General features: G+C 39.8%; 2 protein-coding genes across 7 annotated transcripts; both read right to left on the bottom strand.

Moving 5' to 3' along the window:
• Window positions 1-18598: 18598 nt before the first annotated feature.
• On the bottom strand, window positions 18599-55020 carry LOC131219325 (ribosome biogenesis protein WDR12 homolog). Of its 6 annotated transcripts, none has more exons than XM_058214401.1 (15): window positions 54907-55020; window positions 48645-48809; window positions 47421-47521; window positions 35898-36004; window positions 29209-29244; window positions 28211-28296; window positions 27516-27583; window positions 27288-27398; window positions 24517-24645; window positions 23669-23812; window positions 22999-23107; window positions 22767-22903; window positions 20846-20881; window positions 20669-20763; window positions 18599-18955 (listed from the first exon to the last, which is right to left on the bottom strand). In XM_058214401.1, exons 2-14 carry the CDS (start codon window positions 48805-48807, stop codon window positions 20674-20676), a joined length of 1317 nt encoding a protein of 438 aa, XP_058070384.1. In that variant the 5' UTR covers window positions 48808-48809; window positions 54907-55020; the 3' UTR covers window positions 18599-18955; window positions 20669-20673. The 6 variants fall into 6 exon arrangements, with proteins under 6 accessions (XP_058070384.1, XP_058070386.1, XP_058070385.1 ...); XM_058214403.1 differs by lacking the exon at window positions 54907-55020 and adding an exon at window positions 54032-54049; XM_058214402.1 differs by lacking the exon at window positions 54907-55020 and adding an exon at window positions 50377-50519.
• On the bottom strand, window positions 52139-54307 carry LOC131218157 (pentatricopeptide repeat-containing protein At4g39530-like). Its single transcript, XM_058212838.1, has one exon. It carries the CDS (start codon window positions 54305-54307, stop codon window positions 52139-52141), a length of 2169 nt encoding a protein of 722 aa, XP_058068821.1.
• Window positions 55021-72089: the final 17069 nt, after the last annotated feature.

Genomic DNA, 72089 nt, shown 5'->3' on the forward strand with positions numbered 1-72089 from the left:
CCAAGTATAGGGTTACTTTGGTGGGCAACCAAGGGCCCAACTACTTGCATATTGTGGCCCACAGACCCATCACAATAAGTAGAAGAGTATAGGCCCAAAGGTCAATGGGCCTATCTAGAAGGTTCTAGTCCAAAAGGTCTAAGGAACTAGCAATTAACCGCATACAATGATCCAATAAAAATCTAATTTGGGTGGGCCTCAGATGAGCACTAATTAAACCTAAAAATATTGAAGAAAAATGGCAAGATAACTGATTAAATCATCCTCAAATCTGGTGGGCCATGCTACCCCAAAACAAACATTTATGGGCAGCAACATTGGGCCCAATGCTGAATTTCCAGCCCACCCGCTTTCTGGGCTTGTTGGAATCCAGCAAATAAAAGTAATTTATAGTATATTTATTTCCTGATGACCCACACATATCACTGTGGGTCCCACCAGATGAGAGGGGGATGAACAACACATATTTCAAATGGGTCATGCCACCGGAATGTAGGCCCAGCAGCAGCCCAAGGCAGGGACGTCCCAAGGCCATGGACGGCCCAACCTCTTACACCAAGGTGGGCCCCTCACATCCCAAGTAGGCCCCACATGGGACGTCCACCTAGGGTAGACCATATACACCCACGGGCCCCACAAAATAGGAGGACGAAATGGAGGAAAAACATACATCATGGTGGGCCTAACTAAGGGCGGTCAGCCCATGGTGGGCGTCCACCAGCTGGACATCCATCATGGACAGCTGGTCCAGCCACATGGGCCCACAATCATGGCCCCCAAGGGCCTCTGAAACATCATAAGATGGGCCTCACAGACATGCACATAGGCTCTAATGGGCTGGGCCCAATAAGTTCCATAGTTGCAAAGAAGACAACAAGGTTAGAATAAAAATCTGCTACATACATGTTGCTGTCTTGATTTTGGGCCATCCAATGGAGTGAGTTTGGGGCCTTCAAAATTCCTAATATTTAGGCCTAAGGTCCCTCATCAAACCTACAACAAGGTGGAACCCAGAAAGATGGCCCACCTTTAGAGAAAGTATTTTTAAATTTTAGTTTTTATGAGACTATGCTGCTGGACTGCATAGCAGAAATTTCAAGTAGGCCACTATGTTGGCCCACCCTTTTGGATGCCCAAACAGGGTTAGTTGGGGCTGAAATTTGGTGTGATTGTAGGTGGGACATAACCATACAAGAATCATATATTAGATAGTATCAGTCTTCCCACCCAATAACCAGAAATCAGGCCCCAATGTGGCCCAAAAATCTGTCCAGTCAGTTCTGGACAGCAACAATAGATTGGAATAAAATAATTATAAACACTAATTAAAATGAGATTTAATCACAGAAAATTATGGGATGGACCACCCTAGTGGGCCCTACGAATATCCACACCATCTCACCATCCAAAATACCTTTGCATGTGCCCCAATTAGATAGATTTCGGGGCCACATGCTATAAGGTGGAATACCATGGGCATCCTCCCTTTTGGATGGCTGGATTTTTCTTGGTTCACAAGGTGGGCCACACACCATGATCAGGAGATGAAAATAAGAGAAAGGAGAGAAGGAAGGATAATTCATCCATAGGGAAAGGGCTCCACCACTATTGAGCCCTCCCAAGAACAATCCAACCACACATCATACATTGATATACATCTACAATATGAATCTCATACATGCATGGCTAAAAATTAAAATGGATGGTGGGGATACAATTCCCACCATGATCCTAAGGTCTAGATGACCTCATCATGTAATGAAATCAAAGGATCCATCATGATGGGGTCCATAGAAGAAAGCCCCATGCATGGGACATGCATGCATAAGGTGGGCCATTTGACCACACCTATGGGAATGTGTGGGATCTCCACCATTGATTGGTGGGTCCTACACTTCCCTCATGAAGAAAAGAAAGGATCTACACTATAGAAATCAGATTTACACCCTAAAGAAGCACCCACCTCTTGGATCTTCAAGCTTCTACCATCACTATGAACCTCAAGCTCTAAGGGTTATGATTCTATGGCCAAGATGGGATTGTAATGGTGAGATGGAGGGAAAATGGGGAAAAAATGAGCTAAAAAGGAGGGAAGAAGGGGCTGGACGTCCTAAGCTAGCAAGAAAGAAAGGAGAGAAAATGAAAGAGAAGGGAGAGAGAGGAGGAGTTGTAGTGGAGTCATGATGGCCTTGTAAGGTGTTGGGAAGAAAAAACATAATGAGTTTTCTTGTTTAGAGGAGGTAATGATGGATTTTTGGAAGAAATCTCATCATAAGTTGCTAGACTCTAGGTAGCCTAGTAGCTAGGTAGGGTAGCTTTATGAGAGAAAGTGACTAGAGTGGGCCCCATAGGAAAACGTGCACACCCTACAAGTAGGGTCCACAATCATAATTAAAAGCTCAAATGATGAAATGCGTACAACTTATGATCTACAAATCGGATGGACGTACAGGATGTAGCGTCGGAACCACGGCGACGATACGGACAAGATGACATAGGTCTCGGGTCGATCCGAGTCGGGTCTACGTGACCGGACTCAAGGATGGCCGCAAATACTATCCGAAGGTCGGGGGTCGCCAAAATTTGATCGGTAGGACCGCGAAACAAAGATGAATGAGATGCATACTCACACACACATGCACACATGCGAACTCGGGTCGGGTGTCATACAATCCATGGCTCATAGGGGTAGGATGTTATGTAATCCAGACCTTTGTCGTAGGAGGGTATTAGAATTGGACTCGGCTTCCGTTAGGGGAAGCTGATTGGCATTGATTGATTGTGCATAAGGCTATATTGGATGAACTAATGTGAGCGCTGGGTAGCTATACCAACATGCTCTACCTTGAAGGTGCAACCTCATATTGGAGAAAGCAGACAATGAGATCCTCGAGTCTTTTCAGGTCGAATTTCATGTAGGTCATGGAGGGGATGGTGATAGGTTGAGTGACCAAGAATATATGCGATCCGGGAGGAAATGAGGAGTAAGAAAAGTCTCCCTGAATGGACATGGTGGCTTGTGTGTAGGTTTGGATGATGTTTTGATAGGTTGGTGCAAACTTTGGGAGGCAATGGACCCGTAGACGATTTTTGGGCCCAATGGTGATAAAACGGCCTTATACTTCTTATTCCCTGATTCAGTCTTCCTCACCTTTTCTCACTTTGTTATTTTATTTTATTTTTCTCTTTTCTGAATTTTCTCTTTTAATAATTATAATAGAAAGTAAAATGTGGAATGTAAATGGCAAAAAAGTAAAGAGAGCTAGTATATGTTGGAATAATAGAATGTAAATACAGAAAAGTAAACAGACTAGTATACACTGGAATAATATAATGTGAGTGTAGGAAAGTAAATAGTACAATTATACACTCGAATGTAAGAATGTAAAGGATAGTAAATGGACCTGGTATACATTGGAATGGAAAAATATGAAGGTAGAAAAGTAAATGGACTAATATACACAATAATGACATAATGTAAATGTAGGAAAGTAAATGGACCAACATTGGACTGGAAAGGTAAGCCGAAGTTATTGAATCTACTAAAAATTAAAAAATCTTCTATTTCGATTTGGGCCTTAGCTAGTGGCTAGCAAATCTCCAGTGGAGCCACCAGTTCTGTGAACAACCCTCACTTCCTTGGCTTTCTATTTTGCTAGTGTAATTGGAGTATGGTATTGACTCATGTGAAAAATGTATTTAGTTTGAAGTCAACACTAGCCAAATGAAGCTTAAAATCTGCGGCTGGTTAGAAATAGTAGAATCGCTTAAGGATTGAGGAATAAAGAGATTTCCCAACTCAAGTGACTCTTGTGGTTAGTTTATAATCTTAAATTATGAGTGAGGGCCTCAGTGATGAAGAAAGGAGGTTTAGGCACCCTTTCCTGCCTGCATGACATGTGGTCTTTAACATATAGGATTTTACACTTTTTTGGAGGATTCGATAGAATTTTAACACTTACAAAGTGGCTTTAAGTAGTCAAATAAAATGAAAATGCAATAAATACAATGAAATGCAATATATCATTACTTTATAGAGCCAGAGGCCCCAAGTAAGAAAAAAGAAAATAAACAGCAAATATCCTTACTTTAGAGGGTTTAGGACCCCTGGTAGGTAAAAAAGAAAATAATTGGCGCCCTGTCTTGCTTCATAGGGTTTAAGACCCGGTGCATTCGAAAAAAATAAATAGATAGAAGAGAATAATCCGGAATAAAAGAAAAGAAAATGTGAGTGTGTACACTAAATGTGCTTAGAATGTGTGGAGTAGAATGCATCTTATGTAGAGATGTGTGAGGAAAAGAAGGAGACAAACACCCTTATTCAACAAAAGTGATGGTCTAATATCTCCAATCTCAACCTTACTTTGGGCTTTAGTGACTTCTTTGATGGGCCCTTTAGTTTCCTAAGTTGGACAACATGTCGATACATCGGAAATTTTCAGGGCACCCTGAATCTTTGAGCGAATCCTCCGTACGAACTCCAACTCTTCTGGTCACTCTCTAAACTCACCCTTCCCTCTTTACCTTCTCTCCCCTTTTCTCCCTTAAGTGCTTTGATTTATGTGAAAACTATTTTAATATTAAAAATACCTACAAATGTGATTGCAGGAATTTTTATATTAAAATAATATATTTATGAGGCTGTGAGACTATGACCATTTTATTATTAAAATAATATGTATACGAAGTATTTGGGTTTTAAAAGATATAAAGTAATCCTTTTATATTATAATAGTACATAAGATAACCTTATATATTAAAATAATATATAAAAATAATTTTTATATATTAGAATAATATAAAAGAAGCAATGAACATGGGGTTATGTGTCTGTTAAAATTAAATAATTTTAAATTTTCATCATTTCTATAGTTGTACACTTTTTTGTAAAATGTCTGTATCTTTCTCGTTGCTCGTCTGTTTTTGGTGGTCTTGGGCTTGTTGAAGAGAAAATTAGATAAGCTTCTAACAAGATTAGAATCACTTCAATCATATATTGGAGAGAGTTTATATTTGTATTTTTCAAACATTAGTTGTTATGCACAGACAGTCTTCGAGATTTTGGAATCCTGACATGTGATCGTGACCTAATCTCCACTGGTTTTGACATTAGCCAATCAGGTCTGGTGAGTATTTTCAAGAGGTACTATAGACCTTTTCGACCTAAGATTTTTCATATTTATTGGGTTGATTTGAAGCAATTCTATTGCGTAGATGCTTGGTCGGGGTTTTTGGAGGGTCCGATCAATTTGGTCAAGATTGGATTGGTCAGGTCCTTGATCTACTAATTTAGCCCATCAGTTGTTCTCGAAACATGCCGATGATGCTCCCTATTTAACTTATTTGGATTTTCAATGATTTATGAGTCAACAGAAGACAATTTTATGAAGCTAAGTTGAGGTTTAAAGAGTTGTTTATTCTCATTTTAGATGGGGTGTTTACGACATGTATATTAAAATTGGTATAAGTGACGCACATGTAATTTGCTTTAAAAGAGTATTTGTGAATTATATTTACATTTGATGATCTAATAAGTTAAATGGATTAATTTTCTTTTTTAAATAACCATTAATTGCTTATTCAGAATTTTTTATGTTCAATCTATCCTTATGACTTATGTTTTGGTTTTTTAGTATTGAAATGATATTTATTTATTTGAGTTTTAATTTACTATGGATGTGATACATGTGTATTTAAGCATTTCAACATATTTACGTCTTTAAATTATTCATTTTAGGGTGTTCATAAATAGATATTGCATTTATCACCCCCCAAACTCAATGAATGAGGCTTACAGAATTCCTGAGCTTCGAATTTGGTGCTGACAACCTTCGTAGTACCCCAGTTTTATCACCCAACGCCCATACGCCAAGTCCTGGAAGCGGGATCTTATAAGAAGAATGTTCAGGGTGAATTTTTATTTTTGTAAAGAGGCATTTTTTTTTACACACGCACACACACCCCCACACACTCACATCGTAGTGGGATTTCGCCACCTATGGATACTCGAACCCTTGACCAGGTGTTGTAAAGTAGCATAACTATAAGTGTACCAAAATAATAATATCATCACATGCCCACTAAATAAACTTTTGATTAAAGTGTTGGAAAAGGAAATACAAGGTATAGCAAAAACTCAAAAAATCAAGCAAACGCTTTAGCCTCAATACTACTGATACACATTACCGTGTCCTAAAACATAAATAAGCAATTATGAGCTTTTGTGCGAAGCCTAGTAGAGTGCGTGCGCAATACATATGGCATGTATACAAGTATTAGAGTAAGCAAAAATGATGGAGGGCTATACTTTTATGTACATGAATGCTATCAGCCATATCGAGGCTATACAATGCAAATTCCTATATGGCCAAGTGTCATATGAGACATGCAATGAAACATGTCAATCCTCATCTAATCCACATATCAAAATGGTTTTCGATTGGAACATCACCAGGGTCTAGTACACAAGCTTTGACCCACATCATGCAACCATGCAAGGGTAAGAGACCTCACCATCCAAATAAGTAACTAACTCACTGGGTCAACTTGGTGAGTTGTACCTCAGTGGTGAAATGAAGAGATTTGTGAAACAGTTGGGTATTTGATCTGATCATGTGAGGAGCTACTCACCTTATAAAAAATGTGGATCAAGGATTCTGATAAATCGGACTCAACAACTACTAATCAACCGAGTCGACTCGGTAAGCTAACATGCGCCAACATAGCTTACGTAAGGGATAGTCTTTTTGAACCAATGCATCCTTTCAACATCGAAGCTGAATTATATTAGTTTATACATTGTTTTGGAGTAACTGAGAAATACCTGGTATAATATTCGAATTGTCATGCGGCTACTAGCTGGTGCAATGAAAGCTCGATTTGACGAAGAAGACGAGTCTGTCTCTAATGGCAAACTTCCAACAGTTGATCTTTTTAAGGTTTTGTTTCTTTTGGTTAATGAGATTCAATGAAGGAAAACTTAGGGATGCCATGGAGCGAAGTTCTAAGGCTATTTAGCTGGTGGCTTTGGAGATCTAGAATTTTTAGCTACCCCAAAGTGATACATGGAGAGAAGACGTGTTGCAATTGGATTTCTCAGCAAAACGATACAACTTTTCATCCTACGCATTAATAGAGCCAAGTGGTCCTTTAAAATGATTTGGAGGAGAGTGGGTTTTTTGGATTTCATAGTTTCGTGTAGCGACGTGCATTACAAGTAGCTATGATGATGGGATTGGTGGAACTCACTAAAAGAATGGTTCAGATAAATGCTTCATGCTCATTTGGATGATGGTTTGGATGCCAAAGATGGGTCTAGTTTTCTCTCCCAAATGAAGAAAGGAAGGAGAAATATTAGGGAGAGGTTTCGGTTCTTTTAGTGACTTGTTGACGCATGTTATTGGACTCTCTACGTTTTTAAAACATGGTGGGCTCTACAGAGATGACATGGAAAATCCACTCCGCCCATCAACATTGTCCCACCAATTTAGGACATGGTCCCAAAAATGAGGCCAATCCAAAGCTAAGGTGGGATACACCAAATGAAACAATGGGACTTGGTTCCCACCATTGAATTATAAAAACACAGGTTGTTACATGTTATAAACACATCATCGTACCATGTATGTCCTTAATCACATAAGAATGTATAGGGTGGGATCCATGATCAATCATGGTTGGCCCTATAAGGGGCTTCAATGTGGGCCCTACAATTGTTCCAAAGGCCAAGCCAAATGCAAGGGCCTGTGTCTATACAAATTGTGGCCTAGATGTGGGCTTAAACACACTGGATCGTAATTAAACATCAAGGTGGACTATAAAAATGCATAGGGAGGAAATCGGTCACCATTGCATCCTTGGGTGTGTGTGCTACATGGAAATAGCTCCGTATTGAGCCATAAAGTGCGTGCAAGGTGGGGTTCGTGATGGGCCCTATTTCCTAACGGATTGGATGATAAATAAACATCACAGTGGGGTTAGGAAGGTTTAAATGATGGACGTCCAATCCACCCGACTTGACCCTTGGATCCGCCTCAATTTTGGACCCATGCTCCATGATGAGTTATCAAAGAAGATGGACAGCGTGGATATACAATATGTTAGCGCACTGGTTTGTGCATCTTATTTGTCAATCACATGAGTCCATGTGTCATGTAGTTGGTTGAGCACTTGGAACCTAAAGACCAAAGATACAAAAGGACGTGGAGCATCAATGAGCAAATAATGGGTATTTGAGGTGCCTTGGTGACCCTAACCTTGACCCAAAACAGCCCTTAAACCTCTAGATAATCTTAATCTTAATAGGTAAACCTTCTTGATCATTACTTAGCTTTAGAAGCTTAATTGGTACATGATAAGGCTAGAAGATGTGCGAAGCTACTATGAAATCGTATGCTCAAAACAACAATTTTTGAGTAGTCCTCGATCCCATCGACAGGTTGTCAATGTGACTTAATGGAATCGAATAACCACTTGAAAAAAAAAAGGTCTAGCAACTCAGTAGAAAAATTTCTAAATTTTCTTGATGTGATCAAAAAATTGTTCGATCCTATAAAAGGACCTTCGATCCCATCGAAGGGCCTTTCGATCGAATTGACAGAGTCATTAACTAGTCGTTTTATAGCCATTGAAAATCGGTTTCTTATAAAAGGGAATTCGGTTCTTGGGCAAAAGGATGAGTTTTTGGTGCAATAGAAGCCTACGTAATTCCATGTTCATATCCCTCATTCTAAGCCTTTAAACCAATGAGTTCCAATTCATCTTCCTTGAGATCAATACTTTAATGAGGATTCCAACCTTCACCTTGAATATAAGATTGAACTCTATCATTTTTTAGAGATTAGACCCAACCTTATTAGTATATCCCATATCTAAATTATTTAGAAGCCCCATTTACGTGAATAATATAGGATTATAATATTTCATTAGTTATAGGAGATTTCACCATTCTCCCATAGCATTACATGCAAGGTGTTTAATCTTGGAGCTGAAGCATTGGCAGGCATCGATATCAATGATCGAGGGAGCACAATGAGAGTTGATTGAATCACGGGAGAGCATCGATCAAGCAACTGAAGAAGGCGTTATAAAAGAGGTGCAATCTGTAACATCTCGAATTTTCTTGGCCCGAGTACATACTCGTGCTTGAGAATTCCGAGTGTTAATAATGTAAAAATTGGATGCCTCAAAATCGCACCTTTTTTTTTAAAAAAAAAAGATAAATCGCATCCAGTTACATTTACGAAGGTAACCATTCACGAGAATAAAATCGACTGTATTTATTATTCCATTAGAGTAAAAAGCGTACACATAATTCTTTAATGCCCTCTCAATGAGAGCTTATTACATTATCAAAGTTTGCAGCAGAAAATAAATAAAAAAATTCGTGGTGTTATTCTTCTTCTTTTCCTTTTGAAAGAATATTCCATACAATGATTATCGACCATATCATCAACCTGTAATTCACCTGCAATATCTTTATGGTTAGAGAGGGTCAATACCCTACTCATAGTGATGGTTATCTTTTAATGTTAACAATAATTCAAAAAATTCATAAGAATAATGTGAGGGCTCTGATACGTCTCGTACTCCACCACTATGAGTGGTAACAGTATGCGCAACCAATCTATATGAATGCATGCCTAGCATAGTGTGTGCGGTCCATAATACGTAGTAGTAGTCATCACAATGTGGAATATAGTTAATAGAAAACCCGGCTCGCCCCACATCCCATACTACGAAGATTCGTTGGCATGTCCAATGTTAACGTTGATTTATACAAACATCTCAAGGCGACACAACAATGCGATTGAAAGATTTACGTGACATGATGTGTTTATGGAGCGACTATTTGCGACATCCATTTCTGAGAAGTGATGTAACACGCATGGCGATTTACTTGCATCGATTGTGCACTACTCACCAAACCACAAGATTATGTGCCGACCAAGATGGCCGTTACCCGAAACATATTATGTCTATGATAATATTTATGAACCACTATATATGAGGCTTATAACACATCACTTGCATCAATAGAGAAATAAGTCGAACTATGAGGATTTTGGAATTTCAAGACATATGCCCAAGCCATAAAGGGAGGTAGCACAAGTCTGACCTAATAAATGAGAAGAATGACAATAAGCTAACTCAATAAAAGAAAAGAGTAGAAAATATGCTAACTCAACAAAATAAGGGAAGAGGGGCAAAAGGCCAACTCAATATAGAGTGGAAGCACGCGTCGCTCTCAAAATTGGCCAAGGGCAAGGCTTGTGTCCATCACCCCACATAAATTAATAAAAATTAGGCATAATTAAAATCATACCTTAATCATAATTCACAAAAGGATAAATAATTGATAACTGTAAATCAATCAATTGCATGAAAATTCATAGTAAAATGAAAGGATGCATAAACAAGATAAATCATATCAACTCAAATTAACGTAAGCTTTAAAGAAATCTCTTACCTTAGCCTTAAATTTAAATCCTAAACCTCGATGTAAAAATATTTTTACATGAATCACGATATCACTTGAGCAAGAGGGAGACACCATCCGTGTGGAGAAGGAAGAGGATGTTGGCATCTAAGCTCTCTCTGTCTCTCTCATTCTCCTTCGCCTTCTCATTTTCTTTTTCTTTCTCTCTCTTTCTCGTTCCCCCTCTCTCTCTCCTCCTTGGGCATTGGGAAATTGAGTGTTTGAGTGGAGAAGGACGCACACTCATTTTTATAAAGAGTGGGTGTGTGAGAGGAGTGTTGTTCACATCCCACTTGGATTGAGTTTCTCCAATTTGACATTTTCTGGTGATATTTCTTTAAATATAATTTGTTCATTATGTCAGGGTCATCGAATATAGGCGGGCTATATGATTTTCTTGATGATCCGAAATTTAGATTGGCCTATCTTGAAAATTCTTCTAACTGGTGCCAAAACGAACTTCATCTCAATTAATGGTCCACACTTTATGATCAGGGCCCAATTTTGGGAGAAATGTATATTCAGGATAGACAAACGGTTGGACAAAACTTGGTGGTTGATCAATGGTGGACAAAGCCAAAATCTAAAATTTCACCTTGTGTACCAAAAGGAAAGAACTGTCTTCAACATTCAACTATGTAGAATCATAGATCGAAGTCTAAATTTTGTATAATATCATAGTCATATGAGACCAAAGTGTGGTCCAAATTTGAGTTGCGATAGACAGCAAGAAGTGGTTAAATTGAAAAATCCAGATTTATAAGGAGTTGGTAAGCCTCGAAAGGATAACTTCGCGCCTAAGAAAAAGTCTACCAAAGTGGGGTCTTCATATTTCACACTTGATCCATATTATGGGCAATCCAAGTCGTTCATATGAGGGAAAATATCTTATTATGACTACCCACAAGGTTTCTTCACTCGATGAACATCAAAACCAAATGTTAAGAGGCTGATTTGTCAATTTGGTCACTTTTACAATGATCTAAGAGCTTAAATTGGACATATATGGTTAATTTATAATACATAGGCATGGTATAAAATTTCAAATCAAACGGATCGTGGGAACCATGTGATCTAGAATTCAAGAGTCTAGGTTAATGACATTTTTCATAATTATTGCTGATACAAAAGTTTTAGGAAATATAATGGTTCTACATGGTTATAGGCACGTTTCTAAGTAATTCTTACAAAAGAACTTATATCTAAATCATTGTGAATAAAGAATTATTCACTAAATTAATTAAGGTAATATACATATATCAACCAATATGATCAATGGTCTGGTGACATGTTAAAAATCGAAAAACTTGATGGTTAGTACTCTGATCATATATGTAAGTGGGCGTACTGTCAGTTTTGTAAATGTACATATATCAACCAACATAATCGATGGTCCGATGGCATGGTCCACTTTAAACTAGGCCCCATGCCCTAAAATGATCTGTCAGATGGATGGAAAGTATGGATACAAGCATACATGAAGGTGGGACCCCAAAATGGGGCCCATAATGTGGCCTTACACGCTAGATAGTGTTGTTTCCAGTAGTGTGTTCCACTTGAAATTTGGATCTACTGCATTTTTAAATGGCTCACAAAGGCCCATGGCTTGCTCCCCTGATCAAACGGATGGAGGGCTTTGGAAGACACTTCTACTGTATGGTGGGAGTCCATAGTGACCCCCCTTACCTAGATGATGTGACAAATAAAAATCCAGCGGTCTCATGAAGCATTATCGTCTATGTTGCAGTGCACTTGAACTTGGATATGCCCTGTTTTGGTAGGCCCACCAAGGCCCATGGCCATTTCCATAGCCAGCTTGGGTGGGCCACTAGGGTATAACGTGTACATCATGGTGGGACTCCATAGTGGGTCCCATAGCCCCCAAATTGGGTGACAACTGACATCACAATGGGCCCACAAAGGTTTTAACCATGGACGTTAACTCCCCACTATTTCCTGATGTGTGGTCCGTCTGAGATTTGGATCTGGTCCATCTGACGGGCTGACAAGATGGATGGATGGTTGGATGTCGTGCACACTAGTGTGGGCCCCACTGATCAATGGGCCACATTTTAAAAAAAAAAAGTTGAAAAATGAAGGGAAGCGCGGATTAAAACACATGAAACACATTGGACCCACCTGGGTCCAATAATGTTTCAATGATGAGTATTCCCCATTGTTTCCAAAGGTGCCCCCTCCCAAAATCCAAGTCATGTGTGACCTTATCAACAGTTTGTATGGAAAGTAAACACCACTGTGAGCCACCATAGTGTGTCTATGTTGTTGAAATTGTGTGGAATACGATAGTACGACTACATGCAGAAGCTTGGTGAAGCTAAGGACTGATGGCTGTATCCTAGAGAAGGGAGGGTGATTAGGATTAATTAAAAATTATGCCTTTTGAAAACACAATTGCTTACTTAAACCCATATGCAAATTAAACAAGGCAATTAAACTCTAAGGCTTCCAAGCCGATAGAGGGTCCGATCTCATAGACTACAAATGATGTGGTAATTAAGAAACTAGTCTATCAACATGATAGTGTACATGTGTGTGTGGGATGTGTTAACTGTCAACACTTAACATTTATCTAATCATGCATACATATAATTAAACATTCATCACATAAACATTATTAAACAAGTTCTTAAATAACAATCCTAAATACAAGCATGTATAGTGGTTCAATTTCCCTATTCCACTCCCGGCGGACGCACTCAACCCATGAGTGTATTAGATTTTACTATCAGAGATTTTAAATTAGGTTCACCTCTAACCTTTACAATCCTACACAAGAATCGACTCCCATAAGAGACTTTTTGTAATTTTTTATAGGCTTGGCATGAGCTCAGTCTTACACAAGAACTTACTAACGTATACTCCCTTAAAAGACTTTTGTTAGTTTTCTATAGGCTAACCAACAACCTCGGTCCTAATCCAAGGAGTCTACTCCTGCAGGAGACTCCCACGGAAACTACCACATAGGCAATCGTGTCCGATGACCTATACAAAGACTTTGATTTAGGCCCTACACAAAAGCGAATGTCCTACATAAGAACCTAGTGGAGTTTGAAAATTCAAGCTCTTACACTTAATACATGCTACACAAGAAATGAGTATATACAGACTCTTACACATGACAACTTACTTGTAGGATTGAGCCCCTTTTGTAGCACCTTCTCCGATTACTTGATCGATGTTCTCTTATGCTTCGATCAGCTCCCATTTGCTCCCCCAATCATGATGCTGATACTTTGCCAAGGATTCAGCTCTAAGATCAAACACCTTTCATGTGATGCTCCAATGCGGTGACCAAGGTAATGAGAGGTTGGGTAGAATCTTCTACAACTAATGGAAAGTTGCAATGCCTAGGGGTTTCTACTTTATGGACACTCTAGAGTTTGATAGACATTTGGGTTTGCCAAGAGAAATGCTGTCTAAATTCCTGAGAAGGCTTGAGATCATTCTTGTAGAGGAGCTTTGAATGCTCATTAGAGTGAAGAATCACTAAGAAGAGAGTATAAATCTCAATGGGATAGAACCTAGGAGGTTTGGTGGAGCTTGGGATGCACTAGTGTCTCTAAAATTACAAAATTCACCTAATCTACAAAGATCCGATTGCTAGATTTATAAGAAAAAAGCTTCAACATATCTATAATAGTTAGTCTTCGGTGGCACTGAATGGAGGTTCAGTCACACCAAAGTATGTTCAGTCGCATCAAATTTGAAGTTTGATCGAACTGAATTAGACAGGAAAGTCGCTGGACAGATTTGGGCACTTTTGGTCACACCGAAAGAGGTCTTTGGTAAGACCAAAGGTGGTATTTGGTTACAGTCAAATTATCCGAAATTCTACCCCAGCATGTTATCCTATTTTAGCCGTTTTGGGTGGGACCAAAGGTTGCTGAAATTGTGTTGTTTTTTTAACAACCCAGGACCACTAAAGCCAATATAATGATGGTTAATTTAGGCTTATATGGCTTAAGGGATGATTAATAGAGGTTTACCTATTAGGTTTAAGATCATCTAGAGGTTTGTGTTATTTTGGGTCAATAGTTAAGGTCACTAAGGCATATGTTTACCTATTCTTTACTCATTGATACTCCACCTTCACTTGTGTTTTCAGTCTTCAGCTTTCAAGGGCTCAACCGACTACATGACACAAGGACTCGCGTGATTGACTAATAGGGTGCATAAATCAGTGCATAAATAGTTGTGTAGACAGCATGCTTGTGCACACTGTCTTGACAGCGTGGGCCACCTTGGGTGGACCCCGTTGGATCACAACAAAAGGGAGATGAGGAAAGAGAGGGAAATGAAATGGGAGGGGACAATCATGTAAAGTGGGCCCCTACCACTATGGGGGCCACATTCATTGTACAACACATACATCAAGGTGGACTACACACTGTATACGCTGGATAGTGTGGACAGGTGGATCCCACTTCCATCAAAATGGAAGGACGGCATCGATTTTACTCATACAACAAGGTGGTGTAAGTGCATCGGTTTGTCAGTGATGTATGCTAGGGTGTCTTGAGTTGGTTGAGCCACCATTGGTAAACATTGAAAAACATTGAATATCGTAGACTTGCAACATCAAGGCTTGAACATAACAGGTAAATTGAGGTGCCTCGGTGATCCTAGCCTTAGACCCTTTAAGTTTCAAAACAACCTACCTCTAAATGAGACAATTCGAAAGGAAAACTTTGTTTTATCATCCCAAGTCTTAGGATTTAATTTGAATAAGATCAGTTAGGCTTTAGAGGTGTTATATGGATTTTCGGTTCAACCTGGACCAAGTTCGGTCCAATCAAAAAGGACCAAAAGAGTCCAGCGAGCAATTTGGAAAATTTACACTTTTTTATCTAACCGGGTGAACTGTTGGCTCGAGTCGGTTCGACTAAAGTGGCAGTTTGGCTCGACTGAAATTGGACAATTCTGTCTAGCAACAAACTAGATTATCCCTAGGTATTTTCGGTCAAACTGGACACACTTAGGTCCAACTGAATATATAGCCGTTAAGATCCGTTGGAGCCTTTTTCTAATAAAATGGGCACTCAGACCTTGGCTTGATATGTGATTTTTTAGTATTTTTAGAGGTCATATGCTTGCAACTCCTATCCCAAGCTTCTAAACTATAAATAAAAAATATTCAAGTCATCTTCCTTGTGATTCATCACTCCAATGAGCATTCCAAGCTCCATTTCAAGATATACATGCTCCCTTGCATTCTTTATAAATTAAACACCAACCTATAGGTAAATTCTCATGATAGATGAATCCCCAATTGGAACCAACTATAGTTGAAGAGATTCCACTATTATCTCTTTACCTTGACATCCTCATTGCTACATTCCTACAAGGTAGCCGATTGTTAGAATTGAAGAATATGTACATTAAAGATCGGGAGAGCAAAGGAGAAGTCACATCAAGTTCATTGAGCATATCAAGAAGATGCTATCAACAAGGCTCATCCAAACTGTGTAAGTTTTTAATTAGAGTTCGTCGAGTTTGAAGCCTAAACTCAAACAGGTCCTTGTGTAGGACCGGCTCTGGCGGGAGTGTACTTAGGTTCATGTGTAGGACTACATTGGTTCTAGATTAGCCTATAGAAAATCTAGCAAGTCTCTGTGAGAACCACCGACATATGTGTATACATGTAGGTCCTAATGTAGGACTACCTCTAATAGGAGTATACGTAAGTCCTTCTGTAGGACCGCATAGGTTATTAGTTAGCCTATAGAAAACCTTCTTAAGTCTCCGAGAGAGCCACCAACATGGGTGCGTATGTGTAGATCCTTGCGTAGGACCGCCATCGACACTGGTGTGTACGTGTAGGTTTGTGGTGAACCTAGTGAAAACTATTGTAAATATTTTTTGTGAACCTATGGAAAATCAATTGAGATAGTGAAATCCGGTGCACCGAGTTTTAGTGCATTAGCCGAGAGTGGAGTAGGATTAAGTCAGACTACCATACATTGTGTTTGTGATTGCTTATATGTTTACAATTCTATTATGCTTATATTGTATGCTAAGCGCTTAATTCATATCAAACACATTGATATTTCACATTTCATCTCATAGACTCTTTGCACATTTAGTTATATTTATTATAGTTTATGATCTCGAACTCACTTAATCAAATTATTTGATAAATAATTTTAAGTGGTCCTATTCACCCTCATTTTAGGAATTAGCCATAGTTCAAAGCTCCGCAAGCTTCCTCATGTCCTGGTATCATGTTAGATAATCGTGCAATTTTATGCGGGTCCCACACCAGTGAGCCCATTATCCTATGATAAAAAAAACAAGGGAGGGGGGATGACGGGTTGATCGACCTCTCACACTCATACTTTGACGGTTAGATGATCGGACGGTCGAATATCATCTTCTTCCCCTAAACTCTCTCTCTCTCTCTCTCTCTCTCTCTCTCTCTCTCTCTCTCTCTCTATCTCTTCTCCTAATCTTTCTTTCTTTTCTTTTCTTTTCTTTTTCTCACTCTCTTTTCTTTCTTTCTTTTTTCTAGCTCTAATGGTGAGAACATGTGGGGGCTTATGACCCTGGGGTTATTGTAAAATGTGGTGGGATAGAGAGGGAAGAGAAGAAAGAGAGGAGTAGAATGGGGAGAGGGAAAGAGAGAAAGGAAGGGTAGCATGGGAGAGGGCATGGAGTGGTATGTGAAAAGGGATGGAAGAGATGGGCTTGCTTGACTTTTGTGGTGAGAAGGGCATGGGTAATGGGGGCATTTTGAGAACTTTCGGTGATAGGTGGGGGGGTAGTGCAGAGGTAATTTAGGTCTTTTGGCTAGGAGGTTATCGTGTTGGTTGAAACTGGTATAAGGATTGTTTAGGAATTTCTAAAAAGTGGTCTTTATGAGATTCCTTCAAAATTTCTAGAATTGGGCTCCACTCGCTACACTCATGTGCATCATAATGTCTCGATTTAAATAAGCGCATGTATCTCACTAATTGGGTATTGCAATGGTACGCGCCGCACGTCATTGGAATATGGTGAATGTTGAATTATCATTCCTCATTTAAGAGGATAAACAATATAAAATCGATTGGATAATCTTAATATATTTAAAGAGATGAAAATGAATGATTATGAATTTCTCTTGTCATCCACATAAATCCCTTTTAAGTCAAGAAGTAGAAGTTTACTCCACCAAGTACCAATCCATTCGACATATATTGAAACTTTTATATATGAATTTGCGCTATATGTATATTAAAAGTTCCCACTGAAGGAATGGAATTTACTATATGGAGGTGACATTTTTATAATTTGAAAAGGTAGTTGTTAAGGTTTAGTACTTGTAAGAATCCGAAATGAACGCTAACACATATTGTAGAGATCGTATGGCATGTTATATATGTCATTTAAGAAAAGGAATGTCTAGTCTGAAAAAAGAGCTTCAACTGAAGATGACAACTCAAGAGTTAAAGGGAATAACAAGTCAACAATAGTTAAGTGTTGGGTCTCCACATTAAGATTTATCTCTTAAACATCTACTTTCTTTGTACATGCGGCCCACCTGAAAGACTGAAACCCAACTGCCCACTAGATGAACAGCCTTGATAGTTCATAAGTGCACCACACAAATAGTACGAGAACTGATCACATACAGGTGCCGGTGTCACACCTTAGTAGACCTACCATGAAGATTATTACCCTTCTCTCAAATATCAGGCTTACAGGCTCAGTTGGTAGGACACCTATATGTGGAATCGGGCAGCCGTTGTCTTTTGATCCAAGAACGGCCTGATTTTTTTTTAACCGGGTGCCTTCATGGAGCCTACCATTTTCATGGCACTGATGTCCTACACAAGTAGCATTTGGTGGGTGAAGATGGTACAGACATCACAGGGGAGTGTCACCTTGGTGCACACATGCAACATCCAGGCAATCCATAAGGCATGGCCCACCACATGCAAAAAAAGGCTGATTCATTCACCGGGTTGAGCCTAGGAAAGATCTTATTCAATGTTCTTATCGGATGTTGTTCACCTTGGACGAGCACAGCTTAAGATGGATAAGAGAGGTGGGCCACTCAGTCCATCCATTGAAGGGACAAATTAAAAAACAAAAAAACAAAAAAACAAAACAAAACAAAAAGAAGAAGAAAAATATAATTTCCTGATAATCTGGGCACTGAGACCATCAAACAAGATACAATTATCACAATTAAGCAAAACAAAACCAGCCCCAGACCCTATCAAATAAATATGGTTTGCTCCTCTGTCATCGGACATGCAAGCGAAGTGGTGGGAATCCTTGTCCTACTTCCTCCGTGAATAGTGACTCCGTCTTCCTCTGTACAGAAGAACAGCCAAAACTAGCTCTTGGATAACGGCCGTGCTCCAATTTTAACTCAGCTGGTTTCACCGGAGCTGAATCCACATTGCATTTTGTTGGGATCCATTTTACTCTCTCTCTCAAGATCGCATTTTCTCAGGACCCATTGCTGCATGTCTTATCCATGAGAAAACCAGGAAAAAAATTTGTCGATTGTCAGAGCTAAGGTAAAAACAATAGCAAGAAACAGGGGGAAGCATCTTTGCAAAAACAAAAGCATAACATACAACCCTCAAACAAGCATACAGGCACAATCGCCATATGTGCCACTTGTATGGAGTATACTTCACTCATCAGGAGGGGCCTGGCATGCAAATGACGTGACCCCAAAAATAGGTGGTGAGTGGTCCAAATGTAGTCCTTCAATGTGGACTACTGGCCATTTGTTTATCATCCATGGTTTTCAATGCATGTGAGGACCACCTGATGAGTGAAACGTTCTGATTTTCAGACCAGGGTATCGGCTGGGATGAGGGTCATACAACCAAAAAAAAAAAAAAAAACACCTAACATTACATGACGGGGATCTTCCAATCTGGGAGATTTCGAAACATATTTCCATCCATGGGGCATATCAGATCAATGGTTTGGATCACTAGACGGCCAGCCCAAGAATACTATCCATCCTGGGATGAGGGTCATACAATTCCTCATCTAAGGGCCTGTTCCTTGTTTGGTGAAGACGAAAACCTTGGAAAAGAAATTGATTTCCATGGAAATCTACCTTTACCTTCTTGAGGGAAAAAAAAAAACCTATGGAATTTGATTTCCATACCAAGGTTTTACTCAAAAAAGGAGAAACTTATGTCAAACATAGATTTCCAAGATCATAAGAGACAAATTCTCACATTTGACAGGTGACCTTTCAACATTTCCGTGCAAAACTGCATTCCCAACCGAACAAGGGAATTACTGTTGGATTCAGTAGCTTTCTATTTCCTGAGGATTCCGTAGGGGTTTCCCATGCCCACATGTTGGATTCTCTCTATTCAAAACAGGGGCCAAACACACAAGGAAACAGGAAACCGACTCAAATAGCCCGGACAAGGCTACAATGATGATGATACATATATGCAGTTAGATCCACACGAAGATTGAAGAGGCAATTCAGCAAATATGGCAATGTAGAACACGCGTGCAATATCTGGACAACTCATTGGGATCACTGTAAACAAGTACTAATCCAAAAAATAGGCTGATTCTCAATCGGGTTGTGGGGACATTAGGGTGGCAAGAGGTTGGGCTGGCCCAGTTGGTTTTAGCCACTGGCCAGATGCAGGTCAGGCTAGAGGCTGTAATAGAGGTCCACGGGTCACATCTGGGTGTCGATTTGAAGCCCAATTAATAAATAGATCCAGCCCAGCCCTAAGTTCCACACTATTTTCTTTTAAAGCCCAATTGAGGAATCAATTATGATGTTGATGGACATGCTGGACCTGAAATAGGACCAATTAGTAAAGGAACTGGGCCAGGGCCTGACTATTTGCCTGATTAATAATCGGGTTGGGCTTGGGTTGACCCCGAATCGATCTGAACCTGGCCCATTGCCATCACCCTTAAGCGGAAGGTTAGAAAGAAGATGGCCGATGCCCTACATTCTATACACGCATGCCCACTCGCTGAGTGGAACATCAGGATCTTGGGATCAGCCTGAATTCCATACACATGGAATGTTGGCACCAGTAAGGAATTGCATCTTCAGCGTCTCCTTGTGTAATAGTCAAGGCATTTTTTTCATCTTGCATGAAGGGCATACTAGGAAAGTTCAACAAAGACCACTAAAAGAAACAGCAAAAGTGAAAACCATGAAAAAAAGAATCCAAGTAATACCTTGCTTAGACAGAAATTTCAGAAGAAATGCAAAGCTTCGAGTCAGCACCGCCACTGATTATACTATCACCTTTCCACCAGTCAGCACATAGCACCTGTATTTTGCCAAAGCCATCAAGTTAGATAGCCTGTCTTCCATATAAGATGGATGAGAAGCCAAAGAATGAAAGGAGCTACCTTGTCTTTGTGTGAATCAATTACTGCCAGCGGCCACTGCAACAAAAGCATTCCTCAGAGATCAATCTTAATGTGGAAACTCGATGAACTCAAAAAACTTGCCAAGCCACAAATTAATTTGCCTAAAAAGGAACTGCAGTCAAAAGGAACAGAGCCCATTTGTGGCTGAAATAGGGGCATGTAGAAAACACAGTTTCTGTCACTTCCTGATGCACGAATTAAGGCTGGAATTGGACTGAGCTAACCCATAGGGCTTCCAGCACAACCATCACAGACCAAGCTGGCCCACAGTTGGAGCCCACACCTGAATTTCAAGCACAGCTTATAAATGGGCCTCTTCCCTGTCCTTCATCTATTGAGGCTAAGCTCAGGCACTGGCCAGGCTCATTATGCTTGTTTATAGCTATTACATGATGAACCAAGCCTAAATTTTGGGCCCAACTACAAAACAGGCCAGGCTAGGCCTTGGCCTGATTTTCTAGCCTGTTTAGTGTGTGCCAACATCATCCTGGCACAAGACAACCTAGCCCATTTTTTACCCGAATGGTCATGCATTCAGCTAAATGCCAGCGAAAGGACTTAGCCCTCCTAGAAAAATCGTATTCCCTTTCCTAGAAACTAGAAGAATTTGATCAAGTACTTGAAAATGCCACCAATCACTCAAAACTTAAGATCAAGTAATTGAAAATTCTCAATTGAACACTTCAAAATAATAATAGCAAAAACAACAAGAATAATAATAAAAGCAATGAGAAAACAAAAGAACGTTTACAATAAGTGTTTTTTTCTTTTTCTTTTTTCCCTCAAAAATTGTGATCGAGTAATTGAAAATTCTCAACTGAACACTTCAAAAAAATATTACAACAACAACAATAATAAAAGCAACGAGAAATAAATGAGGTTTACAATAACAGTTTTTCTTTTTCTTTTTCTTTCACAATATGATACATTATGACTTCATCTTTGGAATATGGATCATCTTCCATCATCCAAACTGTTTACATCAATGATGAGTCTCAAACTTGTACGGTGGATAGACAATAAATGAAACCTCTTAAATAATTAGATTCCTTCAACCATTTTTGTTGGCCCCTACTGCTTCGAAAATGGATGGACAACATAACCTTTATGTAAATGAAGGTTGTAATTTTTTATTTGAAATTTTTTTCGGGAATCCCCTATCCAAGTAGAGCCCTATGACATAAATGGTTTGAATCATTGAAAAAAAAAATCGAATGGAAGAAGTCCCGATGCATCATATTGCAATTTGTTGGCAGTATTCGAGCAAACAGAGGGAATGTGTGTGGATACATGCTGGTGTGGATTACACTCATAGAGAGAGAGGAGCACCCGAAATAGTTTAAATGGTGGAAGACAAACCCCCACTTTTCCAGTGTTGTGGCCCACTTGAGTTTTGGATGTTCCTTGATTTTGGACTGAAGTCCTAACAAGAGGCGGGGCAATAGATGTAGAGAGTGATGTCACACAGTAATCATGGCTGGTCCCACGCAGCCTTTGCTGCATGAGCTTCGTATAATATCTGTTGGTGTGGGCAATACACAAAGGAAGGGATCAACGGAGTGGGCTACTCGCATGAAAGAATAGTAACGACAAAAATGCCCCTGGTTGAAGGATTAGACACATTCCATTTTCCTTTTACAATCAAAGTTTATGCCCCTCCCCAAGACTAATTGCAGGGGTAAAATTGACCAAATGATACTTGCATTATATATGGTAGAGATAGGAGTCACAACACACATTTTCAACTATTGAACATGGACAAAAACATTAAGGACAAACCACAAGACAACATAATAACAGTTGAGTTTGTTCTCAACAACTTCCAAATCGAGTTTCAAGTTTTAGAACCCCAAATCCAATATATAATTGGTGTATATATTTATAAAATAAGAGACCTTACCGCTGTTCTCAAATCCCACAGCATCACCTTTCCATCATAAGATGCTGAAAGCAAATGAAACCATGACTTGGTATGCCACTTGCAAGCTGTGATCCATGATGAGTGAGATGAGAACTGAAAAGTGGGAGCCAGAGTACCTGTGGGAAACAAGATTTAAAGTTAGATACAGATAATTAAAAAAAAAGTTAAAGAGACTATAAATCCTCTGGTATATCCAGTGCTCAATCAAAACCTGGTTTACGGGGATCCCATATCCTAAGAACGGGGTCAGAGCCACCAGCAGCAATGAGTGCAGAGCCTTCACCACCAACATCAAGGCAGTTGAGGACTTTCCCACAAACCTGTATGCAAGGATATTAGAAGGTTACAACTCGTGAATTGCTGGGTTTCAAGGTGTAGTTTGGACTGAAAACTTTTGAATGCTCCTTTTCAAAAGCCACATATGTGTCAGGGCCCACAAGAGCAATCAGCAAAGGAGTTATCCTTCTGCAGGTTATTCCTACAAAATAGGAAGTGAATAGAAATTTCCAACTTTCTTTTCAAAAGAGAAACCTGCGAAATGAAAACACTGCTCAATTGTATGTGGGGACCACCACACTTAAATTTTTTTGGAAACAGACCTTCAAAAGTCTGACAATCCAAACATTGCAAACAAATAAATAAATAAAAACAGAGCAAAAATGTTCTTTGATAGGGAAATTGAATGCCATAGGCATGCTCTGGCTTAAAGAATGTTTGACAATAGCAAGCCTTGTTTGACCCTCAAATGTGAAGTTCCCAGCTTTGAGAAGCTCAATTTAATGCTAACACCAAAATTGAGCTAACCGGAACAATATCCTTCATTTTTTTATATAACAAAAATGCGTAAGAGCAAGATAGCCACAAGAATGTTCTTCCTGTACCAAGTTCAAGGAGTCTTTGCCCGTTTCAACATCCCATCTTCTGAGAGAGTGATCCCAAGATGTGGAATATATAGTTTGATGTTCTGGCCAGATCACAGACGACACACATTGTGTGTGGCCCACAAGTGTTGAAACAGCACCCCCCTGAGTGACATGTAAAACAATCAAGAACAATAAAAAGCACCTCGCAGTAATAGGAAAAAAGCCCCAGATCACAAGAGGATAATCAAAGGAAACAAATGATCTACCAACTTAAAGAGGAAGCCTGTTGTCAATGGACATCAACAAACTCGGTTTGGATCAGCCTGAGCCTAGCCAGTTTATTTGTCAGGCCTGAAATACAGGCCCTGGCAAAACCCACAGGCGTCAACGACAGGCCCAAATCGTGACCATAGGAGCCATGGGTGGGGCTGGATCTGCGCTTTGGATCCGGATACAATAGAAAAATGTTTGAAAACTTGGCTTGGATCCTCCACCTTAATTTATTTGACCTTAAGGCCCAAGAATGGGGCAGCATGCTTAACAATAAGGCCTTGGCCTAGCCTGTGGCAGGATAGGACTGGAAGACTCATGGGGCCAACCCAGACCAGACCATTGAGAGCCCCTAATATACCAGTACTGTTTATGCATAATAACATCACCTATAATCTAGTTAAAGAAAAATCTCACTGCATGGTTTTTGCACCAATACCATAATAATATCCTCTCAGCATGAAGGAACGAACCAGAATATTCAGGTTCCCCAGCTGGGATTTGTCTATTTTCTTTTTCTTTTTGACAATTGGGATTTCTCATCGGAAATGCAAATCTCCTGAGCAGCAGTTCAAGTGAAACACAAAATAGAATACCTCTAATTGGGATTCTTCATATAAGCTTGTATTAGCATCCACCTTTCTCTTCTTTATTGCTAGATCACCTTCGGCATCATAATCTGTTTTCCACAACTTGATAGAACAGTCCCAGGAACCAGAACATACCTAAACAAGTGTAACAGAAACAAAAGAACAACAAGTGTTTAGCACCACATTACTAGGGCAAGAGGAATAAATTGCGAGTTCCAACTTCAAGATACTATTTACAGTTTGATCCCTGCTAAGGGTATTAGCTTCAAGATGACTGAGAATCCTTTTCACTGCAAATACGTGCTAGATGCTAAAGGTATTCGCTTCAAGATGGAATCCTCTTCACAGCAAATATGTGCAAGATGCTGTCCACCATCAGACAGATCCGGCCATCAACATCTCTTGCCCAAAAGTCAGGCAAGTCCACTCACATGGAGATTTATGCACGTAAGACAAGATGGATTTTTTTTTTTTGTAAAAAAAAAAAAAACTGACCAGTGAACCAGGCCCACAATCAGTGTCCATGCATATAGCCCAATTGATGAGTATATCTGCCTTATTTTTGGCAAGGGCTTGTTCATGGTAGAGCCTTCCTGATGAACAGCTGGGATCTTGCCAATGTTGTCAAAACCGTTATCGTTTCACAAATCATCACAGGGGTCAAATCATATGAAATAACAAATTAGTATTGCAAAGTGCAAGATTTTTTTCCCTATATTCTTAAAAATTTTGAAAAAGAAAAAGAAAAACATGTATAAATCTGCAAAAAAAAAAAAAACAATAATCCATTCCATCAATATGCACGAAGAAAAGTAATAAATATCATGATATTATCAATTGAGAACCCATATAGGGTTATACACAGTGTTCGAAATATCGGTATCGCGTTACGTATTGCACTTTTGGGATACGGATACGTATTGGTTATCACATGGGATATATCGGTTGCATCACATAATGTATCATTGTTGTTGGAAACATGGGCAAACATTGGGAAATTGGTTGAATTTTTCAATGAAACTTCAGTGATTGTTAAAAAAGACATCAATAATCACCTATAAATCAAAACATTACAAAAAAACAAGTGCACATAATAGGTTTTCTATGTATGGGGTCCTAATCGATGCATTGTCTAACTGAATTGATGCAAGTATATTTAAAGTCTATTTGTATAGTTTATAAATTTAAGAAGATGTGTGGAAACACAAGCAATACATTCAAAAGCACAAGAAGAATTACTGGATCAGGTTACGTGTTTGATTTTATGTTCGGACTTGAATATTGCAACCGATTTGCGAGAAATTGGGAATTTTTTATTTTTTTCAATTTTCCTCAACTTAGCCCATCTCCTCCAAATCTCGAAATCGAAGCTCCCAATCTAAAATCATGGATTTGTAACAATTTGACAAGAAGGAAAAATCAAAAATAAAAAAAATCGAAAATCAAAAATAAAAAATGCTCACCGGATCGAAAATGTGGGATATATCCCACTACTTGTGGGTTTTGTATCGCACAGCTGGGATACGAGATATATCGTGGGATATATCGGCCAATATCATCAATACTTAAAACACTGGTTATACCTATCATGATAGCATTAAAGGATTATTCCCTTGAAGCACCTAAATGGCGCAAGAGCTACAACTGAAACGAAAAAGAACAATCACACCCCTTTGGGGGATTTTATACAAGTGACTCCTTCAACAACAAAACCCATAGCCTTGCTAAATACCTCCATCACCAACTCAGATTCATTTGAAAGCATCTCCCATTCTCGCCCCAAATCATCCACAAAAAGGCCAACAAGAACAGCCTCCAAACCACCCTCAGTTTCTTGCCAAGCCCCACTCCGTGCCTAGCCGTGAAGAACTCTCCCATCGAACCTGGCATAATCCACACCATATCAAACAAGCTGAGAACCCGCAACACATTCTCCATGCAACCAGGCAATGAATAAAAAGGTGGTCAACTGTCTCTGCATCCACTGTAAACAGCACCTACATATTCAGAAGGACCATTGCCCTCCTTTGAAGAGTATCAATGGTCAGCACTTATTTCCTCCCAGCTAGCTAGGTAAACGCCACAACTTTCAAGGGAGCCCCATAAAGCTAGATACCCCCCCCCCCCCCCGTTTACTCCTTTAACCAGACCATCCTGTCTCGATCGTCTCTCGTCAGGGAGTAGTGTTGGAGATGATCCAAAAATGCCACAAACTCCTCCACTTCTTTGTCCGACCAGTTCCTTCGGCACAAAGGGAGCCAAACAACAATATTGCTGCTCAACAAGAAGCATTTGGCGACCGAAACGTTATCCTCCAGAGAGTTAAGCAACACTTGGGAACATCTGCAGGAGGGGAATTTTCCTTCTGTTTTTTTTTTTTTTTTTGTCTTTTAGATCCCCGAAAAAGATAACTTGATTTCTTTGTTTTGGATTTTTGAATATCAAAAACCATAAATCTCCATCACTTGTTCTCCTCCGTGGAATTTTTTATTTTTTAAATAAAGGAGGGTCCTTTTACGTGTTTTAAAAGAAAAATGGTAAAAAAAAATTGAATAAAACATGGAGTTGATTTTAATGTAGTTTTGCGCCCCACTTATGCTTTTATATATATATATATATATGATACGCTTTGAATCGTAAAACATATGATTTGACAACCTTGGATCCTATACATGTTTGTGATATTAGCACATGTGCCATGAAGAGGATTACCAATCCTCTTTGCCTGAATATCCTTGACACTTCTCTTTTAGTTTCAAGGTAAAAAAAGCTCTGACCATCTCCTCCGAAGGACCAGATGAGACGCTTTGGACGGAAGACGTATGCCCACTCAGAATTTTGAATGCAGTAATATTTGTAGTATGATTCAAAGGCTCATCTGCATCAAACTTTTAAGGTATAAAAAGGAACATCAGTACTTTAGATAAAGTTCTCAATCAAAGATAAAGCATCAGTTATTGAGAGAGAGAGAGAGAGAGAGAGAGAGAGCACTAGTTCTGCCATACCTTCCACAACCTCAATGTGCGATCTTTTGAAGCGGTGACAAGACGGATGATGCTACCACTCTCAGCACCTGCAGAAGTACAGAACTGTCTAATCGTTGAACCAACTGATAAGCTTTGGTTGGACGCATACAATGCATAAGGATCTGTAGGCTTTTTTCCCCCCTGTCGATGGATAATACAAGGGTGCATATGCAACAACATATGGATATGACATACATATGCACACTAAAAGGTATGTAAAGATAAAGACCAAAATACAAGAATGCTAATTACAGACACCCCATCTTCAAGTTCCAAACAGAACTCACCACTTGTACCAGCATTGCACCTGTGCAGGCTCCATGATATTCATAGGATGGTCCTCATGGTTCATGTCTTGTCCCGAAAATCAAGCCAGCCCATCAGGACAGCAACAGATATTTGTTGAATGCACTTGGTTATCATTTGCCTCACTGATCATTTACCATGCAATTGTGGCCCAACCAATAAATGATGCAGTTGAATTTTTTGGCTAAGAAACATTCACCATGGAAACCCCACATTTGCACTTGAAGACGGGATGTCTGGAATTATCATTCCCACCCCAAATATAGGCAAAAGTCTACAGCGTGCCATCATACAATGGAATCCGTCAAATTTACTCGGGGATATTGAGATAAGTTCATCAAAATTCCACATGCAATGTTTACAACAACCTTTCGGATTGATGATACTGACAGAAGTAATTGCATCGCTGTGGCCTGCTAGAGTGTGCGTGCACAAACCACCAGCTTTCCATATCCTAGCATTAAAAAAGACACATCAGCTACTGCACCATCACAATATATCAGTCCTGAAGAATCAGGGCTTGTGATGTGCTCATGCGCCAGCCCCTACATCTGGGTCCATCGTTTGGTGGACCATTAATTTGATGGTCCACACTGTGGATTGGTAATCCCAAGATCTTCTGGAATGTAAGATCATAGTCACCCAATCACAGGCCTTTTCCAAACAGCTGCTGTATTTTCCCCTTTCCCATCTGTTTGTTGTCCACTGATCAAGGGTTAGGATGTTCCAACATGAAAGATTTGTGGGGCAACCAACATCCATGGCGGGCCATCAAATCAATGATCGTGGCCAGGGAGCCATGGTCGTCTTGTATAGACTGAGAACATTAGGGCAATATGTCTCCTGATGCCTCAGGATCAGATAAACCCTCTTTCCACATTCACTGAGTACCATCTAATGAAGAAACTAATAGCAATGAATATTGCATTCTTAGGGCCTGTTTGTTTCACCACTTATCCCAGTAATGGAAAGGAAAAGTGTCACTATTACAATTTTACGAACACCAAACCAAACACAGGTCGCCGGTCAAATGCAAAGATGTATTCAGGAGGCAGGTAGAGAAATTTGTAATCATTGAACTTTTTCATGATATTACCATGAAAAAGTCAAATCCAAACAGCAACATCAATGTATTTTGGTGATGATTTGACATTAAAGTAATGCAAAAACTCCATCTTTACGATTTAACCACTAATAAACCAAACATGGGAATCAGCAGTCAAATGCAGATGTTGTCAGGAGACAGGTAAAGAATTTTGTAATCATTGCATATTTCCTTTACATTACTGTAGTAATTAATGAAACAACAGGCCCTTAAAGTAAATACAGATGGTAAAATTAACGAAAACTCGTTGGAAAAACTCACCTTCCGTAACTGTCATAGCACCCTGTCAATATGAAGCTGCCAGAGAACATGTGTTAGAGTGACAACGAAATATAAAAGGGCTCAGAAGACATTTTAACAGGAAATGAGGAACTCATGGCTCACTATTGTTACAATTTATTCCAGGGTTAATAGTTGAATTTCCTGACCACAGATGCAAAACCATTGCAAAATTTTCTAAATAACAACACAGAGAAGATCAGGGTATGGAGTAATCATATGAACCTCAAGCTGAAAATATGCATGGAACACTGTTCAAAGGGGGGGGACATAGTACCTGCCCTTGAGTTTGTATGAGCAGGCCTATGGGTCAGTTATCCAGAATACTGATCTCGGACCTACCATAGATCGGGATTCCCTTAAAAAAAATCCCTGATGTAGGAGGAAGTGGGCCCAAGATGTACAGGAAGAAGATGAAACCAATAGATTTCAAAGCAATTATGATGGTAGGCTGTTTTTGCCACCCATCAATAGGAAAGCTTACTGAATAAGATGTCCAGCGAGCCAAAGATCATGTGATTTGAACACCAATTGAGCAGGTTATGACCAAAATACAGTCACGGTATCAAGTAATCATGGTAATCTAAAAGATGGCGTACTCATGTGGCAATTTTGTCAAATGGCATATGCAGTAGTACTATGTGACCAAAGGGGGCTGTGTGCATATCCGATCACACAATCGCATATCCCCTCCCATAGACCCCAAAGAGTTAAAAAACAAATAAAGAAAATAGAAAATTCAAGCAAAAATAAAAAATACAAAAAATATATATTAAAAAAAAAATACATAAAAAGACTTATAAGTGTAGGGATGTTTCTATAGTTTTATTACCTATTTCATAACAATTTTGTTATTTATTACATCTATTAGACTATTACTATTACACTATAACAAGTCAACTAAAAAATACACCAATGAATGCATATACTAAAAAATGTGGAAAAAAAAAAAAAGAAAACAGAAATTTTATTGATGTGATTTTGAATAAAGATAACTAAAAATTGAAATACATTATACAAATTCAAATTTTAAAAATTCAAAATTGGCTCAATGCCATTGCCATTGCTATTGGTGTGTACCAGAAATATACTATACACATGGAGTAAGACTGTAGGAGAGTAAGAGAGAGTATTAAAATGAGAGAATAAGAGAGTAGAGAATGTGTAATGAAAATGGGGAGAGTGCCTACTTATAGGGAAAAAAATGGAAACAAACAAAAGCCAGAGAGAGAGAAAAAGTCCCCAGCGGTCATAAATACAGGTTCCTATTATCATTGGTTTGTCAACCTTCGAAAATTCTAAAAGTTTCTGAAGTCATTGTGTGGTCAGAGAAATGCTCTGTAAGTTAATTTGAATAGCAAGTTGGAAGTCGTTAGTTAAAGTTTATTGGGTGGCAATGCATTGGGCTACCTGGTACAGCCGTGAAGGCCAAGGCTTCGGCCCCTAAACTCAGCCCGAAGGCTTGGCTTGGGCTAAAAATCTTGGCCCAGTGTCTATGCCAGGTTGGGCTGGGCCAATGGCAAATAGCTTGGCCTTAGGCACTGGTGTATATAGTATGTAGTGTTAGTGTTTCAAAAATCATCAATAATATCAGTATTATCGGTGATATTATCAGTATCGCCAGGTAACCCAATTGTTTGTTTGAGTTTCAAATATTGACGAGATATCACTGATAAATCATTGAATGTTGATAATATCGTGCATCGTCAATATATCAAGCTTCTCACCTTCATATAAATTTCAAAGATTGCTTGTAGTGGCAATAATGTCCATTTCCTCTTTCTACAGTAGCCCCATGAGTAAATATAGAAAAAAATACAAAACAAGGAATCTCCCCATTTTTATTTTTTTTCTAGATCTTAGTTTGTGAGTGGAAATCGGCAATCGAAGCTCAAATTTGGGTGCGAAATCATGGGTCAAAGCATCAAGGAACCGGAATTTTTATTTTTAAAAAAAAATGAAGAAAAAATTCAAAAAAAAAAAAAAAGTTTTTAACCAAAAATAAATAAATAAATAAATTGGGGATCTAGTTACGGAGTGGATTTCAACCATAGCTCTTCCATTTTCGTGAATTAGATCCCTCAATTTGGGAATATTTTTGGAAAATGGGGAAAACGTGCAAAAATAAGAATAATAATAATAAAATAATTGAAATTTTGTTTTTTCTTAGGGTGGATTACGACCACTCCTCTTCCATTTTCCAAAATCAAATCTCTCAATTTGGGGGAAATTTTGGCAAAGGGGAAAAATGTGTGTAAATATGCGAAAATCATTAAAAAAATTTCAAAAAAAATGATTTTTTTTTTTTTGGTATCTAGTTAGGGAGTGGATTTCGACCACGCCTCTTTAATTTTTAGATTTTTTAATCATTTAAAAATTCAAGAATGCAAAAAAAAAAAAAAAAAGCTTTATTTTTAAAAATAATAGCACTTTTTTTTCTTTTCTTTTTTTTTTTAAAATTTTAAGATTGAAGGTTTTTTGAAGGGGGTGGTAGCAACCCATAGGCAAAACATGCAAAGAGTCAACAAAACAAAAACAATCGGAACAAAGAAAAAAACCTCGGAGAAGCTAAACAACTCTAGAGAACCACAAACAGAAAGAGGAATAGACCTAAGAGAAGCTATACAACTCAAAACGACCCCCCAAAATCATAGGGAGACAAGCAACCCTGAAGTTAATTCATGGGAAACTTATTAATGTTTTCTTTATATATGATTAGTGATTTGTTGCATTTTTCAATAAAAAGTTTATTTTTTGGAGTTTTAAATTATGAAAAAATAAAAAATCTGATTACTTTATAAAATAATTATTTTATTTCATGATTATGGATGGATGTATGATTTGTATGTGTGGATGTGTGCATTGATGGATGGATAAATGGATGTGTTATGCATGTATGCATGGATGTATTAGTTCATGTATGCATGAATGCATGCATGGATGGCTGGATGGATCGTGTATGTATGCCTGCATGCATGAATGGGTGGATGGTTGGATGGATGGATTATGTATGCGGTATGTACGTATATATGCATGGATTGGATGGATGTATTAGTGTATGTATGCATAGATGGATGGAAGGATGGATTAATGTATGTATGGATAGACATGTATGGATGTATGAATAAATGCATAGATGGATGTGTCAGTGTATGTATGTATGGATGGATTAATGTATGTATGTATGTATGGATGGATGGATTAATGTGTGTATGTATGTATGGATGGATGGATGGATATACATGTATGGATGTATGTATGTTTGACTTTTTCTTTGATTTAGAAACAACTTTAAGTGATTATTGCATTTCTAATGATATTATTGGTATCAAATGAATTTAATTTGATTGCTATTGCACTGATTTCTTACGACAGTACATGCTTCTAGGCCCCATTAAATGGAAACTTATTATCTTTGCACCTTTTTTGCAATTTTTTTTTTCTATTCCTAAAGATGCAAATATGTGTATTTTAGCATCTCCTAAAGTTTCATTGAAAATTCACATCGTTTTCCCCAATGTTTCCCTTAGTCAGCAATGCATAGGGCTGTTCACAAGTCAAGCTAGCTCAAAAAGCTCGCTCGACTCGGCTCGAGTCAGCTCGGATTGACTCGGCCTGAATGGCCAATTTGAGCCGAGCCAAGCTAATTATTTGAAGCTCAAGTTGAGTTCAAGTCAAGTTCGACCAGGGGGCATTTCAACTCAAGCTCGACTCGGCTCGATTAATAACTATATTAAATATTATATTATATTATATTATATATATTATATTAATATAAGTTTTAAGTTTAAACTTAAAAATAAAAAAATAAAAAACAAACCCTAGAGTCTCTACCCGACTGCACGCACCCCCTTCCCTTTCCCTTTCTTCTCTATCTCTGCCCACTACCAGCCGCATGCCCGCCCCGACCACCACCACCAGTTTTCATTTTAGCTCCACAATAGTATGATTTCAATCTCTTGATATCTACTTCTTAGGTGAGAAATCCAAGAAATTTGAGATGGGTTCTTCTCAGATTTGTTAGAGCTTCAAGGAAATCCAATGATCTGATTGGCTAGAGCTCTTTACTTGGATTTTTGATCTGTGTTCTGCTCTGTTTCATTTCTAGTACTTGAATTTCTGCTGGTGGAAGAAGATCAAGAACAGATCGGTTCTTACAGGTTTCCTCATCTGATTCGAAGCTTTGTTTGGTTTTTTCATCGGGTTTTGCTTTGATTCTCTTAAGATTTTGAATTTTTCATCAATGGAGGAGGATCAAGAACAAAATCCATTACTCTCTCACCCAACAAGCTCGAGCTCGACTCGATGTAAACTTGACTCGAATCGAACCACTAGCTCGACTCGAACTCGACTCAACAGCTTTGGCAAGCAAGCCAAGCTTCAATGTTGAGCTCGAGGCCAAGCTCGAGCTCGAACTCGAGTACATCATGGACAAGCCAAGCCAAGCTTGGCCCACCTCGACTCGACTCGACTCAGCTCGATGCCCACCTCTAGCGATGCATTTCTAGGTATCCACAATAATATCAGCGGTATCGATATATGTTTCTCTACCCCATCCATAGCCAATGATACTTGTAACGATACCAATATTATGAACAGTGTAGTGTATAGAATAGTATTAATACTCTATTAGTGTTGTGGCTTTTACATAGGCACTTACAAATTACTTAGAAATCACATTCTTTGCATACAAATAATTTAACCTAGAATATCTAGATTGTGAACCCCAGTTTAGATATCATCATCATCATCTACGCCTTATCCTAATTACTTGGGGTCAGCCACATGAATCATGTTCCACCATTCCATTCCATCAAGGGCCATACTTTCAGTTAGACCATAAGTCATTAACTCTTTTCTTACTACCTCCATCCATGTCCTTTTGGGCCTTCCCCTTGCCCTTTTAGAGCCTTCAACTTAGATACATCATAAATAATAATAATAATAATAATAATAATAATAATAATGCACTTATTTGCCTAGCTAAACTATATGATCGGTGGGCATTCATTTTACAGTTAAAAATGAAAAGATCCAACTATCTCTATTTCAACAAATAAGCGTCCACAAATTAGTGGTTGGAATTTGTTGACCAATCTGATTTTTGAAATGTGATATAGAGACAGTAGGTACCACAGTATACTCAGTTTCATTTGAATTAATCTTCTTTCTGAAAATTTTGAGCAACTTTGTATCAAGCGTCATAGGCAACTGGAGTGTTAACTGTTAAGTAACTCCCTAAATAGTAATATATGCACTTATAAAAGGGTAATGATCTTGTGGGCTAACTGCATGGGTACCTTTCGATGGAAATAGTTTTATATGGATTCGTTGCTATCCACATCACCTTTTAGTTTTCAATTTTCACTTTTAACTTATAGGGCTGGCCCTGGCCCAGCTCGGCCCTCGAGGACCAGGGTTAGGGCTGGGGCCTCTTTAGCCCACAGGGCCAAGGCTAGGATCAGGTCAAGGCGGGCTCTAGGGTTGGGCAAGGGCCAAACTGGGCCCAGCCCATTGCCACTACTAAGTTTATTTATCATAACTTAGAATTGCTTACTTTTGGAAAGATCTAGAAGATCTGTAGCAAACTTGAAGTTTTGCTTGGATATGAATAGGAAAAGCAGGTTTTAGAAAGTCTTTACTTGACCGTGAGTTGAGTCGGGAGAGTTTAGTGCTGTTTAGGTGGTTATCCATATGGGCCTATGGAGAGTTACCAATTTAAGACCTATTCTTCTATATTATTGAGAAATTACACTTGGAGAACGTATATATGCTTTTGGGTGTGCTTCATTCATTGTTTACCGTCGGAATTTCCCCTACTCTCTATATTGTTCTATGGGACTATGGAGAGTTACCAATTTAAGACCTATTCTTCTATATTATTGAGAATTTACACTTAGAGAATGTATGTATGCTTTTGGGTGTGTTTCATTCATTGTTTACCTTTGGAATTTCCCCTACTCTCTATATTGTTCTATATCCTTCATTTCCTGCTATGTCAATGTCAACACCCAAATGGAATAATCCTTTCCCTTGGCTCAGCAGCCTGCAAAAGGACAATTAAAAAGAAAATACTGCAAAGGTGCCTATTCAATGGGAATAATCACTGGCTTGCTGGAAACGAGCTTCCAATATGGAAGATTGTTTGGATCTTTTTTGTAAAGAGAGTTGTTTGGGGCGTGGTCTGTCCACATGGGCAACTCATCAGACCATCCACCTGAATCACCAAGACATGGGCCCCATTCGTACAACTAAATGCTCAAGGAAACTATCATATCTTGTGCTCGAGTATTACAAAATTCTGCTAGCATATATATAAGCAAGAAAGCTGAGATCTAAGACCAGTAAAATTTTGTATATTTGTCAGAGCAAAACAAACAGAGATCAGAAGGGTGAAAAAGAATCTAAAATTCCATGTCATCCTTCAATGTTAACTAGCAGGGCAAAGTTTTCATAGGTAGATTAGATTGACAAGATTTGGTATGTTCTATTCCTGAGCTCCTACTTCACATTGCAGTTTCAACAACACTCAGAGACTGCTTCAACCTTGCCCTGTCCCTAAGTGTGAGATAAAGCAAAAAAACAAAAACAAACAAGAGAGGCAGAGAAATATAAAGCATAAAGATAATTGATACACTTTTACATAGTTTTACTAGTATACTCATGTTTACCTGGGACTAGAACCATCAAGTGCACTAACCCAATCATCATGCAAACAAGGTTCCTCTTGCTTTCGTGGTGCAACAGCCTTAATGTATTCAATTTCAAGTATCTTCTCCTGTAATGTGCAACAGAACTTAATTAAAATCAAGAGAAAAAAAAAAACCATAAAGCATGAATCGGAATACAGAAACCTAATTTCAACTGTAGTGTATGCAGAATGGGTGTCATTTATGGTCGATTAATTGTGGCCCTGCAGTACACCATACCCAGGGATAATTTTGTCAATTATGTATTTAGAGTTTGCATTTTTTAAAAATAAAAACGGAGCGAGAGGGCTGGACATCTAAGTATCACTTTTCTTCTCATTCATTATCTCTCATCATTCTCCTCTTCTAATCCTCACGCTACACGTGGAATGGTATCAGAGTGGGCCACAACACAATGAACAATTGCAGGTAAATATCTGCATGCCGTCATCTCCATACTTCAACCTTCACAATTTTCCATCGCCCACTGTTTATGTACTTTCCATGCATTGTCACACTATTATCTTCTTTTTCTCTACAGCAATCAAATCTTCCCTCTAACCAATGCTAAGTGGTGTGAGTTGAGGACCTTGAGGTATTATTGAAACTACTCATCATGTTCTCCTTTCAACACCAACCAGCACAGTGATTCAAATAAGCACATGTGAGATTTTTCCATGTGACATACATGTAAGGATCTCATGATCAGGCTACTATAGGGCCACAAACAACTCACACATCAGGCCATCCATTCATTTAATTGATTGGAACAGAACTGATTGTTCATCAAGCCATCCAAGGACTGGTTAGTACTTGAGTTATGTCTTGATTCAAAACCTTCTATATGACAAAAGAGAGTTCCAGTATAGATCACAAAGTTCAGTTTCCCATGAAAAATGATTTTAAAAAATGATCGTCATTATCACAACCACCAAACTATGGGAGGAATTTCTTAGAATGGTGTCAAGCAACTAAAATATTTGTTGCAAGAAGCTTGGATAAATTCCCAGAAACAAGAAAGAGCCCGCTATAGATTATCCATCCCAAGATGACTGGTAAAGTGACAAGCTAACAGCGATGTCGCGGTTCCTCCAATCGATGCAGCCAAGTATTGGTGGTGGACTATTGCTTTCAAGAACAATCAAGGGGATATGACTTTAGCTTGGGTTTACCAGCTGTATCTTAAGAGAACAAACAAGTAACAAGGAGGGAGGTCAGTTGAGGAGTCTTTTACAGCGATGAGAGGGCATACTCCTTTTCCTGTATCTCCCCCATGTGAAACCCTCCCACTCGAAAACAACACCAGCTAGTCCATTTCAGAAATATTTTCAATAGCCCTGTCTAAAGCCAAAAGAGATCAGGTACATGGAACAACAATTCGACCAGCCTGCTCATCATGTGATGCATACCTTTGGTTGTCCATTGATTCCAATGGTGTGGCCCATCTAGAGCAGATTGACCTACTTTTATACCAGGCGATCTTCATGGTGGGGCCTTCCATGTGCATGGTACGGATGTCCTACACAAGTGGCATGTCGGCAGGCAAGACCTGGTTGGACAACTATTAAGGTACCTCAAGCTGTACCTTATTAGCTCAAGCGAAAATATCACCCAGTGATGCAGGTTGATGGAAACTATCCTAGGATGCATGATAAGAGATCAATTATACATTAATTTCAGCAATCAACACGTAAAATCAAGCATCTTCTCATAATAGATTCAAAAAATCAGATTTATAACATGAAGATCCTAGGTTTTCACATACATGGTGTACGAAAATATAAAATAGTTCAAGAGTGGCCCAGTTGGAAGTAGGGACTTCCAATCTAGCGTCGGCACGTTTCACACTCAAGGGAATGACTAGTAGGTTTTATGATTAGGGTTAGGAAGGGAAAAATCTAAAATATAGAGAATTGGGGTTCATGGGAATTGAGGATTTTAGAATTAGGTTTTTTAGAAATTGGAGAAAATAAGAAGTTGAAGAACTAGGGTTTAAAAGGTTGTAATGGAAGGGAAAAGAGGAAGACAAAAGAAGCAGAGAATACCTTTCGAAGAAGAAGAAGAGGAAGGATGTACCTTGAAATCCACCACTAAACAAGCTTCTACCCTTCCACAATTTAATTGGAATGGAGGGTTTTTTTTTTAAATTAAAAAAACCCTACAAAATGAGGAAAATTCCTTCACACAAGAGAGCTCCACTCTTCTTCCTTTTATAAAAAAAAAAAAAAAAAATCGGAATTAAAATCCAGCATAATTACAACTATGCCACTCACTTAAGTAAAGTGACTCCTCATCCAAAATAAGAAAACTAAAACATATATTATCAATCTCAATCATCAAATAACTCTTAAAAATACCAAAAACCATAAAGAAAGCCAGATCAGAGTCCAAGGGGCCCAGATCTAAAAGATCTAGTGGCCCAATGGCCTGATTGACAAAATCCAACGGTCGGATCGACACAAAATAGAAATCCTATGACTAAAATAGTCTCCTAAACAGCCCACATGCATCATCCCAAGGTGGGGTCTTCCTGATACACGTCTAATGCATGTGGAGTCTTCAAAATGGCTCGGTGGCCCCATTTGGAACTCGTCTCCCATCCACAAAAAAAGTTGTGCTGATGTGGGTGATCATCTTCGTCTCTGATACATTCGAGTAGGTCCTCTGATGTCCCCATCAATTATCCCCGACTGAGAAGAATTCGCCACTAGCGAAATAAAGCTGTGATAATGCTCAAGGAGGTCAGGATCAATGCGCTGGAACTCTTCCTCTGTGATCTAGGTATTGTCTGACTTTGGCCTGTTCTTCCACTTCACGAGGTATTTCCGATATCCTCCATGGTGGGTAGAGATTGCTTGGTGGTCCAAAACATCCTCGATCTCTTCCTTCCAACCAGGTAGTGATGGAAGAGAAGGCAATGGGTGGGAAGTAATGTTTGGTAAAGGCCATGGGTTGGGGACAGGGTCAGGGACACCATCATCTGGGATAGGAGAAAGGTTTGCAAGAGGATAGAAGATAGTTGTGTGGGTCCATTACAAGGCATAAGGTCCTCCACGTTGAATGTTGCACTAATGCCCATGTTAGATGGAAGATCCACCACATACGCATTAGGGCTCACTCTTGTCAAAATTTTAAATGGACCTACACAACGAGCATGCAATTTCCTCACAGTTCCCTGTGGGAATTGTTCGGGCCTAATGCAGACCATGACAATCACCCACCTGAAACTCCTTAAACCTATGATATGAATCTGCAAAGATTTTATAATGTTGATTACTAGCATTAATGTGCTTCTTGATCTCACTATGCAAATCAGAATATGCCGTGCAAATGTGTCTACGGACTCAGATGGCCAATGTGAAACGGACATGGGTATGAGATCTATAGGCTTTCTAGGCTTGTACCCAAATACTATACCAAATGGACTCATTCCTGTGGACCTATTGATAGAATTGTTGTATGCAAACTCGGCTATGGACAAAACCGCATCCCAGGTCTTAATATGGTCTCCCACCAAACATCTAGTAGATTTCCTAAGCTTCGATTGACAACCTCCGTCTGACCATTAGTTTGAGATGGTATGCCAAAGAGAACTATAACTTAGTCCCCATCATGTGCCATAAAGTTTTCCAAAAATAACTCATAAATCATACGTCTCGATTTGACATAATGGTCCTCGGCAAACCATGTAGACGAACTATCTCCTCAAAGAATATCTTCGCCACGTTAGTGGCATTAGACATTTTAGAACATGGAAGAAAGTGAGCCATTTTCAAAAAACGGTCCACAACTACAAAAATGGAATCGTACTTTTTAATCATCTTGGGGAGCCCAAGTATGAAATCCATGCTAATATCAACTCATGGAGCGTGGGGGACTAGCAAAGGTGTATATAAACCTGTGTCCTGCTTCCTTTGCTTTGCCAGCTGACAAGTCCTACATTGCCCTATAATGTTAGCCACATCTCGCTTAAGAATTGGCCAGTAAAAGAGCTCTTCTACAAGGGCAATAGTCTTGTCACGCCCAAAATAACCAGCTACCCTTCCAGCATGAAGCTCCCAGAGAAGAAAGCCACGGAGGGACATACGGGGCATACACAATCTATCACTTCTATACAAAAACTCACTGACTAGGACAAATTCACTACTACCCCTAGGCTGACCATCTAACAACGATACATACACCTCCCCAAAATCCGGGCAACTAGGATAATCTTCCTTTAAATGCTCAAACTCTGACTTCAAGGCTCATGGAGCGAAGTAATGCAACCCACACCCAGATCCATAGCTCAACTGGCAGACTGAGTAGAGATACCTCGTTTCAACACTTGAGGTCTTGGTATCGATCCCTAGTGGGGGTGGCTAACATGGAGTGTGTGTACTAACATGGGTGTGTACTAACAAGCTAACCCATTAAAAAAAAAAAAGTAACGCAACCCTACGACTCAATGCATTGGTAGGTTTATTCTCAAACCCAGCCTTGTGCTTCAATATAAAAGTGTACTCTTGGAGAAATTGGACTCACTTGGCATGCCTCGGGTTCAACTTTTTTTGCGAGTTGAGATAGCACAAAGCCTCTTGGTCAAAAAATAAGACGAACTCCTACAGTAATAAATAATATCGCCAATGGCGCAAGGACTGCACTACTGCATAGAATTCCTTGTCATAGGTAGAATACTTTTGTTTCGCTTCATTCAGTTTTTCGTTAAAGAAAGAGACAGGGTGCCCTTCCTGACTAAGCACTCCACCTATACCTACACCAGACGCATCACAAGCGACCTCAAAAGCCTTGAAAAAATATGGAAGTCGCATGACAGGAGCTTCAGTCATCTTGACCTTAATCTCCTTGAATGCCCTAGAAGCTGCTTTAGTCCATTGGAACTCCCCTTTTTCAATGCAATCGGTAATGGGAGCCATGATGGAACTAAACTTTCTAATGAACCATTTATAAAAGGTAGCAAAGCCTTAGAAACTACACACCTCATGAATATTAAGCAGTTCAGGCCAACTATGGCCTTGACTTTCTCGGGATTCGCAGGCATGCTCTTAGATGACACGATAAAACCTAAGAAGATGACACTATTAGACAAAAACGAACACTTCTTAAGGTTGGCATATAACTTCTCTGCCCTAAGGATCCCATGCACTTGCCTCAAATGGTGGAGATGTTGTTCCTTATTCATGTTATAAATAAGGATATCGTCAAAGTACACAACTAGGAACTTCCCCATGAAGAGTCTCAACACCTGGGTCATCACCCGCATAAATGTTCTTGGGACATTGGTCAGCCCAAAGGGCATGACTAACCACTCGTACAACTCATCCTTCGTCTTAAAGGTCATTTTCCACTCATCACCTGGGCGAATACGAATCTGGTGATACCCACTCTTAAGGTCTATTTTGGAGAAAATTGTGGCATTGGCCATCATGTCCAATATATCGTCAAGACGCGGTATAGGAAACCGATACTTAACAGTATTCTTATTGATGGCCCTGTTATCCACACACATACGCCACGTGCCATCCTTCTTGGGCGTCAGAAGGGCGGGTACGACACATGGACTCATGCTCTCCTAAATAAACCCTTTCCTAAGAAGCTCATCAACTTGCTTCTTGAATTCTGCATGCTCCGTGGGGTTCACTCTGTAATGAGGAAGGTTTGGGAGAGTCAACCCGGGGACAAGATCAATGACATGCTATATGTCCCTCATAGGTGGAAGCTCATTTGGGAGGTCGTCAGGAAAGACATCACTGAACTCATCCATCACCGAAATCACCTCACTAGGCAACTCTATACCATCCTGAGGTGAAGCCTCTCTAGTCACGAGAGCATACACTTCCAAATCCTCCCTAGTCTCTCTTCAAATTCTTTTGCATTAATGATATGAAAAGACTTAGGTTTGGACTTCCTCGAAGTTTGAGGATCACCCTTCTTGGTGATCTCCTTTCTCGGTATGCTCTTGGGTGGAAGGGGATTCAACCTAATTTTCTTCCCCTCAAACATGAATGTACAAATATTCGAGCGACCAAATATTGTTAAGTCCAAGTCAAATAACCAGGGCCTACCAAAGATGATGTGGCCGACATCCATGGGAACCACATCACACCACAGCGAATCTTTATACGACTCAAACTGGATGGGGATACAACATCGGTGTGAGACTGGAATGGAGGACTCATCAACCCACGACACTTTGTAGGGTTGAGGGTGAGACTCAGCTTTCAAGCCCAGTCGACTCACAACTCTAGTAGAGATCAGTGTTCGAAATATCGGTATCGCACAATGTATCGCACCCTTGGGATACAGATACGTATCAGTTATCGCACTCATCATTTTGTTTAGCTTGGGTAAAGGCGCATCTGACTACTGCAAGAGTGTGGGTCTCCTGATCATCAAACTCCTCATCGCTAGCACCAATATCAGGCTCATGATCCTCTACGTTGCAATTGTCCCCATCATCCTCATCTGCCTCATCTATCATAAGTGCTTTACCTCTTTCTTTGTTTGGGCATTCCTTTGCGAGGTAACCATAACCATTACAATGGAAACACTGCATGTGCTCACTTCCCTTCGAACTAGTGCTAACTAGATCTCTATCTTTAACATCTCTGTTATAGGTGGGAGCACCAGTTGGGACTTTGGTCTGGCTCCCATGGCTAGGTTTGGCTCCCTGAGGAGCAACCTGGCCATTGGAATCATGAGACCCAAACCGCCTCATGGTCGGTTGCACTAGGTATCACTCAAACTCCTTTATCCTAAGGTAGGCCTCTTCTAGTGTACCAACATCATGAGGGATGAGCTCACGCCTAATCTCAGGGCGGCCCATCCTAAAACGAGACAAGGTCATAGCAAGGGACTCATTGACATCACATCGCATCATGTACTCATCGAATTTCTCGATGTAATCCGTTACAGACATCAACTCTTGCCTCAAGGACTGCCACTGGTTCAAAAGACAATCACAGTAGGAGAGCAAGACATTTTTCTTGAAGTTCTTTCATCTCAACCCATGATGTAATGGGTTCATCTCCACGACGATCTGCCTTCCGTTCTATATTGGTCCATAACAACTTGGCTTGACCTGTCAACTTCATCTTAGCGAACCTCGCTCGACGGAGATCTGACATATCATGCCACTCGAAGAAGTGGTTCATGTCAGCTAGCCATTCAAGGAAATGCTTCGGGTTCAAGCGACCACCAAAACTGGGAGCATCGACTTTGACGCTCTTCATAGCCGTATCCTCAGGGTCGTAACGATCTCACGACTCTCTACGAGGCGCATGAGCGCGCGGTCCTACATGACCTACTCCCTGACCAACACTCCTATTACGACCCCTAATGGGTTCTACTGGGACTGGACCCAACTCAATTGGGTCCTCATCCGCTGGCTCTCTTGCCTGAGACTGGTGGTCTTCCCCAGTTACAGGGGTATCGTGAGAGGTAGCCTTTAGCCGCGTGATACGCTGGTTATTGGCAGTCAATTGCGCGGCAGTGTTCTTATTGTGCGTCTCAATGGCCATCAAACGGCAGTTAATCTTTTCGAGAGCCTCGGCAATTTGATTCGGATTCATGGTGGGGAATAAACCAAAACCACGACCTGTTCGCGTTTGCATACACTAAATGACCCTAATGAGAGACAATCTAGATGTGTGTGTACTATATGATGAATGCGATGTGAAAATCAGATTTGATGACGTCCAATGTGACACTATATGATGCACATGTACTTTATGTATGATGACCCTATGTGCCTTAAACTCCATGACAACTCTAGAATAATTCTAATAAGGCTAAAAATGAAAACTCAGCAATTATGTGTCTTAAAGCCACTCAATATGAAAATTCCAATAACATATGAGTTTGAAACACCCAAGCAAAAAATTCAGCAAGCCAAATTAGAAAATTCAGTGAGTTATATGTGACCTATATGCTCTACTATGGGTATGGGAATTTTGTCGAACACATACCCTACGCTAGACCTAGGCTTTGATACCAAATTTGATGCAGGATAATGGAAACTATCCTAGGATGCATGATAAGAGATCAATTACACATTAATTTCAACAATCAACATGTAAAATCAAGCATATCCTCATAATAGATTCAAAATTTCAAATTTATAACATGAAGATCCTAGGTTTTCACATACACGGTGTACAAAAATATAAAATAGTTCAAGAATGGCCCAGTTGGAAGTAGGGACTTCCAATCTAGCGTAGGCACGTTTCACACTCAAGGGAATGACTAGTAGGCCTTATGATTAGGGTTAGGAAGGGAAAAATCTGAAATATGGAGAATTAGGGATCATGGGAATTGGGGACTTTGGAATTAGGGTTTTTAGAAATTGGAAAAAATAAGAAGTTGAAGATCTAGGGTTTAAAAGGTTGTAATGGAAGGGAAAAGAGGAAGACAAGAGAAGAAGAGAATACCTTTCGAAGAAAAGGAAGAGGAAGGATGTACCTCGGAATCCACCACCAAACAAGCTTCTACCCTTCCATAATTTAATTGGAAGGGAGAGTTTTTTTTAAAAAATAAAACCCTAGAAAATAAGGAGGAAAATTCCTTCACAGAAGAGAGCTCCACTCTTCTTCTTTTTCTTCTCAATAACACCACTAGGGTTGGAACTCCCCCCGAGTGCTTTTATAATAAAAAATTCGAAATTAAAATCCAGCATAATTACAACTATGCCACTCACTTAAGTAAAGTGGCCCATCGTCCAAAATAAGAAAACTAAAACATATATTATCAATCTCAACCATCAAATAACTCCTAAAAATACCAAAAATCATAAGGAAAGCAAGATCAGAGTACAAGGGGCCCAAATCTAAAAGATCCGGTAGCCCGATGGCCTGATTGATAAAATCCAATAGTCGGATCGACACAAAATAGAAATCCTATGACTAAAATAGTCTCCTAAGCAGCCCAAGTGCATCATCCCAAGGTAGGGTCTTCCTGATACACGTCCAATGCATGTGGGGTCTTCAAAATGGCCCGGCGGGCCCCATCTGGAACTCGTCTCCCATCCACAGAGAAAGTTGTGCTTATGTGGGTGATCGTCTTCGTCTTTGGTACATTCGAGTAGGTCCTTTGATGTCCCCATCACGCAGGCCCTTGCAACTGACTAAGGAGAAAAAATACAAGAACTAATCTCATGAGACAAGTCCTCCGATTACTCATGCAATCTCTTTAACAATCCTTCTCCCTCATCCTCCAAAAGCTCGCAATATATTGCCATTCCAAACCATTTTGGAAATATAAAAACTACTTTGTCATACATGTACTTTTACAACCCACCTGTCATCTTTATCAGGACACTTCATGTGAAACTACGCCCCTCCACCATGTAATCTCCTTTCACATCAATCCCTCCACCTCTTGCCCTCACTTCCACATTCAGCCACACCACAAATCTTGATGGAATACATGGAATAACCCTCACCACCATCTCCATGTTATCTTCTCTATTTGAATCACCCATCTTCTAGAAGAGCATCTACCACTTCAGCCCCTTCTTCCCGGCAGTGATCTTTTCCGAAAACCCTGTTTTGGGAAACAAAATTTGATTCCAAGTGTGAGATGGAAACCTCCCCTTCATCCCTTATCTTCACTATAAACACTCTTCCCTACATGATAAGAGGGGTAGCCTAGTTTGATTCAGCATTAGCAGTATCAATAATATTTGTTGATATATCAGCCGATATTATCGGTATCGCCACTGTTGTTAAATGCGACCACATAGTCGCATATGCAAATTCTCCCATGCATTTCGCATATGCCATGATGGCATATGCGATTGCAATGCATATGCAATTGCATATGCGATGTATGCGATCGCATACAACATACGCGATCGCATATTGGCATCCACAAATTATTTTATTTTATTATTTATTTTTATTTTTTTTGCAAAAAAAAATAAAAAGAAGACCTTTTGCCAATAAAAAGACATCCAAACCTCCTTCATTTGCAACATTCTCATTCCAAAACTCTCTTACTCTTTTTTTTTCTCTTACATTCTTACTTCCAACTGCAATCAATCTCTCTTACATAGTTCCTATCCTACTTCCAAACAAGTTCCAAGTTCCTAGTTCCTACTTCTTTACAAGATTAAAGCAAGAAGATCATTTATTCATTTAAGAAGATAAGTTTACCTCTCTTGGAAGATCAAGATTCAAGCTTCAAGCACTCTCGAGGAAGATTCAACTTTCAAGATTCAAGCACTCTCATTCTACAATCTACATTTCCCTCTCTTACACAATAATCCTAATTCTTGAATGTTAATGACTTGTATGTATAATCAATTCATTGTTTAATTGATTTTATTTCTCTAAAATGTATTTTAAATATGTAAAATTAAATATCTATTTACTCAAGAAAGTTCCCCCTAATTTCTTATAGTTTTTCACATTTTTTCTCCTATTTTTCTTATTTTTTTAAATTTTTTGAAAAAAAAAAAAAACAAATATGCAGTCGCATATGTGATTGTGCGATCGCATATGCGCATAGGCATATGTGATCGCACATGATCGCATATGCGATTTAACAACATTGGGTATTGCTACTTGGTCATACGGAACCTGTACGGGGCACGGGAAATGTAATATTCCTAAGTATCGACGATAATATCACAAACCATCGCTATGTATCGGCAATATCTCGCGAGCTATCGTCAGTTTTTCTTTAAGGATTTTATATATATATCGATAATACATGTCGATATCAACAGATATCATCAATACATTCCAGGAACCACAAGCTAAACTCCCAAAAAACCCCGAAATTTGATTTTTTGCACATTTTTCTTCATATTTCTCTTTTTTAAGATATTAGTGGGTGGATTTCAGGCTATCCTTTGCTTGAATTTGGGAGAAAAGGTCACATTTAAAATCATAATCAAGATTTTATTGCATTTGGGGTCGTTTCTCATTCAGTGAGTTATTTTGCATTTGGATCCTTTTTTCGCAAGGATTTCATCATATATAAAAAATCTTAGCTATAAACTTCCCCACTTTCTTCCTCATATTCCCTCCACTAAACATCTTAGCTATATGATCATGCAAACAAGTAGCACCATTCAAGACAAACTAATCAATTATTCATGATTCCATCCCTGCAATGAACTAATCAGTTGTTCATGATTCCATCCCCACAGTACAGACAGGAATTCTTTTTTTTTTTCCATCAATCATAGCATATGAATCATTAATGTAACAAACTGTGATGTTTGAAATAATTCAATTTTCAATGGCAAGAAACATTTTTAAAAAAAAAAAATGGAACACTATCACCATAAAAGCACAAAACGGTGATATATACCGTGCAGCATTAACAAAAAAACATGCATCAATAATGTGAAATCTTCTTTCTTAATATTCTTTTGCTTAAAATCAGTTCAAAAATACGCATGCATCAATTAGAAATTTTAATAATCTTATTGGAGTAAAAGAAATGTGGAGCAAAATATAAATTTGGCAGTAAGAAGCGATATCAAGTCCAGATGAGTACCGCAGATATGCCCTTGGCAAGAAGAAACTCTTCAAGTGACATCCGAACTAGCTCACCATCAATTAGAAAATCAAAAGGTTGAGGTTGACAGTGAGGATTTCCTGATAACATTCATGACTGAAAATGAGATCGTAAAAACTCTAAAAGTACATTCATCAAAAAGAAAAACCAGCTTATAAGAACATAATGCACAGCTTAAAGCTATCAGCAAATAAGACCACAATAAGCACATCCTGGAGCAAATGATAAGTCATGGCTTTTTCTCTTTTGGAGATGAACAAATCATAACTTTATTATCCAGAATCATCTAATTATCTGTCTAGAAAGCTGCAGAAAATCATATTTAACTAACATAAACCAATAATATATGCACACAATCTGCATCAACAAACAAGAAACATATTTCTATTTAAGAAAAATAACTCTAGTAATTCTGAATCTTGAACATTGCCATTCAAGGCCAAGCTGGATCTTTCATCAAGAAGTTTTGTATCTTTGGCAGTTGCCTCATTTGCTTTAATATAATTTCATACTTTTCAGAAAAGGGAAAAAGAAGAAGACCATTTTGAGTTTTTTTTCGTTGTTTCATCTGGTGAAAAGAGTGGTAGCTAGCAGACCCTAGTTGCTTCATTTTTTTTCCTTGACACAGCCTTCCTCTTTGAGAATGCAATGTGCAGTTTGTTAGTGCACTGGTTGGTTACCTGCTCCCATGTGCCAACAAGGCACATGTGTGAGATCCAAGCCACTCAGCATGCAGAGACAACCATTTGGATTCCATAAGCTAAAAATGAAGCAACCCACTCATCTAGAGTGCCACAAAGCCACATCTAGCATGGACCTTTGGTCATTTACATTAAACATCAGCTTCTTTTGTACATGTGTGGTCCAAACGGGGTCTCATTTTTGGGTCAGAGCATCTATACGGTAGGGCCCGTCCAATGAGCAACATGGATATCACAAACGTGTGCCATGTTGGCACATGTGATCAGCAGTAACTGGCAATTGGACTTAAGAGGCTCTTTCCAGTTTCCAGTAATAAATTTCAGCATTCACTATCAGTCTATTTGGTGCCAAATTTTGTGAAATCAGGTGCAACCAAACACAACCTTAAGTGGAACAAAAATGTGAAAGGTTAAAAATATAATATATATGGAACCACATATTTGTCTATTCATTCAGGTGTGGTGTGTCAGTTTCTGCATGAATGAGAGAGAGAGAGAGTACCATTTTTCAGAAGAAGGTTGACAATCTCTGAGAGGCCCATTCTGGTAAGGTTGGAGGGGACCGCAATGGAAGCTGTGGGGGCTTTCAGAGGAGTCGGGAGCTTAGTAACAAAGCGTACCCGGACCTGCCTAGTAGCTTCTACAACACTCCCGTCAATCTCCATTACTGCATAAAAAGGAAACATGTTAAGAAATAAAAATAAATAAATAATCCTTTGACTTGTTCTTTTTCTCTCCTCTTTCTTTGGGTGAGTAAACAATAGTTGCAGAGGCTACTTCTCAATAAAAGAAAAAATTTACAGAGGCTAAGAACTTGAAGGGCACTCGGTAGAGTGACTAAAACTCAAGGCTTTGTTTCATCAAGTAGCAGTCGTGCTGCCAAATTGGCAAGCCAATTGCCATTGTTTCTATAAAAATACAAATATTCAAATACAGAAAAACGTTAAAGACAGGTCACCAATAGCATATATGTTTCAAAGATCCATTGGCAATTAAAAAAATACTGTTGATGGAATTGAGAAACATTCAAGGCCCCGTGGCACCAAAACAATGAGCAGATTGCCTCTGATTACGGTACAAAGGTTGCTAACCCCACCACATCTTTGCATGTTGCACATGTGTCAGCCAAGCACATGTATGGGACATCTGAATTGCTATGTTTTTGTTGCACCAGGTCATCTGCATGATGTGGCTCACCTTATGCATGGTCCAGATGCCACCAAGTATGCCACAGGTAGAGGTGTAGCCAGACAGGGTGGACATGCCGTGAGCTATCAAAACACTCATAACAGTATCCACAACACAGAATGTAAAAGATGTGGGCTTGCACAGAGAATAAATGGTTCTAAACATTCATTCACATAGAACAAGATGTTACTCAAAACAACTTGGAATTGCAAAAGGACCCATTTCTTTTCAATGAAAAAACAAAAAAAAACAAAAACAAAAAAAAAAAAAAAAAAATCCAAACCAACATCTAGTTACACATTGATTCATTGCCAACCCTTCCATCCATGACCAGTCGGAGCAATTCCATAATCTTGCTTGCACAATATTTGCCAATTAAATAGATTGTAAAATCTTAACTCTAAGAAACATACCAAATTCTAAATAAGCCAAGAGAGAGAGAGAGAGAAGAAAAGGAAATAAATAGCTCAGCACATAACGCGCGATGTTGAAAATACCATCATACAGTGTCAGCATGGTGATCCTTCCAAGTTTTTCGCCAATTGGGCGCACACACAAACCGTGGAAGGATAAATCAGAAAAAGGCTAAGGCAATTAGCACAAAGACTGGAAAGGAGATTCAATGTACATGTGCCAACCTGGCATGCATGCATGCATGATCCAAAGCTATTCATCATGTCCTATCGTGAACATGCCCTTCCCTAAATAACAGGCCGGTTCACTCATCAAAGCAAACAACACATGTTTGAGATAAACAGAACTTCTAGAAAGAATGAAAAAAGGCTCAATTAAACATGCGTGTGAGGAGCACCTAACAAGTGGACTAGCCTCTTCTTTTCTCTCTTTTTTTTCTTTGACATAGCATGTCCATCTTGCAAGACCAACCTCCAAAATGGTCCAGATCACATATGTTTGCTAAATTCACACATGAGCTATGAATCGGCCCTTCTATCTATCCTCATGCAAATCACCTTAGCATTTCTCTAAATAGTCAATATACTTCAATGAGGGTGCAAGGAATGGTAAGGAAAGATTGACATGCACACCTATGCAAAGACATGCAAGAAAACCAAGCTTGGAGTGGTGGTGGGGTGTGAGTGTGACAAGGCTATCCCAGTGACATAGATTCGAAGCAAGTTCTCAGCATTGGCCTAAAGTGATCATCCATTGTAACAAGGCTATCCAAATGACATGCATCCAACCGAGTCTGTTACGTCTACTCAGCTGAGATGAAAAGGATCAACAGTCCTTTTTTTTGGAGAGAGAGAGAGAGAGAGAGAGAGAGAGAGAGAGAGAGAGAGAGAGAGAGATGACTGAAAATTTATTAAGACACCTGCCGAAAAGTAAGGAAAGAATACAACCCAGAACAAGGACTCGAAAAAAGACTAAAAATTAGTAGCCATTGCTGCATTTACATAAAGAGCCCAACCCAAAACAAGACTCTCATTTCGAAAGCATCAGCCATTCCGCTCCCCCCATATTGACCAAAAAAGAGCCATGATAGTAAGTCCCAACACAGCTTTCCCAGATTTCCCTACTCCACCCCCATGCCAAGCACACAAAAGATCTTCAACAATCTTCGGCATCACCCAGTCAGTATGGAAAGATACAAGAAAAAACTCCCAAACTTTGTGAGCAAAGGGATATTGAAAAAAGAAGTGATCAATCATCTCCACATTCTCCATACACATCAAGAAAACATTAGGAAGGACTAAAGATCTCTTTTGAAGATTATCAACAGTAAGGACTCTCTTTCTTCCAATTAGCCAAACAAAAACCACAACTCGAAGGGGGTGAGGGGATGCCCAAGTTATGAGGCAGCTCGCTGATCAAACTGAAAAAAGGATGAACAGAGAATTTTCCTGAGCAATGAGCAATCCAAATCATCGAGTCCTCTTCGTGAGAAGGACCTATATTCTTCAAACAATCCAGTAGCAACTCTTCAATCTCCTCAACAGCCATATCCCTACAGGGAGGATTCCAAAAGACGAAACCTCCGCAAAATCAAGCAACAACAAGCTACAGAGATGAATCAGTCCGGAGCAAGATGAGCCATTCTTAGAAAAAGATCTTGAACCGCCCAATCGCCACACCAAACATCCACCCAAAAGTGGATACGATGCCCACTTCAAGCGAAAAGGCAATTCCTCTCTGAAACATATGACGCAATTGCTTTCCAAAGACTAGAAACTCGATATAAAGAAGAACTCTTCGCATACCAGCCTCCCTCCTGCATTTCATACATGCTCTCTATAATTTCCATGCTTCGTATCCAAGTGTCCAATGCCATTTCCCAATAAGCGCTAGGTTCATAAATCCCAAGTTTTTTTTATCCTAGTTCCAACTGTGGCAATCGGCATGCACACATCTTCCCATCTTTTGAAGATGAAACTTCCTTTCATCCTTGGTCCCTTTTCAGAAAAGGGAAATCTCTTCTTAGCTTTTCAAGTCTATCTAAGACCGATTTAGGACATTTAAAAAGAGACATGGAGTACAATAGCATGTTAGAAAAAAGTCATTTTAATGAGAGTCAAACAGTCTCCCAAGGAAAGGTATCGGCACTTCCAACTCGAAAGCTTCCTGTCAGTGGCCCATTTTTGTGTTTCTAGAACTTCGCAAACTCCACTCTCCTTCACAAAATTTGTCCATGTAGTATGGAATCATGCCATTCTTCATCATTCATTGTGCACATTAATTCAAATGCCTTCTTGCAATTGCTAGTAGTAAGTCCTTTAGCAGCATGCCCTATTGAGATCAAAAGTATTTACAAAAATAATTATCTTTTTCCTAAGCAATAATTGAGCTCCATCATTCATACGTTGATGATGCCCATGACGTGTCTTTAATTTGCACCCAACTCACCCCAGGTTCCTTCCTCTTTCCTTCATCTCTCATTTTGTTCCTCACCTTCTCGACATCATCCCACATGCCAAGTTCGGAATATATATTGGACATAAGTACACATGTTGCATTATCTTGACCTTCCATCCTAAAAACATGGTCGCTAGCAAGTTGTGCTAGCTGTGCATCCCCAGGAAGCTTACAAAACGCTAAAAATGTCTTCCATATCAATAAATCAGGCTCAAACGGCATTCTATCAATCAAGCATTTCGCTCTATCTAGCGTCCCGGCCCTACCAAACATATCAACCATGCATGCATAGTGTTCCATGGATGGGATGATACCATGCTTATGGGTCATTGACTCAAAGATGCGGACCCCATCATCAACAAGCCCACAATGGCTACAAGCCCATAACAAAGAAATGTATGTCACATGATTTGGCTTGACACCACACTCCTCCATTCTTTCCAACAATTTTAGAGCCTCACCACCATACCCATGCCGGGCACATCCCACAATAATTGTATTCCAAGAGACAATGTCTCTATTATGAAACTCATCAAACAATCTATAACTCTCCTCCAATGCTCCACATTTTGCATACATGTCTAAAAGAGAGCTCTTTGTGAATTCCTCATCAAAGATCCCATGCTTTATACAACACCCATGGATGCATCTACCTTGCTCCAAACCAGCTAAACTTCCACAAGCCTTCAAAATGCAAGAGAAAGTGAAACAATTAGGATGAACTCTTTCTGAACACATCATTTTAAAGAACTCAAGTGCATCTAAATCAAGGCCCAACTGACAAAAGCCCGATATGATTGTTGTCCACGAAACAACACTTCTCTCATGCATCTTATCAAAAAACCATCGAGCTTCCATGACTGCTCCCCCCTTGATCAGACCATCCAAAAGTGCATTTTGCACCATTGGATCCAATCCAAAACCTCGCTTAATTGCCTGAACATAGACAATCCTTTCATATCCCAAACACGAACTCACTGCAACAATGAAAGTAGCAAGGTTAACTTCATAGCCACGACGATTCATGTCCATAAACAACCTCATTGCCTCATCAAAATTCCCATTTTTCCCATGTCCATGTATCATCGAATTATACAAAATGGTATTTCTTTCCAAAATGCTGTCAAACAATCTACAACTCACTTGAACACACCCGCATTTCATGTACATATCAATCAAAGCAGTAGTAACCACCAAATCTCCCTTAAACTCAGATTTCTCTACAACTCCATGAAGAATTCTCCCCAAATTCAAACATTTTATACCACTACATGCTTTAAGAACACTTGAAAAGGTACACTCATTTGGTCTGAAGCCTTCCAACTTCAATTCTTTGAAAAACTCCAATGCAAATTCATCAAGACTGTTCTGTGAAAACCCAACAATCATCGCATTGTACAAAGCAAGATCAACCCATAAGATGCTCTCAAAAACCATTTCCGAACTTCCCATGTCACTGAATCTGCCATACATATCAACAAGCGCTGTCCCAACAAAACAATCCATGTCCAATCCTACCTTCACACTGAAACAGTGAATTTGCTCCCCCATCTCTATTTCCAGATTCACACAAGCCTTGATCACGCTACAAAGAGTAAATTCTGTCGGCTTCAAATCAAAATGACACAGTAATTCCATGAACAACCCAAATGCTTCTTTATAAGAACCAAAGTTTACGAGCCCAGAAATCATTGAATTATACATCACCAGGTCTCCAAATGGACACTGACTAAAAATCCAAAAAGCGGACTCCAAGTCACCAAACTTTGAGTACATGTCAATTAGTGATGTTTTAACAAACAGGTCCGATTGAAAGTCTGAGGTTATCACCTGGGCATGGATTTGCTTCCCATAATCAACTGATTTCAGCTTCGAACATGCAAGGATCAAACTTGAGAAAACGAATTCATTAGGACTCAGATCTTGCTTTTGCAATTGGGGAACAATATCAAAGGCCAAGTGAGGAGCAGCCGATTGGGAATAGCCAGAAATCAAGGCGGAAAAGGAGACTAAGTTTCTCTCAGGCATTTCATCGAACAGTTTCTGGGCATTGATGAAATCCAGTGATTTTGAGTACAGATTGAGGAGATGATTGAAGAGTTGCATTTCGGGTAGGAATCCGCATTTGATGACTTGGGCATGGATTGATTCTCCTTTCGGGAGAGATTTCCGGTTTGTGGAGCTCTTGATTGCAGAAATAAGGGAGGAACGCGTTGGTGTTGAGATCCTCATTGCAAAAAGATCTCTGGACTACAAATGTTTGGGTACTCCAGCAAGTTACAGCGATTTTCTGCACCAATTACAAGCAGAAAAGCTGTTGACAGCAGCGGTACGTATTAAAATCAATTCATTTCAAATTTTTAGCATCAATATCCAAAAAAAAACCCCACAGAAGATTTTTTTTTTTCTTTTACTACGCTCACAGAGCATGACCATCCATCCATGCATACAGAAGCTGTACACATGGCATACATTCACATCAATCCATAACGTCCAAATTGCAAGGCCCGTGATGGATAATTCAAGAATCCAAATATTAAAATTTTAAAAAAAAAAATGTAAGTAAAAAAAAAAAAGATCTACTGTTCGAATTCAATAAACACACATATCCGTTGATCGGAAGATACAAAAATTCAATCAGAGATCTTTCTCAGAAGCCATTCCGAGAAAAAAAAAAAGGATCAGGAGATGGAACGAAAACGTACCTTTGAATGGTCTCTCTCTCTCTCTGAGCTAAAACCCTAAAAATGGTGGCTAAACCCCTTAAACCCTAAACCCTGGAGCAAAAACGAAGAGCGGATTCCGTGTCACCCGCCACAAAGGGATATCCCTGTGGCACGACGTGGCCAAAGCTCCGTGGGGTCCCACCGTGGTGTATGAATCTTGTCCACGCCGTCCATCAGTTTTTCCAGCTCATTTTGGGGCATGAGCCGAAAAATGATGCAGATCCAAAACTCAAGTGGACCACACCACTGTTTTCAGCGGGGAATGAGCACTCACCGTTGAAAGCCTTCTAGCCCCGCCGTGATGTTTTATTTTCCATCCAACCTGTTCATCAGTTCGCATAGAATTGGATGAAGGGAAAACACAAATATAAGCTTGATCCAAAACTTTTGTGGGCCCATGAAGTTTCAACGGTAGGCGTTCAATCCCCATCTTTTTATGTGGTGGGGTCTACTTGGGCTTTGGATCTGCATCGTTTTTTATCTCATGCCCTAAAATGATCTAAAATAAAATGAATGAACGGCGTGGATAAACCACATACATCACAGTGGGCCCCACATAGCTTGGCCACGTCGTGTCACAGGGATTTTTCATTCTGGCCGGTGCCACGGCGATACGAGTTGACTCCCATGTAAGTTTTCCACCATTTAGAAAAATGGTGGTGATTCTTTTAAACGCATATGGGGAATATTTGTAAGGCAATCCAGACCACTCAAGCCGCCAACCCAAATAAAATAATTCACTGGAAAATAAGGGCATAACTTTGATTTTTCTTTCACAACTTATACTCCAATTTTATTTTAAACCTACCGTTTCATGACCATTTATTCCATGGTTAGGATTACTTGATGGAACCCCGATGTTCATACGTTCATTGTAGGTGCACATCGCCTCATCATTGCCCAAGAAAATAAATTACCACGACTTTTTAAATGATGCAGAACTTTTCCAAGATTATAGTCTTTTTCCCTTTTGGTTTTCAATGTATTTGACGCAGAATTCAAAATTCATTTAGGGCGTCTTTAGCAGGCTGAATTCATCGGGATTAGGAGGGATGGGACCATTTTTAAGATAATGATGATGTTGTTGTTGTAGATGGGTTTAAGTTCCATGGTATTACTATATCCCAAGAAAGGTTTTGATGATCAGTTTTTTAGGTTGGAATATCCCAAGATCATGATTGTGATTGTGTTTGGATGTGGCATGGGATATCTCGGGCTTATGATTGTGATTGTGTTTGGAATATCCCAAAATTATGATTGTGATTGTGTTTGGAATATCCCGGAATTAGGTACCGTGGTAAGCATGGCATCGGTTGAGAAGGTCATGGCTACAGCCATAAAGGGTCCAGCTTCGGAAGCTGGGATGGTCATGGCTGCAGCCGGAACAGGCTCAGCCTTGAAAGTCTGAAAATCAGGGGTCGAGCATAAACTCAACCCACGAGTTCCAATGCATCACTTATGCAACATAGATAATGATGATTAAATGTTGTCTGTGTTAGTGCATTAATCATTAGTGGGATTATACCAAACAGTAATTCATACTCCAGATCAATTCATATAACGCAAGCGGAAGACTGAAAAATGTATATAGACATGTAGGAGCCAAAAGGACCACGATCAGTCTCCAGAGTATGAATACATCACTGAGTCACCATATATATGTAATAGTTCAAAATAATTCAACTATAATAATTAACCCTGTAGCCCCATCGATCCAGATGGCCTAAGCGAAACCATCGGAGAATTACATATATGAGAACTCATCCTGATCGTCATAGTAATCGGGCTCCGCCTCCTGAGTTTCATTGTCATCTACAACTAAGACAGAGTCTGGTGGGTGTTCAGAACACCGTCCCAGAATGTGAGAGTGAGTGATCAACTCAGTGGAACCATAGAGCAAAGGTTAACGTGTTATCAATTCAGTCAAGCAGTAATGATAAAGCAGACATATCAGACATTCCTAGATACTCTTATTAATGCAAGGATGAAATGTAAGCATGATGCATGCCCTCGCCTACACTCCCTCGTGCGACACCATCTTACGGTTGCGGCATGCTTTCTTCCCTCTGTGCTCTTCAACCCGAGGCACATGCAGTGCGATGAAATGAGCGTGGTTACCGGGTTATTATTAGTCCCTTTCATACAACAAGATTAAGAAGCTAAGGTACCTCCCTTATATCAATTCTCAAACAATGATCCATTCTAGGGTCGTCAATCCTAGTAAATCTCATACGATGATACGGTTTTAAGTCGTTGCAAAGGGCTTGTCACCTTATCAGTGCAGGCCTAGTGTACTCTTGTTGCTACGTAAGGGCTTGTCGCCTCTACGCAATCTTAATGTACGCTCGAGGTCAATACAAAGGGCTCGTCACCTTATCAGTGTAGGTTGACAGCTCAAATACAGTATCCCATATCACCGTATTCGGCTCACAAGTCTGGGTTGCTCATTGGTCACTACGGGGAGGCTCGTCAGCCTAGCGTAGGCTGACAGTTCGACCACAGTGTCCCATACCACCATGCCCGACTCATGAGTCTTAGAGGATCGAGGTACCAAGGTTTAAAAGAGTTTTCACTGGTGAGTTTGGTACCTTAGATTCAAGCAGCAGCGTCCATACATGGTGAACATATATCGGATCAATCGGGTTACTTGACGAGCTCGATTAGTACGAGCGCACGTTGAGTTGACCGACATGAAGTGCGTAAGCACTCTGTGTGGCCTAACCACTGCCGACATCCTAAGTATGGCTCGGATTCATCGATCACGTCCTATGTGGCGAAGCAACCTCAGCCACCTATTCAAAGCCTGTTACTGATTGCCTAGACTATTCCATAGTCCCAAACACATTCAATGATAACAAATAATCATACAAGCTTATCAGAATAGTAATGGATCAACAATTCCAATCATACAAGCATGTGAGCATTTGATGGATTTTAACTTAAACATGAATTCACACATATGCAGTCCCTAAGTAAAACAAACAAAGAATGTAAGTTACATGGAGAAAATCATACACATCGTTAAGATAGTTGAAAATTTCTTCTCAACGCCCATATATCGTATAATATATTACACACTTGATCATTCAGACATTTCTACAAACACTTAGACTACACATTCCAACATACATGACGTATGTTGGTGATAGCACGTCTTAGGGCAAATCCTTTCGCCAAGGAGTTGTTACACATACAACTAGCACAAACACACGACAATTAATCATGGCAAACACACTTTCAAATTTCATACGTATACGATACTTTCTACATATACATGGAATACACTAAACTCAATATAGTTCATATATATCAGAAACGCGATACAAACATCGCATTTGGCATGTGAAATTGCACCCACATCAGTAATAAACCATTAACCGACATTGAAAGCCTTGAAAACCATAACCTATACGTTTATAGTCCGCACCTTTCGCCGGTAGACTCGTAACGAACTCAGTTTTAAAGCTAAGTTTTTGTCTACTGTAGATTGGCAACCTATAACATAAATTAGGTTAGCTATTTCATAACTTACACTATCCGAAACCCCAAAATAGATTAGGGTTAGGTTTTCTTACCTAAGAACGGAATCGGAATCGCCTGTATAGCAATACAGGAGTGGCGGTTGAGTGCGTGGAGTAGTGGGATCGAATCCCATGAAGAATCTCCAACTCTCACTCTCACTTCTCTCTTTTCCCTTCTCTCTCTCCTAGAGTTTTATCAAATTTGTATGGGGTGAGAGGGAGAGGGTTTAAGGTCCTTATATAGGCCCAGATATTGATGAAAATAACCCCGGGCCAAGGTATACTTAGGTTATATCCAAATATGGATTGTTTCGGTCCCGGAGCACTTCCGGTGGCCCCTTTTCCACGTGCGGTCAGACTTAAGCTCCCCGACCATGGATCTAGGTGTCAAGTCGAGTTTTCGGTCCGATCGGATCTACAGATCGGCCGTGGCGGACGTTCGATTCAACGGTCACGCACTCGATTAGGGCAACAAATACATCGACATGTGTAAGACATTTCTCTTAATCCGAGGGTGTATTTAGGTCGGATTGATGATCTGAATCCTTATATTTGGCCCACAAGCGACACGACTCGGATTACTAAATTAAATTTTATTTCTAAATATCTTCACGTTTCTCACACACTTTGCTCCGGCTCACATTTCTAGACACAATTAGGACTTAATTTATGAGATGGTTGTCAAGTCCAGAATGCGGTCATAACTCTATAGTTTCGGGGTAATCGGACTTTCGACGTCCGGTTCAGGTCCGATATGGAGTTTCGGTGTGTTCCCGAGAGCAACCGAGTTTAGGACGGATTCTAGATTTCAGGGTAATGTAGCGTCAATGATTTTGCATGTTTTGGGTCTTGCAGATCATATTTAAAGTGATTAGTGTTAATTTCACAAACACTCTAGTTTAGCACTTGCTAACATTAACCTAATTTTCTAAAGGTTTTGGTCCTGGGTAATTTCTGCCCGAGGTGGTACGAAGGTCATGGTTGCAGTCGGAATAGGCTCAACCTAGGAAGTCTTCTTCTTCGGAGTCACTTTCGTCCTCGGCTCGGATGAGAGGACTACGTCCATCGGAGGGCACGGCACGAACGACCTCCTCCTCTTCGAGCCGCCTGCCTCCATTCCTGTCCAAAGAAGAAGTCGGCTAAAGTGAAATCTATTGAACGTCAGAAAACAACCTTCGAGGACCCTTACCCCGCTTACCCAAAGCAAAGAGAGTGGGCTGGAGTCTGCAAAAACCGGACGACACCAGGTTCTCCCTGTTAATGAGTTCGAACCAGACGCATTGGTTCTCAACGAGTAACCTGGCTCAAGCGACCTGCTGCTTTTGGAGAGGAGAGAGTTCTGGGGCCCCTTTCGGCTGAGTTGTAAGAAGAGAGAGCTCGAGTTAGAACATGGAAGGACGAATCAAGTATATAGTACAAAGAAAAGGAGTACTCGACCTGGGTTGGCAAACTTTGTGGGGACCCGAACTCACAATCCGCCCAACTTGGAGGCAGGGGCCTCCCATTCCCCCGAGGCCCAAAACCACTTCTCTTTCCAATCTTTGATGGAAGTGGGAAGCTGGGTTATCGAGCTCGGGATACATGGGGTCTGACTGAGAAGTAATACCAGGATGCATCGGACTTGTCTTACTTAGCCATGTACAGATGTAAGAACTCGTCTGGTGTCAGCCTCTGATTCTTCACCCAGGATCAGATGATGAAAGTGGAGACTAGGATGCGCCAGGCATTCGGGACCAACAGGCTCGGGGCCACTCTCAGGTGTGCGGTAATTTCATGCACAAATGGATGGATGGGGAGTTGAAGCCCGCACTGAAGGGCACTAGTGAATACGTTGATTACCCCTTAGCATGGGCACCTGCTTGATCTGTAGGAAAAGGAGCTCGGATGCGCATTGAGTCCGGGATATGGTAGTCTTCACGAATCCGGGCCATCTCAAACTCAACCAAAACTGAGCCCCCAGGGACCAATGACTTCGGTCTGCCACCCGATGGGCCAGCCTTCGACCGTCCTGCAGGATCTCTGAATGCACTCTTCGACTTCTTGCCTCGGCTTGTAGTCCTCAGACCTGCAGTTCTCGGGGCCAAGGAGCTAAGTGGTATGGCCTCAAAGGGACTAGAGGTGGGCATGTCGGGTCCGATCTGGTGGATCCAACCCGATCAGGCGACCCGATCAAGCCCGATCCGACCCGTTTCGAACAGAACCGATGGCCAAGATCGGGCCTGATCGAGTCTGTCCATCCAGATCCGATCATTTTTCGAGTCAGGTTTGGATAGTAGTCTATCCAAACCGATCCGATCCGAAAACCCGAACCGAAAGGATCCGAACCAATCCAACCCGACCCGATCCAGAGCCAAGAGAAAGCAATATTCTTATGGCGTTTGTAGATAAGCTTAATATACTCCTTATAATATCTTCTGCCTGAGGAAAGGAGTACTTGTAATAGTTTATCATCAACCCTACTTCCTCTTCTCCATTCTCAACAAATGCTACTGTTGAGAAGGAGAGCAATGCAAGGAAGAACAAACCCAAACAACCCATCTCTCTCTCCACTGTCTGAGTTCTTCCTTCTCAGCATGTAAGGAGAAAGTGAAGGTTAAAGCATGCACGGAGTGAAAGTGAAGATTAAAAATATAGAGAGTGCTCAGTGCACTTGAGTGACTGCACTTTTCTTTTTCTTTTCGTGCATTCACCTCACGAGTGGGATTAAGGATACATGTGAGGAATTAGAGACACTCATCAGTCTATCTACGTTGTGTGTATGGTTGTGTCTGAAATTATGGGCATATGATCATTGGATGGATGATATTTGTACCTAGATTTTGGACGGTTAATAAATGTCTATTGTTTTCTATACGTCTGATAAAAGTGGTGATTGGATTAGGTTGATTTTTGAGGTGGGGCATGTAAGCAGTGGGGTTTGTTTGATGAACGTCTTCGATTATGTACACGTGAACTTCATTGTCTCGTGTGATTGAGGTAAGTGTAAGGAAAAGAACACTCGCTCGAGCACCCCTTAGAATTGCTCGATCAAAGATTCAGAGGTGCACACTGGCTCCTCTAAAGCCTTTTCATTGAATGATTTAATTCTACACCATTGTCTATAGGACCCATATTGCTGTTTGTATGAAATCAAGTCGGTCCATCTGGTGAGCCCTTCATCTTCATTTCTTGGATCAAAGATCAAGATGATATGATCTCATTTGGGCCCACCATGTTAAATCATGCCTGAAGTCTCTAAAACCATGTGGTTTGGCCCACTTAAGAGTTTTTAATGGAATAATTTTGATGTATCCATTTAAAATAATTTATCTTGTCTTATGAACGGATTGGATAAAATATGAAAACTATGTTGACCCTACAAAATCTGGAAGATTTTAATGGTAGGCATTTTCATTCCAACTGTTTCCTACAGTGTTATTCTCCTATAATCTACATCGGAGTAATCTTCGGTCTATTATGTTATCTTGATGGGGCTCAATAGATGGACGGAGTGGATTTGGGCTCCATATCAAGATGTCCCCACATGCAACGTTTGCAGAACATGGTTATTCAACAAACGTTGCGGAGGGATCGGACTTTTAAAAAGGTATGGAGAGAGAGCAAAGGACAGGTCAATTGATGAGGCCTTAAATTTTAGTGGACACCTGTCGATAAAGGACTGCCAACACCACCTAACCCGCGTCCGCATCATACGACCAGCCAGCCAATCTTTTCTTTTGCTAGACATTTGTAAGCTCACATGCAACTATCAACACACATCTCTACAGAGTTTCACATGTTTGGAATGAAATTTGAACCGTACATAATGTGGGCCCCGCCATTTAATAGCATGGATAAAAATATAAATGACCAATGTTCGGTGGACACATTAGAACATGTGGCGCATGCAATGCCCCATGCGGGTGCCTAGATAAAGTCCACTTGTGAGGTTTGCTTGCTCCATGCACGCACTCTTCACACGCACTGCACGTGCTTACTTGGAAATTTTATGAGAAATCGAAGCCGTTCAAAATGTGGAGCCCACCATGGATGAAACTCTGGTATCTCTAATCACCATAAGTACTTACTTTCACGTTGAATATGGACCACTAACAACCTTTTTCAGCCATCTACGTTTTTCATATAGCACTGGCCCACCTTATATTGACTGGCCTGATTATCGTGCCACGTAATATCTACGTGGGGTCCACCATATGCATCGATAAACACAATTTTCGTGTTTGCACATATGTCGCATGTAAAGATCTGAGTGGAGATGGTGTGTGTGCAGGGAGATTACCATCCGATTCAACTCGTGCCCAATCCGATTCAACTCGATTTTTCTGACCGAGTCGGATACGGATCAAATCAGGCAATACAAATTTCGGCTCGATCCGAGTCAGGTGACACAGACTCGGTCCCGGATCGGTTCGAGTTTAGGTCAGGTCATTGAGATTTCAGATCAGATCAACTTGGGCCAAATCCGATCTGACTCGGACCGATGCCCAGCTCTAAAAGGGACCCTCAGAGTCCCCGGCCCCGGAATCGGTGGTTCCCCACTCGGAGTCTGCCTCCGCCCTTCAGACCTCAACTTCATTAGAATTGCTCGACATTGTGAAAGAAAAGTCTTAAATGATGGAAGACTTACAACGTTGTAGGCAATTCGCTCCGGCAGAAATTTTCCTAACTCTGGCGGCTTCTTTTAAGCGGAATCCCTTCTCCAATTGTCGGAAACCCTTTATCCGGTGGCGAAAATCCTTTTTCCGGCAGAGGGCGATTTGAAAGGAAAAAAGCAAAGGAAATGGAAAGCAAGAGAGCGAGAGATGTAAAAGAAGTGTATGAATGAGAACGGGAGAGGTTTTATATAACCCCCCCCCCCCCCAATTACTTAGTGTCATCATTGCGGGCAACTGTCCCCGAAGCTGAGGCGCCTCAGTGCTTACACCAAGGGACACGCGGAGAAAGATGATACATCCGAGTCCGCATTCTGGGAGTGGAGCCATCTCATCATTAAATGTTATTTATGGTGTAGGCGGCCTCTCACATGCCCATGGACACGAGGCACCGTCTCCTTCGCTTCGCCGATTACGAATCGTAACCGTTGTCACGCGTCCTTCATCCAGAGGTCGAAGTCCGAAGGGTTGCGGCTGTTGAGGGTCAAATATTGCATATCAGACCCCAGTTATTGCCTAGATTTACGAATATGATACTGTTTAACGCCCTATTTTAATCGTGTTTGTGTTGCAAGGTGCATTTATAAGCTTGGACTGAAAAAGGGTGCTAATGCATGGATTTGACACTCTAAAGTAACCAAGGCAATAGTTGGGACCCCAAGGGACCAAGATCAACGGATTTATACGCCAGTGATTTGAGAAATTCAAGAAATTGAAGTTCAAGTGGCCTGAAAGTCAGCCAGAATGCTAGATCACAGGATTTCCACCTACATTTAGCTCGAAACTTCATACGTGGCCTGAGGACCATAAATTAACCGTACATATAAACTTTCAGCCATTGGATCATTAAGAAAGTGCCCCAACAGATAGATCAGCCTCTAAAATCTAGATTCTGAGCCCACCTGCAATCTGGATATGCTTCAACTTTGGTCTCAACCCCTTAAATTCGATGATATAGCAGATGGACGGTGCATATTTCTCATAAACATTGGAACAAGACTTTACTGACAACGCCAGTGCAATGTGCACAATGCACTCCACGTGCACGGGACCACCATGTTTGGTCAGAGAAACGAGTCTCTGTTTTCTCGGTTCGCAGGGCCGTCCGCGGATGGTGTATATGGCCCACCATCTCAGTCTATATTATTGATCTAGACCGTTCATTAGAATCCCAAGGTTCTTCTTACCATCGCTTAGGTGGAGCTATTTCAAATGACAACAGATATCGGTATTTAACCGTTCAAACGCAGGATGGACGGCGGAAGCAAAACATCAACGAACCGTGTCAACAATAATCCAAAACTATCCATTCCTGACTGGTTTTTCGAGCTGAATCTAATGGACGGGGTGGATTTCAACGAAAATGATACTGTGAGGCCCACCGATCACGTCACCGCAGCCTCGTGCGTAAGCCTATGCACGTCCGTGAAAAACTGGATGTTCCGGAATCCTGTGGGCCACTATCTTTGATCATATGGACGATCCAAACCGTCCATCGTGTAGCTCGTTCAAAACATGCCCCAAGGGACGCTGTTTCTTTGAAAAGAAAGCAAGGGAAGTGGGAGTGCAGCGCCGTTTTCTCGGTGCGAAAGTCCTTCCGCACGCTGTCACGCAGCCGAGCCGACTTCCGTTGATTGACAGATTGCATAAGTTCCGCACCGACTCCTCTCCACCGACCTCCCTGCCCATAAAAGAATGAGAACAGAGAGAGATTGAGGCATTCAACCTGGAGCTGGAACATGGAGCAACTTTCTTAATAGAGTTTTTTTTTTCTCTTCCTTTTATCTTATGTTTTTTTAGCTTAATGATGTTTAGGTTAGGCTAAACTTCTTAGCTAGGGCTGAGATGAAGCCCCTAATTTTAATGATTCTTGTTATTTAATTTCATCTATATTTGATTGATTTATTTCTTTCTCTATTATACTTAAATGAAAACTCCATACTCTTCCAATCTATGAGCTTAACTAAAGTCTAGAAGTGGATGTTGTTTCGAATCTTATTTTAGGTGTGCTTGTGTTTGACCATGAACAGGTTTTCCTACAGAGAGAGAAATAGAAATTTACATCTATTCATGCCTGACCATGGATGAAAAGATGTGATCATTGTGCTTCAAGGGAATTATATATTCTGTGTGTCTGACCAAGGATACAGATTGTGTTTTATTTATTGAATGTATATCAATTTGAATTAGGGTGAATCAACAAGTGAAATAAGGGTTAGGATAATTATGGGTGGATTCAAAAGTCCTAGTGCTCTCCTTGAGTGAATTTTCATTCTTGCTCTCAGTTATTTTTCCTTGATTTTTGTTAGTTTACTTAATCACTAACTAAACTATTTGTTGGATTAGTTAAGAAGAATCATAAATTTCGAATTGTGACAACCAGTCCTCGTGGGAATGATCTCGTAATACGTACCGTGTCTATACCTGATTCGTACACTTGCGAGTTTAAAATCAATTTAAATCAGATTGGTTTAAATAAAAGCGGCCGCCGCACAAGCATGTGTAACCTGAAGTACAGACATTACAGTAATTATACTCCAATCATCCCAATTGACATCATGAGCAGAGGTGTGGAGGCATCGTCTCGTTTCCCCAGGCATTTACTCTCTAAGTCCAGGCTTTGACCAAGAGAGTAGGGGGCTTTTGTTATGGGAAAACCTGAATAAGGACAATCAGGGTCGTCCTGAGCTATCCGAATCATTTATTAAGGCCTCGGAAAGAGAACACCGCGTCAAGTGCGAGCCGACCTCTGAGTTATGACTATAGGCTGGCTAAGACGAGCTCTCGTATTCATCTGAACACGACGGTATTCAATAAACTCCGACCCTGAGCGTTCCGATGGTAAACTCCGACTACTATTACTCGGTCTCAGGCTTAGGCAAGACGAGGCCGAGCTCGGATCGTGATGCTCCGAGTACCGAGCCTAGGCACTATCCTAAATGCGAACGTGACCGAAGATCTTGCCCGAGGATACGCGCCCTTAAGACACGATACGCTGCACGACCCAAAGATTACGGATAATATCTCCACGATTGCAATATCTATCTAATTGAGTAAATCGTGTCGAGATTAACGGACATGATCCGTTCGACCCACAGGTATAAATACTAGCGGACCCTATTGCTACAGGTACGCAATATCTTGCACCCTCTCTCTACATTACGCAATTTAGACCTATATTCCCTAGCCTAACTTAGGCATCGGAGGGCCCCCTGTTTAAGCCAGGGTCTCCTTTGCTCACCTTTTCTATGCAGGACCAGGGTCCATACGAGGCTCGTAGCATTGAGTGGAGGGTGCTCCAGATTTTGACCTCAACAGAAGTAATCCATTAGAGGAAAACTATTCTGCCCGTTTGGATGTATGGATCAAAATCCCGGGATTGATATTCCAAATCAAATTCCTAGCTGCTTGTGGTACCTGGACACAGTCCTTTCTCCAAAAAAGGGTCTCAAGTGGATCGCACCAACTGTAAATTACAGTATCCACGCCGTCCAATATAACTGATGCGAGGACTAATTGGCATCTTTCAAAAAAAGAATGTCGTCCAGATATCTAGTGGACCACACCATTATCATTCTGGGGCATTAAAATCACATACACGTGTAGCAGGTCCAGAAATCCAATGGTGCACCAAATGAAGTCTGCGGTATCCACACCATCCAATATAACTGACAAACAGTGTAAATGACGTTATCTAAAAAATGAATTTGGTCCAGATATCCAGTGGACCACACCAAATGATTCGGGTGTATTAAAATCACTTTCAAGTGTAGCAAGTCTACATATCCAGTGGACCACACCAAATGACAGTGCTTGGTGATGAAACCACAATCAAGGTGAAGCAGGCCTAGATATACAGGTGACCACACCAAATGATACCCATGTGATCAAATCACTCACCATAAAGAAAGTTCAAAATAAGTATTCTTCAAGGAGGGACACAACCACTAATACCTAAAATTTAAAAATTATAAACAACGCAAAGAAAATAACCGGGATGATAGTTACAAGTGCACAGAATCTCTCTCCAAAAGACAAGGCGGGATCATCAGTCGACGTGGCCCTAGAAACCATGGCTCGGGTTGTCTGTTGGATAGATGAAGTTAATAAATGAAGGATGTCAATCTCGTCACAATATGCGGCAACATATCCTGCATGAGATCCTCGTCCAAGTCCTGATTGTGCACTATATAGGCTTCAGTGACCATCCTACATAGAATATAGTAAATAAAACTAAAACTTAAAAAAATCTACAATGAAACTCTAAGATCCATTTGGATTAGCATGGCTTTCAATGCTTTACAGCAAAATCCATCACCAATAACTCACAGTTAAAGAATGAACATGAAGGAGGCCAGAATCTGTTGATTTGCCTTACATGAGGGCAATGTCATTCCAAGCATATGTTTATTCTAACTTATATGAGGCAATGTCATTCCAAGCCCACAAGTTCATGTCCCAATAAGGATGAAACACATGGAGATGGAAATGAACCATTTACAATGGGTAGTTTACATAATAGACTCGGTACAATTAACATATAACATGAAAAGCCATCAAGTATATTAGGATCCAAATTAACAAACGATATACTATACAAGCTTCAGTGAACATGCTACATAGAATATAAGACATGAAAAAATTTCAAAGTCAATACTGAAACTCATCAATCTTAAGTGGACCATATCATGGGAAACAACGGTGACTGACTGATAAAAATTTCTTATGGCCCACAAAAATTTTAGAGTATCTAATATTTATTTAGCCCACCTGAGACATGGATCTAATATTTGTTTAGCCCAAAACATAAGAAGTGGAACAGTAACAGAGTCACTACTGAAACAGAAACAAAAAAAAAAAATCTACAATGAAACCTTTACATTTGGATTAGGATGGCTTTATATGTTTTACAGAAAAGGCATCACCAATGATTCACAATTGAGTCATGAACATGAAGGAGATGAAACAATCTATGTATGTTTGGCCACAATGAAGCATGAACATGATGAATGGAACATGAACAATAGTCTGATTCTATAGTAACATGAGTCTGGCCACAATGAGATGAAACAATATCTGTATGCCTACTCTTTGTCGGATTTACAGGAATCTATAGATTTTAACACATGTAGATTAAAAACAGAGAGAAGCTCATGATTTCCATGCAAGTAACAATTATAGCCTCCCTAGACCACATGTATGAAACTCATCCATATCACATTTGTAAGCTCATGATATCAACACACCATTAAAACATAGTCCGAGAAATCACTTATCCAATAGTTACAAGAACATGACAATCCCTTTCTTCAAAAGGACTACCATGCACATCGTCTAGGCATCCAACCCCCAATATTTCAGAATTAATCGATAGAATCCCGATAATCTAGTGAAGTGTCATGCAAAAACTCTCAACCACAAACCCTCAAATTTTAAGAAAAATTCTATACAGTTCTGGAACTCATCTGAAGTACCATGCACATCATCTAGACGGCAAACCCCCAAATTTCGTGGAGGAAAAAATCTATACAACATGAAAATCAATGGAACTGCCAATCAGAACATGTAGGAAGGAAACCTCCAATTTCTAACAAAATTTTTAAAAAAATCATTACACCAAAATCAGATTTTAGGAAAGCATCGCACAAAAAATTAGAGAAAGATTTCGGATCCAAGAAATTAAAATCTCAGAGGATGTTACTTTGATCAGAGAAGAAGGAGACATACCTTGATTGAAAATGGGTTTGATGTACATGTCGTTGCTCACATAAAATCGGCCGAAGCAACTCCGAGGACAACCACAAATGTTCCAATCTAGTCTATAAGTAAACACCGATTTCGCGCCAAGAATTCCACTCCGGCCATCTCGATCGGCCACATCGACCCGAATCCTCCCATCTCGTTGATCCGTATGATGGATGGAGGAAGGCCTGTGGGATGGGCTCGATGCTGGCAGCGTCCCGGGCGTAGTCTCCAAGAGGGATTTCGCAATCCCTCCCTTATCACCCAAGTCCCCTGATTCATCTGCTCATCTGTTAGATATCTACCCGCCCAAACACACAGCAAAAAAAGACACACGGGATATTATGAGACTATCCCTCACAATCCCCTATAATTTTGCGGGCCAAACACGCCCTTAGGGGTCGTTTGGATGCCCATAAATTCCTTATGTTGTAAAAAAACTACATGTATTTGGATTACAAGAGCTGTTCGGATGCTTGTTTTTGCCAGATATAAAGTTGTAACCTGAATCCTATTACAAATAAAGTTTTTACAGCTTAAAAAGGCATTATACATATTAGAACACAATGATTAATGTACGCTCATGACATATGGGGCCCACCGTAATATGTATGGTACATCCACTATATTCATTGTGTACTTACCTTGATGCTCTCATATGGCCCTAAAAAGTAGCTTTTTGATTATCAAATGAACCGCACGAAAGAATGATTGGACATTCGCCATTAAAAACTTTCATATTGCATTAGGGGCAATCCGTAATGGGTGGAAGACAGCCGATTCATTTAGTGTGTGCATGCTTTAGCACTCTCGTAGGGCCTACACAAAAAAATAAAATCAAGTCCTTATGTGATTTATGGATTTTGGAAGGATCATCGTCCAAGCTTGCTTTAATTATGGTATGAATACCTACTTTATCCATTGTAAACACTTCACAACTTAGCCAAATACATTATCTATTTACTTGTAAACAAATTACCATTTAAAAGCTAAACAGAATAGCATGTAAACTATTTACACCTAAAACTCTTTTAAAATGCAATATGTTTACAACTTAAAACTTTACGGACATTCAAACAACCTCTTAAGAGACCTTTGGATTATAAGTTACTTCAGTTGTAAGTAGCTTATCTTGATTTCTACTTATTAAACTGAAGTGATTAAATATTTTTAATAACAAAAAAGCTACTTATGACTAATCAAAAACCAATCTAATCTCAAATAAGCTACTCATTTACTGATGTAAGTAGAAAAAGCTACTTATTTAGTTATTCAAACAGGCCCTTAGTAGTATCGATTTATAGGTATATAAAGTTCAAAGTTCTTTTTTTTTTTAAATCTCCCTTAAATTGTCATTCTAAATCAAATGCCTTTTTCATACAAGTAAAAAAGGTGTCATTAAGATATCAAATTATTAACTACATCATTAAAATTACATTAATAGAGTGATCTTAAATTGATGATAAAAAAATTATTGGCAAATCACTTGTTTGTGATCCTATGCTTGTGGACCACCCACGTCTCAACATTTCATCGTAATATGCAGAAATATATATTTCAATAAGCTTATTATAATTATTTTGGTCAAATATTGCATATATATGTTAATTTTAGACATTAAAGTTGATTTAGTAATCATGCATTTTTCGTTCTTTTGACTAATGTAAAGGGGCATTTGAATCATAAGTTACTTATGAGTCTATTGTTAAAGGATATAAGTAGCTTATCTTAATTTCTTCTTATTAAACTTAAGTGATTAAGTAATTTTACACAATAAAAAAAAGTTACTTATAATTAATCATAAATCAGACTTATCTTAAATAAGTTAGGTATAAGTAGAAAAAGTAACTTATTTGGTGGTATCCAAATAGGCCAAAAGTATACTATACACTTTTATTTGTTTAATATTTGATATGTGGCCCATCAGATCACATGATATTAAATTAATATCTTATGGAAGAGGGCCCACTATAATAATTTGTTGTTGGGGCTCTCTAGTATTGCACTACTATAAGAGTTTTTTTTTTTCAACACACACCCACCCGATCACGCCATTGTTTTTTCGCCACACCATAGTGGTTTTTCACCGCACTAGGAAATCTAACCCATGACCTCTTGTTGCAACTCTTTATGAGCCTACCCTTAAGGCATGAGTAAGGACTCTACTGCAAGAGTTGGGCATACTTTATAAAAATAAAAATAAAAATTAATTAATTAAGTAATTAAATTCAAATTCTTATAAATATGCTACTGAATTTTAATTATATTTACCTTTGAAATCTGATTCTAAATACAAACTGTGAAATATAACTGAAGATTTAGATTCACCTTGATGTATGATTTCCAATCCAATTCACTCCAAATGCACTGTGGAGAGTGGTCGTGGATAGGCATGGTGTTATAAATTACTTTCAAATTGCATGTAAGTAATTGAAGCTAAACAGTTCAAATTATGTGTACCAATATACATTTAATACGAACCACAAATCACGCTCAGTTTATGATCTGACAATTAGATCGGTGGACGCACGTCGGATGGTTAAAAATGATATTCAACCATCCAATGGTCTTATTTCAGCAATTGTCTATGGATCAAAGGTTAGTAATGTTTATTAAATAAAAAATAAAAAATAAAAACCTTTTTTTGGGTCTTGACTCAGCAAACAAGTGCTATGTTATGTCGTCGATGACACATCCTATGTCTATCAAGGGTCCTACCCAGCCAGAGCATCAGATACAACTTCAAGAAGTGTGAGGAAATGGGAGCTAGGTGGTAGTTTATCACCATGTTAGAAATGGTGATGACTTGGCCTCCTTCAATGGGAACTCGCATATAGGACCATCCAGACCATCCAAGTGTGGAAAGTTGTTGATAAAGAAACACATGTATCAAGCAATCACAACCATCCGATTTGTGGATATCAAATGGATGATGAAAAGTAAACCGTGAATGGTCCAAATTTTCCCTAAAAAACAGATGGTTACAGTCATCTTATACGTGTCATTTTGGGTCATGTTCCATGGACAGCTAGCAGCTAGCTTCACATTTTGTACTTACAGATTCCCCTTCAACTACGCCATGTGTACGGTTGATGAATCTCGATGGTTTTGGAAATGGTGGTGAACTAGCACCGGTATTACTTTTAATTCCGCTCGTACGTAGAGCGCTATCTATCTACTTCGTGAAGCGGATCAGGTTTTGTTGCCAAATCCACTCCGTTCATCCGTTTTTAAAGTTCATTTCAGA

Source organism: Magnolia sinica, chromosome 11, assembly GCF_029962835.1.
Source record: "Magnolia sinica isolate HGM2019 chromosome 11, MsV1, whole genome shotgun sequence".
Lineage (NCBI taxonomy): Eukaryota > Viridiplantae > Streptophyta > Magnoliopsida > Magnoliales > Magnoliaceae > Magnolia > Magnolia sinica.

Bases quoted from the DNA above. Each gene is read 5' to 3' on its own strand.
- LOC131219325 (XM_058214398.1), bottom strand. From the start codon at position 48,828: ATGTTTCCTTTTTATGCAGTAATGGAGATTGACGGGAGTGTTGTAGAA. The intron at 36,005-47,420 runs GTACTCATCTGG...TGCACATTACAG, and splicing joins TTGCCAAGGGCATATCTGCG to GAGAAGATACTTGAAATTGA. The intron at 29,245-35,897 runs GTAAACATGAGT...GTTCTCTGGCAG, and splicing joins CTTGATGGTTCTAGTCCCAG to CTTCATATTGACAGGGTGCT.
- LOC131218157 (XM_058212838.1), bottom strand. From the start codon at position 54,307: ATGCAACTCTTCAATCATCTCCTCAATCTGTACTCAAAATCACTGGAT.